General features: G+C 35.2%; 9 protein-coding genes, 1 long non-coding RNA gene, 1 other non-coding gene and 1 pseudogene across 13 annotated transcripts; 6 read left to right on the top strand and 6 right to left on the bottom strand.

Moving 5' to 3' along the window:
* The first annotated feature begins 3157 nt into the window (after positions 1-3157).
* LOC130500484 (small nucleolar RNA R71) lies at positions 3158-3264 on the top strand. Its single transcript, XR_008939108.1, has one exon. It is a non-coding gene; the product is annotated as a small nucleolar RNA R71 (small nucleolar RNA).
* Positions 3265-15425: 12161 nt separating this feature from the next.
* On the bottom strand, positions 15426-18478 carry LOC108827115 (uncharacterized; annotated as a pseudogene).
* Positions 18479-19182: 704 nt separating this feature from the next.
* On the bottom strand, positions 19183-20678 carry LOC130499739 (uncharacterized). The gene is made up of 4 exons (XR_008938615.1): positions 20213-20678; positions 19734-20134; positions 19491-19662; positions 19183-19417 (listed from the first exon to the last, which is right to left on the bottom strand). It is a non-coding gene; the product is annotated as an uncharacterized LOC130499739 (long non-coding RNA).
* A 297-nt stretch (positions 20679-20975) lies between these two features.
* On the top strand, positions 20976-22638 carry LOC108828702 (uncharacterized). Its single transcript, XM_018602461.2, has 6 exons — positions 20976-21223; positions 21503-21556; positions 21685-21758; positions 21851-21968; positions 22070-22128; positions 22298-22638. Exons 1-6 carry the CDS (start codon positions 21074-21076, stop codon positions 22374-22376), a joined length of 534 nt encoding a protein of 177 aa, XP_018457963.1. The 5' UTR covers positions 20976-21073; the 3' UTR covers positions 22377-22638.
* A 19-nt stretch (positions 22639-22657) lies between these two features.
* LOC108828701 (26S proteasome non-ATPase regulatory subunit 14 homolog) lies at positions 22658-24383 on the bottom strand. The gene is made up of 6 exons (XM_018602459.2): positions 24148-24383; positions 23873-24050; positions 23692-23773; positions 23345-23521; positions 23096-23263; positions 22658-23006 (listed from the first exon to the last, which is right to left on the bottom strand). The coding sequence occupies exons 1-6, from the start codon at positions 24275-24277 to the stop codon at positions 22815-22817; spliced, it is 927 nt and encodes a 308-aa protein (XP_018457961.1). The 5' UTR covers positions 24278-24383; the 3' UTR covers positions 22658-22814.
* Positions 24384-26466: 2083 nt separating this feature from the next.
* On the bottom strand, positions 26467-31625 carry LOC108824316 (uncharacterized). The gene is made up of 6 exons (XM_056994392.1): positions 31622-31625; positions 27613-27685; positions 27442-27537; positions 27224-27327; positions 27008-27144; positions 26467-26770 (listed from the first exon to the last, which is right to left on the bottom strand). Exons 2-6 carry the CDS (start codon positions 27670-27672, stop codon positions 26688-26690), a joined length of 480 nt encoding a protein of 159 aa, XP_056850372.1. The 5' UTR covers positions 27673-27685; positions 31622-31625; the 3' UTR covers positions 26467-26687.
* On the top strand, positions 29158-30327 carry LOC108827185 (probable carboxylesterase 18). Its single transcript, XM_018600542.2, has one exon. The coding sequence runs from the start codon at positions 29211-29213 to the stop codon at positions 30207-30209; it is 999 nt and encodes a 332-aa protein (XP_018456044.1). The 5' UTR covers positions 29158-29210; the 3' UTR covers positions 30210-30327.
* A 401-nt stretch (positions 31626-32026) lies between the features above and the next one.
* On the bottom strand, positions 32027-37338 carry LOC130499897 (uncharacterized). Its single transcript, XM_056994391.1, has 21 exons — positions 36867-37338; positions 36698-36760; positions 36313-36596; positions 36112-36214; positions 35943-36020; positions 35609-35668; positions 35394-35498; positions 35091-35201; positions 34840-34881; positions 34648-34752; positions 34428-34564; positions 33713-33975; positions 33497-33621; positions 33371-33413; positions 33203-33294; positions 33071-33119; positions 32922-32992; positions 32722-32835; positions 32529-32629; positions 32336-32381; positions 32027-32223 (listed from the first exon to the last, which is right to left on the bottom strand). Exons 1-21 carry the CDS (start codon positions 37029-37031, stop codon positions 32173-32175), a joined length of 2208 nt encoding a protein of 735 aa, XP_056850371.1. The 5' UTR covers positions 37032-37338; the 3' UTR covers positions 32027-32172.
* A 4219-nt stretch (positions 37339-41557) lies between these two features.
* LOC108836596 (high mobility group B protein 7) lies at positions 41558-43397 on the top strand. Of its 2 annotated transcripts, none has more exons than XM_018609733.2 (8): positions 41558-41862; positions 41977-42059; positions 42136-42190; positions 42291-42410; positions 42499-42553; positions 42732-42776; positions 42858-42941; positions 43036-43397. In XM_018609733.2, the coding sequence occupies exons 1-8, from the start codon at positions 41717-41719 to the stop codon at positions 43186-43188; spliced, it is 741 nt and encodes a 246-aa protein (XP_018465235.2). In that variant the 5' UTR covers positions 41558-41716; the 3' UTR covers positions 43189-43397. The 2 variants fall into 2 exon arrangements, with proteins under 2 accessions (XP_018465235.2, XP_056851189.1); XM_056995209.1 differs by having other exon boundaries at positions 41559-41862; positions 43026-43180.
* A 4306-nt stretch (positions 43398-47703) lies between these two features.
* On the top strand, positions 47704-49702 carry LOC130500361 (putative F-box protein At5g62660). Of its 2 annotated transcripts, XM_056995343.1 has the most exons (2): positions 47704-48666; positions 48787-49702. In XM_056995343.1, exons 1-2 carry the CDS (start codon positions 48359-48361, stop codon positions 49565-49567), a joined length of 1089 nt encoding a protein of 362 aa, XP_056851323.1. In that variant the 5' UTR covers positions 47704-48358; the 3' UTR covers positions 49568-49702. The 2 variants fall into 2 exon arrangements, with proteins under 2 accessions (XP_056851323.1, XP_056851322.1); XM_056995342.1 differs by having other exon boundaries at positions 47704-49702.
* Positions 49703-50183: 481 nt separating this feature from the next.
* Positions 50184-52255, bottom strand: LOC130499560 (LRR receptor-like serine/threonine-protein kinase FLS2). Its single transcript, XM_056993735.1, has one exon. The coding sequence runs from the start codon at positions 52114-52116 to the stop codon at positions 50365-50367; it is 1752 nt and encodes a 583-aa protein (XP_056849715.1). The 5' UTR covers positions 52117-52255; the 3' UTR covers positions 50184-50364.
* An 8932-nt stretch (positions 52256-61187) lies between these two features.
* On the top strand, positions 61188-61427 carry LOC130499957 (uncharacterized). The gene has a single exon (XM_056994541.1). It carries the CDS (start codon positions 61188-61190, stop codon positions 61425-61427), a length of 240 nt encoding a protein of 79 aa, XP_056850521.1.
* The last annotated feature ends 116 nt before the right edge of the window (positions 61428-61543 follow it).

Raw genomic sequence — 61543 nt, 5'->3', positions numbered from 1 at the left:
TGGAATGCGGCTAGCAGTCACTGTCAAAGGCCAAACTGAGCTTCCTTGCAGAGCAACCGAGTGAGTGTCTCGCGATCTTAGAGAGAAGTCTGGATGAACCTCCTGTAGAAACCAGCGTGTCCCCAAGAAACTCCTGATTCCCTTCACTGAAGTTGGTGGTTGCAGGCTCATCATGACCTCGATCTTTGCCTTGTCCACCTCAATGCCTTTCTCGGATATCTTGTTCCCAGAACAATCCCATCTCTCACCATGAAGTTGGCACTTCTCCCAGTTCAGCACCAGATGCTTCTCCTCGCATCGCTTCAGTACCCTGCACAAATTTTGACAAACAGACATGAAAGGAGCTTCCATAGACGCTGAAATCGTCCATGAAAACCTCCATTATGTCTTCGATCAGATCAGTAAAATCGACATCATGCATCGCTGGAAGGTCGCCGGAGCATTGCACAAGCCGAAGGGCATCCTCCTGTATGCATATGTTCCATAAGGGCAGTGTGAACGTCGTCTTCTCCTGATCATCTGGGTGGATGGGAATCTTTGAAAACCTGAATACCATCTAAAAAGCAATAGTAAGGGTGGTTAGCAATCTCTCAAGCATTTGATCAATAAACGGAAGTGGGAAGTGATCCTTACGAGTCGCAGCATTCAATTTACGAAATCAATGCACATGCGATGACCAGTAATTGTTCTAGTGGGGATCAATTCATTCTTTTATTGGTTTTTACAGTGATCCCACCTTTCTTAGGTACTACATGCACAGGACTAACCCACTTACTATCAGAGATCGCATAGATCACACCTGCTTCTAGAAGTTTCATTATCTCTTTCTTTACAACATCTTTTAGATTCGGGTTTAACCTCCTCTGATGTTCTACAGAAAGTCATCGATTCATCTTCCAGGTGTATTCTATGCATGCACAAATCAGGTGAAATGCCAGGTATGTCAGCTAGAGAGTAACCCAAAGCCTTACGATACTTTCTCAGCTCACACAAAAGCAGAGCAGTCTCTGCATTGTTCAGGTCAGCATTTTTAATGACAGGATATGTAGAGTTTGGGTCCAAGAAATGCATCTGAGTCCCTTGGGAAGGGATTTGAGCTCTACCTTTGGAGCTTTCAGCTCGCTCCATGAGTCATCAGTCTGAGCTGCCGAACAGACGAGTTCTGAGGTGCGGTTGTTCCAGTCGCTGTGCTGGAGTCACTGTTTCCCCCAGACTTAGATTCGCACCATTCTTCCATAGTCCTGGCTGAATCCAGGAACTTGGCATAGGCATCACGCATCATCACATTCTCTAAGCTCTGTCGGCTTCAGCTCTGACTAAGGCGAGTTCAAGTGGATCCTCGGTGAGAATCTCCTCGATCATACCTTCACGCGGCTCTAGGGGATCACCATCTTCTTGGACAGTGAAGGTTTGTCCATCCAGCATCGGCTTCTTGAGCATCTGATCCATCTCAAACTTCATCACAATATCTCCAAGGTGGAGATCGATCTTCCCTTGTCGGACATCAATAATAGCTCCGACAGTGCAGAGGAATGGTCTGCCTAGGATCAGGGGATCATTGGAGTCTTCCTCGACTTCCAGACAACGAAATCGGCAGGAACAATTGTATTCCCACCAGTTGAAGATCTTCGGGATTCCAACTGGAGACTTCACAGATCGATCAGCAAACACTAGTGACATTTGGTAGGCTTGAAGTCCGAGTATCAAGGCGCTTAGCCACAGTGTATGGCATGAGGTTTATGCTCGACCCTAGATCGACCAATGAGCATGAGAAAAAGTGTTCTCCCAATCTGAACCGAGAGAACAAACTTTCCCGGATCACCCATCTTCTTGATCCTTCTGTTCTGGAGCACCGCGCTGCACTCCTTAGAGACAATCATGAACTCACTGTCATCAGATATCTTCCCAGAGATCAGTCCTTTGACAAAGCTGCGCATGGATGGTATCATCTGGATCGCACTCATCAGAGGGAGCTTGACAGTTAGGTCTTCTAGCATCTTCCTGCACTTCATCTCTTCCTTATCTTGCGTGTAGCCTTAGCTGTGGAACAGGGTAAGAACTTTTTGGCACATACTGACGAGCAGGAGAAGGCGCTGCAGTCGGTGGAACAACCCCAGCGGGTCGCTCGCTCTGTTCCGTCGGACAGTCTCAGTAGGTTGTTCTGCATCATCCTCATCATGTGGGTACAGCTTTAGATGGCTGATCCGACTCCTTCTGCTTCCCTTTCTCAGCCGATGTGAATCTCCTGGGGTCTAGATCAGGCAGTTGCTTTCCACTCCTCAACCCTACTGCATTGCACTCCTTGGGGTTTTTGTCTGTTTTCCCAGGGAGAGTTCCTTGCTGTCTCTTCACGTTCTCAGCAGTCTGAGCAATCTGAATATCCATCTGTCTCATATGGCTTGAGACATTGTCATACTTCACACTCAGGTCATTGAACATATGATTCATCCTGGTGTTGATGTCGTTTGTGACCTGGTTCAGTGCCTTCCCTTGGATCTGCTGTCCTTGGAGCAGCTGGCTCATCATATTGGCGAGACTCTTCATGTCATCATGCGGAGCAGTCTGAGTCGGTTGTGCAGCTTGCTGATTAACCGGCTGTTTCTGGCTGTGGAACTGAGCATTCTGAGCTGGGTTAAGGACAAAGGTTCTTCCCTGATTGCCATAAGGCCTTTGGTATCCACTGTTCTGACCTTGGTTCCCTTGAGCTTTATCGTCTGGTTTAGGGGCATTGAACAGGTGGGGATTGTTCCTCACGTTAGGGTTCGGGTGATAGTTCTTGAACTGCCATCCTTGCCCATTCACATAACTCACTTCATGCTGATCCTCAGCCGACTGATCCGCCTCTGATGTGCCTTCTGCGGTTGCTTTATCCTGTGGGGATTCTTCCATGATGAAGACCTGGTTCTGGTTACTCTTAATCAGCTGATCGACCTTGGCAGAGAGCTCATCAATCTTGCTGTTGTCGATGCTCTTCACCTTCTGAGTGCGATCAGTCTCGCGGTTATTGTCAGCTGAGCTTGAGGCCATGTTCTCAATCAACTCGAATGCACCTTGAGTAGACTGAGTCATGAAGTCTCCCTTACTGGCTGAGTTCAAAGCGTTCCTGTACTCCCAGCCTACTCCATCGTAGAACACTCCCAGCAGATAATCTTCCTCAAAACCGTGATGTGGGCATTCTCTGCGGTAGACATTGAATCGCTCCCAAGCATCACAGAACGGCTCGTCAACCAATTGTTTGAAGGTCACGATCTTCTGTCTCAGGGCTGCTGTCTTCGATTTCGTGTAGAAGTGGCTTAAGAAAGCCTCTCGGACTTGTTCCCAAGTGGTGAGTGATCCGGTGGGTAGTGAATCAAGCCAGCGAGCAGCTTTCCCATCAAGAGAGAAAGGGAACAGAGTACACTTGATGTAATCGGGTGGTACTCCATTTGCTTTAGTGAAACCACACATCTTCTCAAAGTGCTCGATGTGGTCCATCGGTATCTCAGCAGGAAGCCCATTGAAGATCTTCCTTTGCACTAGACTTATCAAGGCTGGCTTGATCTCGAAGTCTTGCCTTGTGCACGGTGGAGGGGTTATGGCAGATCGCGTAGCGGGCAGATTACGCAGTAAGTTTCTCTGGCCGATCTGGACCACTCCCTCCTGTTGGTTCGCAGCATTCAGAGCAGCTTGCTCGGCAGCAGCTTGCTGCGCTTGGATCGTCTGCTGCATCTGCTGCATCTGTTGTTGCATGAGTGCAAACGCAGCAGTGAGATCATCTGGATGATCACCCATGTCGGTGTTCGTTGATCTCGGCTGTTGACGGTTCTGTCGTTCCAATCTCGCTAGTTCCTCGTTAGAAAGCTGATGCAATGGCCCTTGTGCGTTGCTCCGAGTATGTCTACTGGTCATGCACCTGGATCATCAGCTGAAACAAAGAAAATAACACGAGTTAGATATCTTAGACTAGATATGAAACCGAAAATTAGAGGTAAAAAATCTGGTCCCCGTCGCAACGGCGCCAAAACTTGATACACTAAAAATGAATCCTTGCTACTGCCAAGTTAACAGCTGCAATTGTAGTACTTGAGATTCAAATCCAGAGGACCAGTCTACACTCTAGTTCTATAAGTTTCAGAATCAAGCTAAGAAGAAGATATGATTTGGTTGAAATAGGCGATAGTAAACAAGCAAAATAAACACGAGATTAATTCAATTAAACAAGAGCTAGCCTAGGGTATTTCATTGGGTGTTGAATTGGAGCCAAACAATTATTCAAGCGCGATGAAGTGCTTTCTAGAAACTCGGATCACTCAGCTGGAACACTCCACTGTCGTGGTAGTGATCGCTTTGCAGATCGATCTCACCACCTAACTGTCGTTGGGATGAGATCGATTGCAAGCTTTAGAGAACAGGTCCGATCAGTTTCACTTCCCACCCTAATATATTCTTACTTTCGCTGATTAGGGATATCTAAGCTCATTCAATACATCATGTCAAGTTATTCATCCTAAGCGGTTAACTAAGTGATGAACTAGTGATCTAACATCAAGTGATCAGTTTCAGAATGACAAGCAATAAGAACAGTATGATAATGAAGAATTATGGATCGCTTATCTATTTATGCTAGCATCATGTCTCAACACCCTTAAAACCCTAGCGCGAGCAAAGGTCACTACTCGATCATGATGCACATAAACAAAGACATAAATCCGTGAAAAAATTGCATAAGAACAGAGTAGAAAACAAAGGGTTGGATCTTCTCTCTTCTTGATAGAGAGGATTCTTCTCCCTTACAAGTTGCAGATCGCAATACTCAGTGTTCTCTTGTAAAAACTAGCGTAGAGAAAAAAAAAATAGAAAATAGATAGATGGGGTACGTTTTATGATGAGGCGCCAATCAGAAGAAAAGAGATTAGGGCAAACAGGGCTTAAAATCCCGAAATAGGAGTTTCCCTATTTCGTCTGGAACAATCGCCGGATCACTCCGTCTGCTTGTTCCGCTTGAGAGAGAACAGTCTCGGGATTGTTCTCTCTTGAGTGTTCTCCGCAGGAATGCTCCAAAAGGACTTCTTTTCATCAGGCACCTTCTCTTCTTTCTTCTGCTAACTCCAGACCTGTAAAAGGTCAAAAAGGACTAGACTGACACGAATTAGTGACTTCTTCAAACGGAAAAAACATATATACAATGATGTGACACCATAATATCAAGAACACACGTTTAGATATCATGAAAACTGCAAGGTCTTAAACCGGTCGAACTGAACGACATATCCTCCACAAAATCGAACCCGGGTAAAGTCTTGTAACAAAATTTTGTAAGGATGGTTAGTTGTTCGAGTCACATTCTAGGATAGAGAAAGTTGAAAATATATAGAAAATCTTCGAGTCGAAGTTCACATCTCTAAGATGTTGGATTCAAATGTAAGACGTTAATTAATTCCTACATCTCTAATACTCCCTCTGTTTTTTAAAGATGTATGTTTTAGGAATTTTTTTTGTTTCAAAAGATGTATTTTTCATTTTTTAATGTAATTTTTGTCAACTAATTATGAATAATTGTGAATCTCAAAAACATTAATTGCATTTCTTGAAATTTTATTGGTTTAGAAATATAGGAAATATAAAATAACAAAAAACTATGCACTAATAAGTAAATTTTAATATGTTTTATTAAAAAGTGTGAAAATCTCAAAACATGTATTATTTAAAAACAGAGGGAGTAGTTGCTAAGGTGAATTGTCTCCACAGACGAACAATATGGACCCTTATTTTCCAGATCGTTTTACCAGGTTTCAGATCAATCACCTTGTCAAAATATGAGACCATCGTCGGCATTATCAAATGTCTAAGGGTTTTATTTTTTTATGGAGTTTAAGATACGTGAACCTCAACTTATATAATATACTTTATGCCATATAGTTGATGTTTTCTCGTCCCTTAACGCAACTTATATAATATACTCGGGACTGATGTTTGCTCGTCCCTTAGCTCTCTCATAGCTCTCCTTGTTTGCTCGTCCCTTAACGCAACTTATATAATATACTCGGGACTGATGTTTGCTCGTCCCTTAGCTATCCCATAACTCTCCTTGTTTGCTCGTCCCTTAGCTCTTCATGTTTACAAACGGCAAACTCATCCGATTTCGCCTTCACAACTGAAGTTCAAGCCAGTTGTATGTTCTCCCTAACTTTTGTCATCCTCATCTACGCTAAGGGCTGCCTCATCGATCTCGAAGTCAAGAAGATGCGACAGAAGACAGCAAGAAAGACTCGGATCCTTGAATCGTCGAGATTCAAGGATCCTCAAAGTGTTTCGCATGAAACCATTGGCAATAAAACACAAACTGAACCATTGGCAATGAAACACAAACCTATAGATTCAAGGATCCTTAAAGTGTTTCGCATGAAAACATTGGCAGAAGACGGCAAGAATGACTCGGATCCATTGGCAATGTGCTGCACTCGGATCCTCAAAGTGTTTCGCATGAATGAAAAAAAAAATGGGTTACGTTTCTTCTTATGGAACCAAATAAGGAAACAAAGTAAAGAATTAAATGTTCCATTTTTCTTAAACTCTCTCACAGAGTGACACGTGGATCCGAGCCTTCTCATGCATTCTCACCAAAATCGTTTAAGGAAAGCTTTAAAAATGCTTCTCCTTTAATATATAGGGGATATATATGCACCAATAATTAATAATATTTGTTTCCATAATTTCCTCTCAATATAGTAACATCCGAAGATTAAAAAAAAAAAATCCTTATATTACAACAATTCGGGAACCATAAATATCGCAAATTATATACTAACATAATATATTTTGTTTTTTTAACAAAAATATATTTTGTTTCCCATCTCACACTTTTATGTATGTCGAATATACAGTAGCTTTGGTTAAGATGTTCTAAACCAAAATAATATATATGGGTCATGTCAAATTAGTTACAATAGCTAAACTAAATATATTCAAATCTTCGACAAAACAAATATCAAAAGGTATGCACAATATTGGATCCTATATTCCTTCTAACTATCCGTATCTCACGCTCCCAAGTATCCCAATCGTAACCTACCTCTTCTTTTCCTATATAAATGAAACCATATACACCCACAGCTTCTGTCACAAAATTCAAAGCTTGATATGCTAAAATTGGTGGCTATATAGACACTGGCTTACCTTTACAAAATTAAAATGTTCAAAACAGATTGGTGCATTTGACTGACGATCATCCACTTTTAGAATTCAATGCTCAGTTTGGTGACTCATTTCTAACTGACGAAAAGGTAAATTAATACTCACACCTTATAACCATTATATTTAAACATGAATGATTATTTTATACAGCTGAAGATATATTATTAATATTCTACATTTTATGCAAGGTGTTGAAATTCACGCATCAAGTAGGAAAAACAATCTGATTCATTTGGAGAGATACTGCTATGTTGATCGTGGAAGATAATTGAGGACTTCTGTTTGAGACCAGCATCTGACTACACGGACCAACTAATCATACAAAGTCTTCTTTAAATTCTAGGTCGTTCTTTTTTTAACTTTTCATTTCACTTTTCTTTTTGAACAAGTGAACGCTTATTTGTGACCCATAAAATTGTTAGAGATAAATCAATACTATTAAAACAATGCCCTTTTTAGGTGTCCTTCTTTTTTTAAAGTATTTACAGATTCATGCTACTAGAATATTTAAAATCTATAGTTTTTATTTAATTTTGTATTTTTCAAATTTTTTTATTTAACAATATATCTATCTATTAACCATAGAAAGGACAGATAATAACTATTTTATAAAACATGTTATATAATTAACACATAACAAAACAAATACTAAACCCTATACCATAGTTGACCAAATCCTAAACTAAACTTCAAAATTCAAATGGTTGGCACAAAAGAAAATTTGTTTTGGCCGTATATTCTCATTATTTATTAAATATTTCCAGTATGCAAAATAAATTTTACAAAGTAATATATTAATTTTTATATATTAGCAAGGAAACGTAATTAATAATATCATATTTATAAACATCAAAATACTCAGAATATTCTATTGTTATTAAGTGGATATTTTTCTTCAATGTTAAAATATCCTAAAATTTTATAAACCAAAGTACAAAAATGGGATTGTTATATTTTATCTAAAATATTTTAAACTATTGCAGTTTCCCAATAGAACCAATCACCCAAATATTTTTTTTCTGAATATGTGATTTTTACCAGAATTATTCAACCTATCTGAAAAACAAGAGCCAAACCAAAATTGAATTAAACTCAAAATTTTATCAGGCTCCTAACATTTTTATCCAAAATAAAATGAAGCTGAAAACCAGTGTTTTAAAACCTGACATGGACACTGAATCAGACAACTTCCCGGATCACTGCTAGCAACAGCGGTCAATAAATTAATTAATTTAATATATAAAATATTAGCTATTCAAAATATAAGAGATATTTTATGTTTTAAAAATATTTAGAAAAATATTTAAATTTACTTTTCTTTATTTTTTTTAATTTCACATGCAAAATATCCAAAAATTATTTAGACTACTTACAATTTTGTAATAAGTTAAGAGTTGTGACATATGATAAAAATATATCAAGATTTAGAATATTTAAATATCTAAATGTCTAATGTGAAAAATAAATTAAATTTTTAAGTAAAACATCAAAATGTAATAGATTGTCGATAATAATAGTAAAATATTAAACCACATTAACTAATTTTAGTTCTTTAGATCATCGTTCACATCATTTTTTCAGATGGTATAGTAAAACTATCATAAAATATAAAATCACAAATAAAATAGTTTAATTGATTTTATATATGATAAAAATAATATGATAATGTAACTGAAAAAAATAGGAAAAAAATAAATAAAAGTTACGTAGTGGTTGAACCAATGGTGCAACCGGTGTTGGGTTCCGGGGTTTAAAGGTTTTTTATCTGGTTTTTAAATAACATATTGTTTTAAAAAAACACAAACTGATTATATATCAAGTCAATGGGTTTGTCAATTCGACTATGGAAACGGGTCGGATTTTAACACACTGCCAAAAACTAAAACTTTGACGACCTGAAACCAAACCGAAAGAAAAAAGAATAATTTGGAATTGAACCAAAAACTGAATGCTTGCATTAACAAATTAGTGAACAAACAAACGAGTGAATAAATTTGAAAAAAAAAATATTTTACTCATTGATCGGCCCATATTAATCATTTTATTCAACCTTAATTATCTACGTTATACTGTTTCATATGTTAATACTTTCATAGTTAAATTTTTTTTTTCATAGTTAAAAACATATATGATACATCATATGTGAATATTATAAATTTTTGATATTCATAGTAATTATTAGAATTATTATATCTGAATATTTATTATTATAGTATTGATATAAATTTTACCATATATAATTTAAATAAATACTAACATATTTTTGTTATGTTATTGACATAAAAAATTGTCTCAATTAGTTTATTCGAAATAGTAATACAGATCGAAATAGTCTTACACATCTTTATATTTATTTTAATATATTATATAACCAAAGGACGGATCAATATCTAGTCTATACTATTAAAAGAGAAGTAGTCTTAAAAAAATCTACTATAAAAAGTTGTCGCACTTATTCATCAGCTATTTATTATTTTTGGTCATATCCTTATTTTTTCCTAACTATACAATATTTTAAATGAAATCATTTATTACTTCTCATTATTTAGGAAACTGAATATTAAATCCACATTTATGAATAAAACAGACTCTATGGGTCGTATTATTTTAGAAACCAATATTACATTATATTATAGTACTACATAATAAACAGAAATGTCTTTATTCTAACCTTTATCATAACCATATATTTAAGTTCGAAGACAAGTGCTTAAGTACGATTTATAACAATTGAAATTATTCTTTTTATATAAACTTACATAAATATATAGAGTCATACTTTTTACATATAGATTCAGTCATAATCTAAAAAAATTCATTATTGGTAAATGCTAACATATTTTACCAGCTACAAACTAATATCATGTAAACCAATTATGTTTAATGAAAATTGATGATACAAATTTAAATAAAATTATTATTGAGTTTACTGTTAGTTTTACTATATGCAATTAGAAAATTGGATTTAACCATATTATATTCTACGCAGAATCTCCACAAGTATTTTAGATTACTTTTATACAATGTATATATAATCTTACTAGAATTGTAACAATATCATATATTTATATTGAACCAAATATTTCATAAAACAAATAAATATAAATTTAAAACACTTAAGTGAATAATAAAATCATAAACTTAAAAATATATTAGAATTTAAAATATTACTAGATTATGATCTGTCCTTGAAAGGACGGATATTTTTTTGTTGTTTTTTTAATATAAATATTGATGATTCTTCATTTTAATTATATAAACTGTGACATAATCAAATTTCAATTATGCGAGTTTGTTATAGTGTGTACAATATGACAAAATTTAAATGCGTCACACAACCATTTTATGTTTGTAAATAAGTTAAACAATGGTTGTATCCAAAATTCGAACTTGGGCTATTATATAATTTTTAAAAAATTATAAATTATATAAATTATTGCTAAATATATAAAATGGCCAATAATTGTTTTGTTTAAGTTTTATCCTTGCGTAGTTACAAAATTCCAATTTTAATATCAACCTCTTAAAATTATTGCAGACTTTAATTTATGTTATTAATATTAAAAAATATGGAATATGAAATTGATTATATAAAAACATAAATCATTTAATTAGTTAACAGATTTGAGTCATATCTAATTTATTTAGAAACATGGGCTATAATAAGAAATAAGCCCATAAAACCAAAAGACAACAATATCATTAATAATTTTTTTAGTTAGTCATATCATTAAGGGTATTTTTGAAAATTTTGAATATTCCATCAAGAGTATAATTTGGGAATAATCCATTTATAATAATACTGATTAAAGTTTATTGATTTTATTTACTAGGCCAACTGATGTGGGGTCACACTTGATTGTGGTTTTTCAGAGTTTGCATGCTTTAAATTAACAAGTTTTCATTAAATCCAAACCACTTTATATACAAATCATCGTGTTTAACGGTTCGGTCAAGGATCTGGACTTGATAAAAAATATATTGATCCCATCTAATTTAGAATAGTTTATTTAAAAGTAATAGAGGTGCTGAATTTGATCGCACCATATATTTTTTTTAAAAAAACATTAATAAACTATTTAATATTAATCACATTAAATAACTAAATAAAAATAATTTTATAACAAAAATAATTTATTTTTTTGATAAAATTCAACTTTATGACATAATAATGTACAATAAAACTAAAATACTAATTCGTTTTAAATATTTTTTTATAAACAAAAAATAACCCGCATTTTTAACCGCGGGTCAAAATCTAGTTTCTGATTAATTAAAGAGTATAGTACTATAAGGTATAATCTGGTTGTACACAAAGGTAGTTTACATGGCTTATAATTACTTTAACAAATGCCAAGGTTTAGTTATAGATGGTTATATTGGATTTTTATAGGATGGTAAAGTTATTGGAATAATGAGAAGCTATTGTATGTTATGGTCAGTTTAAGACTTGGTGGCATTATGTACTGTTATGTACATGCTAAAATGTAAAAGAATCATCAGAAAAGCTACAAAAATGGTTGGTTCATGGTTAGAAGAATGGCAGAATGGCAGCAAACTATTTCAACGCCAACATAGGAATATATCGATTACGATTTGATGGGAAAATACGTGTATTTTCACTTGTGCCCTCCGAAACAAAAGCTTTGATTTTCTTAAAAAAATAAAAGCATTTGAATAAATACAATAGATTAAAAATAACTCAATGGCACATAATGGTAAATATGATTAAAATCCAAGATAACCTCAAAAAGCCTCTTGTATTTTAATAGTATTGATGCATAAATTGTTGGTTTTATAAAAATATTTTATGTGTGTTTTCTATAATTTGTAATATAGAGTAGAATATATTACTTTTAATTTTTTATTTTTTTCTATGAATTATTATTACTTTTATGATATTTTGTTTTTTTTTGAAAATTGCACTCTCTCGAAATGTAATATTTAACTAAAATAGATAAGATTATTAAAATTGTTTTATATAACATATACTACATTTTTTATCTTGTCTTCTTATTTTTACCATAAAAAAGCAGCATCCATTATAATTAACTAATTTAAATTGATTTTAAATACAATGTCAGATTCTGTAAATTAAAAAGAAAATACAAGAAGAAACACTTAATTTATTATAAATGCAAAGGTTATATATGTAAATAAAATAGAATATTTAATCTGATATCTATGTTTTCAAATAATTTCATTTACTATTATCAATGTTTCTAAACAATCTAAAATTATTTCGGTTTTAATAATATAAATTAACTGATATTTTGATGGTGAGCCGTCAAAAAAAATCATTTGAATTTTTTCTTTAAGTCACGAGAGGGAGAGAGAGATATAGAGAAGTTGATAGTATGTCTACTAATAATAGGCCCTATGTTGTAAACGTTCGAGAATTGATATTCTTACGTTCCCCATCCCATCACATGCGATGCGAGTTCATCATATCTTTGGCTTGTTCCTCATCTCTCAAAGTCTTTTCATTTTCTCAAACATGATCATGAAAATCATCTATCTCCCTTGAAGCACGTATATATGTATATAGATCGTATTTAAAACAAAGAGTAACGTTCTGTATAATTAATTATCTTTGTGTTCAGCCCTATATATACATTGCAATACAAGTAATAGATTAATACTACACAAATGATCTGCTAGACTGGTAAAACCATTTAATTTCACCGTTGGTTTACTTTAAAGTGTCAAGCTGCCTGAAGCAATTTACCGTCAGTCCGTCACTCTTCTCATCCCTTGTGGTCAACTTAGTTGTCCTGATCACCTTGACCTTAAACGCCGCCTGATAAAGAACCAAAAAAAGTCCGGTTTAAACTAAATCTAAGAATTGGTAATAAGTGGTGTCTCACTCACCTTCTTGTCTGAACCAAACTCGATGATATCAGACGGTCTAAACCGCGCAGGGAAGTTTGGTGTCACTCTATATCTTCTTCCTAAGTTACTGGTTAACAATATTTCAAAATAATGTTTGGATCAGAAACTTCACAGACTCCAAAAGAGATAAAACCAAAAGCTCTATAAAACCAATAAGGTTACTGTCTTATGTGGGGCGTTTGCAGCTGATTAATTCGGTGATAGTAAGCTTATCTAACTTCTGGATGGCTGCTTTCCGGCTACCTAGTGGATGCATTAAAGAGATTGAATGTTTATGCTCAGCTTTTTTGTGGTCTGGTCCTATGCTGAATGGGAAGAAAGCAAAAATTGCTTGGACAGATATCAGTAAGTTGAAGATCGAGGGAGGGTTGGGAATAAGACCTTTGAAGGAGATAAATCTAGTATGTTGTTTAAAGCTGATTTGGAAAAAAAATTATATATATGCTGATTCGTTATGGGTAAACTGGGTTTAAGTATACTTGATAAGGAAGGGATCCTTATTGAGGGTGAGAGAGAACAATCAATCTGGTCCGTGGATGTGGAGGAAGATGCTCAAATATAGAGAGCTGGCAAAGAGTCAAGAGCAGAAGTTAAAAATGGGGAGAGAACGTCTTTTTGGTTTGAAGTGTGGTCAGTGACAATATTGATTTTGCAGGAGATATTAAGAGAGGGTGGCAATATTGATTTGGGAATTCCAAGCAATGCAACTGTGGCAGGGAGTCGTCGCCATAAAAGAAGATACCATAGAGTTCCTATGCTTAATAGAGTGGAAGCAGAGATTGAGAAGTATAAAGCGAATCTATCTCAGGAAGAAGATGTCTCTCTTTGGAAGAATGAAAAAGAGAGAACTCTCCTGCTTGCTACTGGTATAAGGCAGTTTGGTTTAAACATGCAACTCCAAAGTACTCTTTTGTTACTTGGGTTGCAATGCATGGAAGACTTTCGACATTGAAATCTGAATGTCGATACTTCATGTGTGCTATGCCATGAACCGATGGAGACTATGCATCATGTGTGCAGTGTTGCCTGTGAGAGAAATCGGACAAGGCATGGTGAAGACCCAAGCCCGGCTACAATCTTGATCAAGAGGCTTGACAAAAACATGAGGAATAAGTACACAATCTTGCAGAGAAGGAGAGATAAGAAGCTAACAGGAGGGATGGCTTACTGGTTTAGCATTAAGCAAAGCTAGACAACCATGAAGCTACTGCGTTTTTTATCCTCATCTTGTTAGTAACACTGGAAGTGAGAGAGCTGGAATCCAGTAGGAGTGAGAGCTAGGTAAAGGAAAGGTGGAGATTGTAAAGGAGGAGGTTTTTGATTTGAAGTTTTAAGTTGCTTTGATTTTTATCCAAATTTTATATAGAAGTCATAGGGAAAGGACACTAGCTTTGTAAAAAGGTCTTTTCTTTTTGAATTAAATTTAACATTCAATTTAAAAAAAAATGTTCAAAAAATTATAAAAATATCGAACATTAAAGATTATTTGTATTAGTCAAAACATATGAGATAACCGTAAGTATTTGTAAATATCCGCAAATATCTATTTATTTTCCGGATATCCGTTTTTCCGAATATCCGCAAACATATGATAAGGTTGCTCCAGATAAACCTTTGGACTGTGCAGTACTGTCCCGCTTGAAGAACTTCTCTGCAATGAAAAAACTTAAGAAGATGGCTTTAAGAGTAATTGCAGAGAGACTATCTGAGGAAGAGATAGGTGGACTCAAAGAGCTTTTCAGAATGATAGACACAGATAACAGTGGCACCATCACGTTTGAAGAGTTGAAAGACACTGTGAAACGCGTTGGTGCAGACCTTATGGAATCAGAGATCCAAGAACTCCTGCGGTCAGTAACCAAACAACTCTCTTCTTAGTATTAACTATCATCTTTCTCATTGTGTTTGTGAGTGTGTATCAGGCTGATGTTGATGAAAATGGATCAATAGACTATGGAGAGTTTTTAGCTGCAACAATGCATTTGAACAAGCTGGAGAGAGAGAGGAGAATCTAGTGGCTGCATTCTTTTTCTTTGACAAAGATGGAAGTGGTTACATCACTGTGGATGAGCTCCAACGGGCTTTGAAATAGTTTAATATAAATGATTCACATCTTGATGAAATGATCAAAGACATTGATCAAGACAATGTGAGTAGTATTACACAAACATATGTTTTTGAAAGTTCTTGGAAGAGTACTTAATGGAGTTTGTTTTTTTGGTAGGATGGACAAATAGACTATGGAGAGTTTGTGGCAATGATGAGGAAAGATAATGGCAGTGGAGGGATTGGCAGGAGAACAATGAGGAACATACTCAATTTTGCAAATTGGAAATCATGTTCCTGATGAAGTCAATCAATGGCTAAAAACTTGAGTGAAAGTTGACATTAATAACTTTAAACAAACCATTAGAAGTTTGAGTAAAATAATTAATGCGTCTTGAGTTGACATTATAAACAAAACATTTCCAACTGAAAAATAAAATTTAATCCAGAAGAAACTAAGAAGCTATAACTTAAGTTTTACAAAAATCAGTTAGTTGGTTTTCTTGTTGTCTTCTTCTTCTTGTTTCTCAGTGATCTTGTTGTCTTCTTCTTCTTCTTCTCTGCAGTTTCATCTTCACCTCCAAAACCGAACTCGTTAACCCGTGTCTTGTCCACAGGGTAAACCCACCTTTGGTATAAGTATATCAAGAATATCAAATCTGAAACACACACAGAAACACATCTATTACATAAGCCTCTTTCTGAAATCTGAATACAAAGTAGAGAGAGAGAGAGAGAGAGTAGTTTGCTAGAGTTTACTTACCATCACGGAACACAGAAAGCCGATGCAGAATCGGCATTTTGATGACAAACGCAAAGAGATCGTCGATTATGGTGTTGAGGAACTTGTAAGTCATCTGTCTCCATGGTAAGTGTTCTACTGACTTAAGCTTATAGTTGATGAATAGCTGAGGAAACATCATGATGAAACCTGCAAACACACACACACACGCCCATATCTCAAGAATATATTGATAATCCCACCGTAAGGAGGAGGATGAGTACATAAGATAAGAACTTGATGGCAATGTCATCATACTCTTTGGTTTTGTTACTTGCGTAGGATTCACGGTCGTGGAACCTTAACCTTGGAATCATTCCACTTCTATCAACCTGTCAAGGTTGTTGAATAGGTTTATTATATGTAAAAGCAACAAACATCAGAGAGGCTCTCACTGTAAAAATGGTTACGAAGTACCTCTATTCGCATGGCTTTCCCTATCTTCCAGAACTCAATGCAGACACCAACTCCAGAACTAGCCCAGTATCATCCACGAAGTGTCGTTGTCAAGCAGGTAGAGGAAGACGACAAACTGACAGATGAAGTCCAGTACGACAGACTTTGCAGACAGTCCTTCCATAGATTCGTTTTTTCACCAGAACTGGATATCTACAGGGTAAAAGCAAAAAAAAAGAGATAAGTAACAAGCTGCTACACGTTGGGTCTTGCTTTACCATTTTTGAATGCTAAAAAGTCAAACCCAGAGTGAAGTATCGAAACACACATCGTGATACCCAACAGATATGGATTGTTTTCCAAATACACCCTCTGCATAACAATAAACGTATTAACACTGGAGCATGTTCATAGTTTCATGTGAAACATACCTTTAGTTCGTCAGATTCACCATCTAAATCAAGCATGCTTCCGTAGCTACGATGTATCTGGAAAGACTGATCAACTTGCTGGAACAGTTGCCACTTCGTCATGCTTATGGGGCTTATTTCCAGATTAAGTGCTACTTCTGAGACTTTCTCATTGATTGGAATCATCTTGTCCCTTAGAAGCCAAAACTCATTCAAGTAAATCGTAGGGTAGTAGTTTCCTGTGCCTAGGTTCTACCAGTAAGTCTACACATCTGAAGTTAAAGTACATCATATAACAAACTGGGCGAGTAGAGTTGTGTAAAACCCAAATAATAATAAGCATATCATCCTTAAGGATACGTGGAGCAATGTTTGGTGGTAGACCGCTTTGTGAATAGCTGTCACAAAATTGAAAGCAAATATTAGTCCTACCAGTATGGAGTCAGATTAAATTCAATATTGACAAACAGCAAAAAATAAATCAAGCATGCAATAGTTGATAGGATTAATTACTCTGTTAAATCTTTTGAACAATATTATACACATCAAGATAGCAAGTGAGTCCATCATTGTTTCTACAGTCCTAATTTTCTTATACTACATAAGTTTCAAGAGCCGACTTACTGAGTAAAGTCATCGACCAGGTTAATGGTGACATTCGGTTTCCATAGGGATACCCATTCCCCAGGGACTTCTTCCTTCCCTTCCGAGTTCTTATCAACAACTTTCTGCAAAACGTTGGCTTTGCGTTAGTTCATAACTACATATCTAATGAACTCATCAGAGTACAAGACAACAACATAAAACTACATGTAATATTTCCCCAGAGAAAACTTCCATACAGACAGGTTTGGATTCATCAGAGTCTTTGGGACTACCCAAAAGACTTTTCTTCTTATCAACTTCTCTCTTTGGAAAGTAAGTGGCAACAGCTGAAACAGAGACCAGTCCAACCTCAGCTATAATACAAAAGAAACTAACTATTAATTAAATAGTTCTTTAATAAAATGAGATTAAGTCTTACGGTGAGTCCTGCCAAAACTATTAAGAGGTTGATACTCCGGATCACTAGGGTCAATAGGGAAACCAGACCGAGCAAAGAAGACATGAGCATACAGACTTCCATTATTCTGTAATGTCTGAAAAACAACACAACATAAAGCAAATTTTAGTAAACTCTATAAAGTCAAAAAGAATGTGAATTTTGGTTTTACCTCAGAAGAATAATACTTGAGTTGATCTTGTCCTAAAACTCTCCGGTGTCCACACAGCATAAGGTATATTAGTCTCATGCCAGTAAAGCAAACCTTCGTTACTAAAGTCATTGCTCTGAAAGATAAAACCACATATCCTGCAAAAACAAAACAAAAATATAAACATTTATTGGTTTCATGAATCAAAATACTCAAAAACACTAATTCTCTCTTTAAATTATACCAACGATTCTTTCTCCCTTGTGGAAGAGATTGGTCATGAGGTGATTGGGATCCATCGGTTTCTGCTTAGGTGAAAAGAACTTGGAAGCAAAGTACCAGAACACTGCGATCCTGATGATCCCGGAGATCGTGGAGCCGAATCCTCGCTGCTGCTGCTGCTGCTGCTGAGGAGGTTGAGCAGCACCGCCGGGTGCTTCTGCCACCGCCGCCGTTTGTGTTACCGGCGGGGCCATGTTATTGAATCGGGAGAGTTGGATTCGATGTAGTGAGATTTTAACTTCTTTTCTTTTTTTTTGGGGGATGACGATGATTGATGACCAAGCTCTTCCAATGTTAATGCCAAGTAACAGTGTGACACAAGTACATAGACAACCATGTCTTGTCATGACTTGAGTTATAATTGCATGTAGAGACCCTCATTGTTTTAGATACTTTTGAATTTTCCCCTATATTTCGAAATTTGAATATATCACCCCCTCAAATTTTGATTTGATATTTACCAATTACCAATTACCATTGTTTAAAAAAGTATTCCCTACATTTCTTAGAAAGTGACATTTTGACACGAAAATTATAAATTATACTGATATATATATATTTAATATATAATTTATTTAAATAAAAGTTTAATAAACACAAACTGATTAGTTAAAAAGATAAAGAAGATATTGTATATGAAAAGTTGCATTAGAAATGTAGAATGACTTAGAATGTCACTTTTTAAAACATAATAATAATAATAAAAAATGATACTTTTTAAGAAACAAGAGTAAATTTTCCCATTTTTACTGTTTTTATGAGATAATAAAATAAATTATAAACTTAACAAAAAATAATTGTGTTTACTGAATTTTGATTAGGTGAAAACTAAAAAGATGGTTAAATAAAAATAATAATACATTTTTGATCAAATTTTTAAGTTTTTGTTAATACATATGAAAATTTAAAAATACACATATTTTTGAGACACATTTTTGATACATAAAAGAGTAATTATCAAACATTTGAGCTTCGTGTTGGTCCCAAAATACTCTTTAGATTTGCCGACATGCCAAAACCCAAAAGCAGAACATGAAAAAATAGTAGTTTTGTGTGTAGTGGGCTGATCTCAGTCGTGTGCACCGTGAAGGCAATGCTTGTTCATGAACTCCTCCAAAGACTTATCAAAATCTCTCTCCAAGTCAAGCATCTCCTCGGTATGCTTCTTCTGCATCTCTATCATCTTCTTCTCATGCTCTTTTTCTTTCTCTTGTAACTCCATGAAACTTGAAACCTCTGCAGCTCTACAGTATAATCAAATCAGAACAGTTGAGTGACTATTTAATGTAAAATAAGTAGGTAACTATGTATACACACCTCTTTCGTATATCATCTTTGCTGGAGAGATTAGTGCTATTCTTCTGCTGCTGGTGCAAAACTTTGGCACGCTCCTCCTGCTGCAACATATTGAAATCCTCCTCCTTTGGAACTCTATTGTCATATGTATCTGCTTTATGGACTCTGAGAAAAACCTTTCTTGTGCATCCATCTTAAAAAAAAGTTGTATCAGTAACTCAAAACATATACCAAATGTGTGTGTTTTCGAGAGGGAAAGCATACCTCTTCTCTGTTCTGCTCATGCTGCATCTTACGATACGGTTATCCTCTGCGGTTCTACGCAGCTTCTTGCTCATACTACACTCACAAGGACCAACAAGGCTTGAAAACATAAATCATTTTGTAAGGGAGAGAACCTTGACAGTGTTCATTGAATTCATCCATATCTTTTTTGGTTGCTATAAATCCATATAGCTGGCGAACACCTCCAGAAAAAAAATTGCCATTTCTATCTAATCCTTTCTCAGCCAAGTCCTTGTGTAGGCACTCAGCTTCAAAATAGCCTGAGGCGCTACTCTCAAAGATCAGGACACTCATCCCACGGTGGCCCTCTGGACCATAGGAATGGCATGCGGATACTCGTTGAAGTATTCCAGTAGCTCCGAGTTGCCCATACCCATATACTGATACATATATGACATATTGAGTTTTTTCCACCAACCTAAGATTAGCAGAAAGCAAGAGAAGATAAGTTCACCTACCTTATCATTGTCGAGCATAGTATTCATAATGATGACCAAACTATCGTCAGGACCTGCTCCTTCCAGAGTCGTAGTCGTCGTAATCTTCATCAGAATCATCCAAACTATCGTAATCATCCTCTTCCTCAGAGACATTACCCACAACGTACGTCATCAACGTCAGGACCTGCTCCTTCCAGAGGAGAGGGATTTACTGGATGGAGTGACATTGTTATTACCATACTCTCTCTGTTCATTGCTTGTCCCCGAACATTAGCTTGTGATCCCCAAGTATTGCCCCTCCCTTCACCCAAAATGAGAAGAAGAAGAAGAGGCACATGATTTTCCAGGTTTGTTCTTATTTCTTTTGGAAGTGACCTCCCGTCCCGTTCTCCTCCATCATCTTGTGAAGTAACGTTCTTTCCTTTAGCCTTTGAACCACCACTCATTACGAAACCTACACATGTGCATGAAAGAAAACCACAGTCAGTCAGTCACTCACCACCAATATTTTAGTAATCCCATACATAAAACGTCAAAAAGCAACAACGAGTAGAAAAAAAAAAAACTTTAGTATCGAGACAACCGCGGTGGACTAAACGTCGGAGAATCGCAAGACTAAAAAGCTTTAAGTACCGAGGAGACTGCGGAAGAAAGAAAGACGACGACTGAGAAAATCAAAATACAATCTTAATGGGCCATAATTAAGCCCATTTTATATTTTGACATTAAAAAGGCCCAGCCTTTCTTTTAACTCAAACTCAAAGCTTTCTTCTTCATTTGAAACTGAAAACAATGGAGGAGAGATCGAAGTTGGCGTAACTGGTGCGGAAGAAGCGCGAGATCTGATACCTCAACTAGCAAAAGCAGAGATTAGGAGGCATGGATAAGATGAATCATGCGTTTGAGAAGATGAAGATGAAGATGATGGTGGGGATGGAGGTTGAAGAGGAGCAACGAGCTTCCGAGGAGGAAAGCTCGCTCTCTTTCATGGATGATCTTAATCAAGATTGCGCTTTAACCACCAAGCAGGTCCCTAAACATCACATTCCAGCTTTTTCTTTTGAATGCGTATTTTGAAACGACTGATCTGTGTATAATGTGAGGTCTATGTGTATTTTGACTCAGTGATGTTAGTAGAGGAGGAAGTGAGTATTAGAAGTAATAATGTACATCTAGACAAGTACATTCTTGTATGCTATTGACATAGTTTTTTATTCACTTTATATTTCTATTAACTGGTAAAGTTTGTCTCATTTACTAAGTTTATGTTGAATTGGCTAATATGTTTTTTTTCCCATGGAAAAACAGAGATTCTATGGCTTTGCAATTTGCTTGTCAGCAGGATTGACCTGTACACTTTTGGTGAGTACAACTCTCTTATCCCTGTTAAATAGAATAGGAGAGTCATATTGTGACATTTGAACGTGGTTGAGCTCCTTTTAATAGGTGATGTAACTCTTTTTTATGGTTTTACCTTTATTGCAATGCAGTCAATGCTTGTTTTCTTCAACCCGGTCAAGTTTGGCATCACATTCACTCTAGGAAATTTGATGGCACTTGGGAGGTTCGTATTTTAGATATTTTTTTAGTTTAGCTTGTAACGTTGCATTTCAGTTTAAGTGTGATTTTAAGATTCATGTCCTTTTTGTATGGCAGCACAGCATTCCTTATAGGCCCACAGAGGCAGGTGACGATGATGCTTGATCCAGCTCGTATCTACGCCACTGCTTTGTATCTAGCGAGCATTATCATTGCCTTGTTCTGCGCTCTCTATGTAAGTTGGGGTTTATTAGAAAATATACTTGAGCATCGTAAAAGTTTTGGTAGTGAAAATGCGTTATCATTACAACCATCTGTCATTCTGTTCCTGTATAGGTTCGTAACAAGCTGCTGACGCTGCTGGCTATCATTCTTGAGTTCTCTGGTCTTATTTGGTATGCCAACTGTTTTAACTTCTCCTTATTTATACGTGGTCTCGCTTGCATATTATTATCCCAAACTGTGAATGCGTTGGTGAACTGAATGCTACTTGTATGGTTACTGAGTTTGTGGCAAAAGCTTTCATTCAGCTTGGCTAACCCTTTCTGTTCTTTAAAACTGCAGGTATAGCTTGAGTTATATCCCTTTTGCAAGAACCATGGTCTCAAAGGCCTTTATGACTTGTTTCGACACCGAGTTTTAAGCAAGAAAGATTTTAGTGACAAAGCCACTGTCCTCTGTTTGAATGATTGGTCTAGGCTCAAAGCTGGACTTGTTTGCTGCACGAAGAATGCAAAAAGCGCTTATAGTTCACATGGCTTATGGCTTCTCTCTGTGGCACACTTTGGTTTTTGTTCGCATCTTAACATGAAGTTACTTTTCAAGCACAGTTTTTTTTTGTATGTATTACTGTGGGTAAAGTATACTATCCAGAAAAGGAATTAATTCAGACATTTTGATTCCTATTTGCTGGAGCATTAAATGTAACAGAATTAATCCATGGCATTAATGAAAAGAACGATTTCAGATAGTACAATACAACTTATCAAATGCTAGGAGATAGGATATAAAGAGAGGATTCAACTGAAAATAAGGAGATGCAGAAGAGAAACAAAGCTGACTGGAGATGTGAATAAGCTCTCTAGAAGACAACAGTGTCAAGCATGGTGCCTAGTGTCTGAACAATGTTGGAAGACATCAAGTTGGAAACATGTTCTTCCAGATGCTTCTTTGCGTCTTGTCTTCCCACATTCACAATTGCCAGTTTCTCCGGTGACAACTCGTCTTCCTCTTGTACCGCCTTGTTATATTTAGCAGCCAAGCTCAACATTTCCTGTTAAACACCCAGACAGAGAGACAATACAATGAACATGAGTGTGACGGCATGCTTTAACAAACAAAAAGAATGGAGTCTTTTCTTACCTGCACGGTCTGTTCGTTTGTCTTGGAGTGAGTGTCAAAGCGTCTTAGCGTCAGACCATCTGTCCATTTCTTCTTGTGGAGGTTTAGTAACATCTTCTCCTCGAGCTCGTTCTTCCTGTAGTTGATGGCTATCGAATAATAGTGTCTGTTCAATCCATGAATCAAGGCCTGCATAGTAGTATACAAAAGTAAGTATCAAAGACATCCTTTGATAACAGGAAAACCATGTTTCACAATGTGAAACATCACCTGGATTGATGGCTTGTTCAGGTGGCCAAGGTTGGACGTTGTTTGACGAGGCTCTTGCCCAAGCATAATGGTCTGAGGGTTTATCGAACGGAAGGCATCAATCACCACTTTACCCTTCACACTCTGAATAGGATCAACCACGACAGCTACAGCTCGCTGGTTCAAAGCTTCAAAACTCTACAAAAAGCAACAAATGAACATACTGAGCCACTAATACAGTATGGAAGACAAAATGATTCACACAATGAGATTGCAAAAACCAAGTATCAGCCGACAAAACACACATAGATGTTCAACAACAAAACATACATAGTCCCAGTTTACAACTGAGTAAACACATTACAAACCTGTTGAGTATTAATATCAACACCAGAAAGCCAGCAACCAAACCCAGGATGTGAATGATACCAACCCACCACCATTTCAGGTCTGAAAGTACAAATTACACAGTTTTGTTATACATTCTGTAAAATTAGATTGGTAACTAAAAAAAAAAGAAAAAAAGAATTTGAGAGTTTTAATACACACCTGCCAGTCTGTTTAAGCATGTCAAGCATATTAGTCTGAAAAACATGATCAACAGCTTCAACACTAACACCAGTCCCACTCTGAGGCATGGCGAAAACATCAACAACTCTAACAGTGTACTCATCCACGAACTCTCCCAGCATCAACCCCATCACCTCCATAGGAACTCCAGCTCTCCCTATCAATCAATTAATCCACGTGGCGGCAATAAATTAGATTAGATCGATAATAATCATATAAAACCCTAATTGGAGGTTTGGGTGATTTATTATTACCGTGTTTGAGCATCTTGAGGAGGGCGAGAGAGGAGATGTAGACTTGCTCCGAGGTGTCGAGAGTGGGTGAATCGGGAGATGCGTGGCCTAGACCGCCGCCGGCACCGAAGATTCGCTGTAATCTCTCCATAATCTCAGATGAAATCAGTCAGTCGTGTTCTTCTTAAGGGTTGCTTAGCTACGAGAATGAGGGATCTTATAGAAAAGCTCGAGAAAGAGTTTTCTTTGTTAACAAGATAGAGACGGAGATCTTCATGGATCATTAAGCCGAAGTTATTTACATATAAGCCCTCTGATATTTTACTCTTTTCTTATTTTGAGCCAGGAAAATAAATAGTTCATTCCCCACCGGTTCATTCAGAAAAAAAAAAAACCGAAATAATTACAGCTCAGTTATATTTCGGTTGATTCAGTTTTTTTTTTCAAATTTGTTACTGAATTAAAAATAGACTTTTTCTGTTAAATTGTGTAGTTTTTTTTATTATATTCGGATGATTTCAGTTAATTTGTCCAATGTAGCAGTATAAATTGATTTAGTTGAAAATGCGATTGCCAAACCGAGTTGAGAACCAAGTAAATGCTGAAATGTGAAACACAAATTTTGGTTCAGCATCTTCGGTTCGGTTAAAAACCACAGACTTAATAAGACAACTAGATTTTTGACCCGTGCATCCGCACGGGTGTATACTCTTAATGATTAGATGTTAAATATTTATGTTATTGATTCATATTTTATTGCGTTTTAAACATTCATGATACTGATTATATTTTATAAAAGAAGATGTGTTTATTGGTACTACTTTTAATTTTAGTTTAACGTAAACATTAATGAGTAAATATTTGAGTATAAAGTTTAGATTGTGAGTAATTCATTTTATTATAAAACTTTTATTTAAACTAAATTTAGACGTAGTAGTTATAAATTTTTAAACTGTAATACTAAATCATAGATTTGTATAAATCAACTGAATATCAATCTTATTGAAATGAGTTATTGGAAAAAAAAAACCAAATGTTCTTTGCAAAAAAAACTTTAAGAAAAAATCAGAATCAGCAAGTATTCTTCTACCAGAGTAAACATCCAAACCAGACTGAAATCTGCAAAGAGAAATGTGGATTTGTTTTTAAAAATAAAAAACATAACACATCCAAACATAAATCGTATAAGAAATTTAGACTCAATAAATCACATACCTTACGATCTTAAATGTTAAAGGTTGTCAAAAACATCTTTGAAAACTACATTCATAGTTACGGGTCAAAACCTAGATCACATTAATATTTTGTAAGTCCTGAGTTTTGTGAGACGATGATAAGTAATAATCACAGACATTATTAGGTGGATTTTCTTTTCGGAAAGAAAAGAGAATATGGTTTTAACGTTAGATAAAGGACCTATATATAGCTAGATAGGAAAACGGTAGGGTGAACAATATGTAATTATTAAAGATTTTGTAAGTTGTTATTTAGAAGCATTAAAAGGAACATACTTGTCGATTTGTTTCCCTATTTTGATTAGATTGTTTTAAATTTAAATTAATTACGCGAATGTAGGTTTTTAATTGTTAGATATTATATGTGATTTGCAAGATTGAAAGCAAAATAAGAATCTTGTGATAATTGATTCATATTGAAATCTTTATGGTGATTGCTTAGAAATAGGAACAAATTTAGGAAGATAATATCGATCAGGAAATAAATATATTCTCATATTCGAATTTGAATTAAAGAATTATGGTGATAATATTGATTGTTGAAGACAGTTTTGATTTTTAATTGTTAGATTTATAATACACTGGTTTTGATTAGGTAGACAAAAATTAAACCGATGGAAATCTTTGGTTAAAAAACTCATATTGGTAGGTATATGAGAATGTATCGATTGACTTATTTGATTCATTAGACAAAAATGAAGTATCAATCATCGTATCCCAATTTTAATATATTTAAGTAATGTTATAAAACGATACGAAGAAAGTACATATTGTATTTTATTGGTTTACAAATGTTTTGGTTTAGTAATGATATTGTAATTTTAGTGTTTATTTAATCAACCAAACGTTTAAGGATTTGAAAAACAAACCAAATGTCTTTATTTTAATAATGATACACACAATTAACATTTTACCAAAAAAATGATACACAATGATTGGTTTTGTTATGCTATTGTCCGGTTTAGTAAATTCAAGGATTGGTAAAGCAATAATTAAAACTGCAGTGTTTTAAGAATAGTGGCATTTAGTTGTAATTTTTGTGCAACTATAAGGGGATATAGATAGGTGTACTTCAGTCTTAATAGTTTAGATGCTGAAGTATGTGTACTGGTGAATCTTCCTCCCAATGGTTTTATTTGGCAACTAGAAAAGTTCACAAGAGTAATGAAACAAGAATGAAACTTCATTTCGTCAGAGGATCCTTCTTCGACAAAAACCCCATCTCACAGATTTTGACCCTGAACTAACTGTAATGGGTGGGAACATAGGATAATCTTTTGGGAGCAACAACAACTTTTTTGGAAAGAAGCTGTAAAGGTGAGTGACTCAAAGATCAGGCATGCCCTTTCCTGTTTTCGCATCATATGTCTGCTCCCAAACAAACTCCATTGGTGTGTCCTTAGGTCCAGCTGCATAAAAATATCAAGAAACGTGAGATTTTGTCAAGTATTAAGCATTTGTAAGAAAAAGAAGCTTTTTCAATTCTATAGAGAGCTGAAATGCACATATTGAGCTGTTACATATGTGGTTAAAATTAAGAATCTATCTCCAGATTTTGAACATGTAAGACATGTTATGTGTTGATTCCACCGAAATGATATAATGTAAAAACATGCCAAGTAGAGAGATGTTGAGGTTCTACGTACCGGTAGTGGGTCTTGGTGTAGTCCTAATCTTCAGAATCTCTGGACGAGGAATTATGGAACCAGATGTGCCTGTGCCTCTGGCAACTCTTACTTTTGTACCATCCTCTAAATACTTCACACCAACCTTACAAGGCCTCCTGAGGTAGAAAGTATACTAGACAAGATAAGAAACCTTTCCCTTTCAGAAAAAAAAAAGGTGAAATCATACATACATACCCAGTGACTGGATCAACAACTTGGACATTTGAGGCGTGAAGAGGAGCCTCTACCGTGAAAATCCCACCTTCATGATCAGGGCCTCCCTTTATATGCTTCTTGATCTGCCAATACAGAAAGAAAAATAATACATTCATTCTCTCAATGCATAAGATTGAGCAAAGAAGACGATGATTAAAGACAATCTCTCTCTCTCTCTCTCTCTCTCTCTCTCTTACCAGATTCTTTCCTTCAACAATGACGCGATTCTGGGATCTGATGACACGCTTGATGGTTCCAGTCTCACCCTTATCTTTCCCACGGATTATCATTACCTGAACAAAGAAAGAAAGATCAAACAACACACCACATTTTGGACGAAACCAAACAATAGGAGTGTGTACTCTCACATTATCCCCACGAAGTATCTTCCAGTGTCTGATGAGTTTCTCAGCAGCTTTCCAACCCATGGCGAAGTATCCTAAATACATTATTACATCACACGAAAGACATAAGTCTCACTCTTTACATTTCTATTACAAAACTATGTACTTTTTTTTTTTTTGAACAACACAAATCTATGTACTTTGATTCCGATCTACTTCGTAAAGGGAGACAAAAAAAAAAGCTTAGAAACAAAATCGCCGGAGGAAATTCGAAGGAGCTTGCCTGTGAGGAAGTAATCAAGCGCGTGAAGAGAGAAAGAAACGGCGTTGAACCTTTATGTGATGAAGACGGTACAGGCGGCGTTTGCACTCGACGGTGCTGAAATGGTCGGGGAGTGTGTTGTGTTTGATCAAATAATAATATTAATTACGGCCCAAAATCTTTGTTGGGCTTCTGACCTTTTATTACATTCAACAACTGTAAAGGTCAGAATCCCAACAAATATTATGGGCCGTAATTAATATTATTATTTGGACCGAATGTTTGAAGCTTCTAGTGTTTGGCGCCAGAAGGACTGTACTTGTTGTTTTTCATTTGCTTTTCCCAACGGATTTGCCAAAAGACTACTATTGACTTTCTACACGGAACTGAATGAATTGAATTACTTACTTGATGAAGCTTCTGACATGAAATTACTTGTCACACCACATACATTGACCATGTCACTTTCAATGCCAATAAGAATGCTCTGTGAGACTCCTCCATCACGGTGGTCAGTGGGCATGTGGATGTGTTGATAACTTCAACAACACAACATTGTAGTAACGAAAAAAAAAACAGAGTTTACTTAAGCCATCTCCAAAATTATTTCAAAAGATTGGAGATTTTTAGTTATATTTTTCCTTCTTTCTGTCTACGTGTTTCCTTTCAAAACTCAATGGATGATATCTTTCAAACGCAGGGCCATTCCTATCAAACAAAAATTTTCTCATCTTACCATTTACAAAGTGTTTATTTTTTTTTATAGAAACATAATTGTCTTTAAATAGCTGAAAATTAATTTACCTCTATATTTTCTTCGCAATGATTGGATTTTAATTTTTCTTTCATTTTTCAGATTCTATTTTGTTTTATTATTGTAGTTTGCAAATCCTAATTTGTGTTGTATATACAGATTTTTTTTCAAAATTCAAATTAATATAAATGCAACTATAATTTAGTTAATCATAGAATAGTTAAACAATATATGAATGAATAGCCGTTTGCCGCAAAAAAAATCAACATATGAATAATAATTATTAAGGCTTGATAGATTCAGTTGCAGAATATTTGTGAATGAAATTGTTGGAAGAAAAACTACCAGAATTGTTTTCATAGATAATATTTTGTATTATTTTATAGTATTTTAATCCTTTTTAAAATTAATATTTTTTTTATGGATTACATTTTTTGAAATGCTTTAGGCCACAGAAATCTAATCTTCTTCGTTGGTTGTTCTTCTAACCATAAAAACATAATTTTACAGCTGTAAATATTTATTTTGAGCATATATATACACAAGTAGTCATCAAGTACAGGTCCAACGTCCCCAAGTTCATTAAACTCCTTGACGTAAAAAAAAATGGCAACAGAGTCGCAACCTAAGAAGCTAACGATTCCGTTAAAAACAAGAATCGCTATTACCGTTATCTCCACCTTCACCGATAACGCCCAACGTCCTGACGGCTCCATCAACCGCCGTTTCCTCCGTTTCTTCGATTTTCGCGCCCCTCCCAATCCCAAACCAGTCAACTCCGTCTCGTCCTCCGACTTCGTCGTGGATCCTTCCCGCGACCTCTGGTTCCGGTTATACACCCCACACGTCTCCGGCGACCGCATCCCCGTCGTGATCTTCTTCCACGGCGGAGGCTTCGCTTTCCTCAGCCCCAACAATCACCAATACGACAGCGTTTGCCGGAGATTCGCCGGAAAACTGCCGGCTTACGTCGTCTCCGTCAACTACCGCCTCGCGCCGGAGCACCGTTACCCCGCCCAGTACGACGACGGATTCGACGCCGTGAAATTCCTCGAGGAGAACCACGCCGCGGTTCTCCCGGCGAACGCCGATCGCTCGAGGTGCTTCTTCGTCGGAGACAGCGCCGGCGGGAACATCGCGCACAACGTGGCGATCCGCGTCTGCCGCGCGAGCTGCTTCGCCGCCGTGAAACTCGTCGGACTCGTGTCGATCCAGCCGTTCTTCGGCGGGGAAGAGAGGACGGAGGCGGAGAGGAGCCTCGTCGGAATGCCGTTAGTTTCGCCGGATCGGACGGACTGGTGCTGGAGGGCGGTGCTTCCGGAGGGAGCAAACCGGGATCACGAAGCGGCGAAACCGAGCGTGGTTGATATATCGGGTCTGGATTATCCGGATACAATGGTGGTTGTGGCCGGGTTCGACCCGTTGAGAGACTGGCAGAGAAGTTACTACGAGTGGTTAAAGTTATCCGGGAAAAGAGCGACGCTAGTGGAGTATCCAAACATGTTCCATGCGTTTTATATCTTCCCTGAGTTGCCGGAAGCTGGCCAGTTAGTTCAGCGGATTAAGGATTTCGTTGAGGAGCGTGTGGCTTCGCTCTCGTCTTAAAAGAATGAATTATCATTATATATAGTTAATTCGATTATTAATAATGTATATGGTATGCTTTTGATAAAAAAAATGTATTGAGGTATGCTTTATCAATCAAATTATCGTTCTTTATTAAGGTATGATTTCTATAGATTAAGATGTACTATTAAGTCTACCGTCGTTATAATCCAGTGTTCACAATTTTAAGGTATCTGTTTGTTTTACACTTCAATTCATACTCGTTCTATATTTAAACTGATAAATGGTAAATGTCTTTATCAGATCCGGTTCCAAGTACAGCCGAAATATTTGTCTTAATCTCTAAAATTTTCAATAAAGTTTAATAATTAAATCTTATGCTTTCTAAATTATCAAAACAATTTATTAAACATAAACCTAACAACATTTATTGTCCATTAAATTTTAGATTTGGTCATGTGCCTAACACAACATTTCTTTATTGTGTGAATGGATTACGTGTATGATGAGATCCAAGAATGCCAGCAAGTGAATCCATTCCTATGAAAGACAAGTTGTTGGGTAGTTTGGTGTTAATGTGAAAGCACACATAAATGCATTTTGATAGCAAAGATTCAATGCTGATGCGGTTCTTATTTATTATATCCAGCTAACTTGTCCTGAAACACTTGCTGAGATTTGTAGTATTGTTTCGTTACGTTTCGTTAGAGACATGTCATACAAGTGAAATTTCTCACCATTCTTGTTTTGATTTGTCAATGTAAACATAAAAAAAGAGGTTGTGTTGATACTGATATTGAGTATGATAACTTTTACTAACATATTAAAATAAGTAATGACATTATTACCAGCTGAAAAATGTAGCTCACTCATGTTTTGTCACCTTCTTTGTTAATAGTACCACTTGTTTAGACAAAAATATTTTTTTTTTTGTCAATTAGATCCTCCGTCTATTTTTTCCTCGATCATCTCCAACAGTACACAAAAAAATTGTTCTATATTTCACTCTAAAATAGAGTAATTTTATTATAAAGTTGAATTTGCTCCAATAGTTCACTTTATAATAGAGAGGAATGAAAAAAAATATTACTCTATAATTCACTCTATTATAAAGTCACTTTATTATAGAGTGAACCATTAGAGCAAATTCAACTCTATAATAGAGTTACTCTATTTTAGTGTAAAATATATAGTAAATTTTTGTGTACCATTGGAGTTGCTGATACGAGACCACTTTTTGTGCTAAACCAATTCATTTTTGCATTGAGTTAGGTGAACTATTACTCTTTCTCTCTTCTAGATTCACACAATTACTTCCAAAAGTAGAAATGATCAAATACAGATATACACGCAACCAATCATAGTCTCACGTGTCGTATATCAAGGTTAGAAGTTGCCCCTCTAGCTGATTGTTTAGTGTGAATGTGATTGCAGAGGCATTCATATCTAGAGTGAGGAAGTGTAACTTTGTGGGGTTCTTATATGTACAACAAACAAAATTGTTTTTTTTTTTTTTCATTTCTTATGAGTAAATTGTTTGACAAGGCCTTAGAACAACCACAACAACAAATCCTTAACAACAAATCTTTAACAACTTTTAGAATATTTTTTTTTCGTTCGAATTAAAAAAAAAAGATTGGCCAATCGCAGACTCCCACGCGGCGGTGGAGTCCGTTCACGGTGAAGAGGTTATAAGAAAAGTGATCTTTAAATTAGGATTTTAAGAAGCAATTGTGGCACAGATTTTTAAATATTTGAGTCCCACATATTATTATATTAATTTTTTGTTAAGGATTTGTTGTTAAGGGTTTATTGTTGTGGGTGCTCTTATAAGTTATAATCTACAAAACAAGGTGGAGCAATCTAAATGATTTGCAGCTGACATAAGCCACATCCAAAAAATAGTAAACTATATACAAAAGTATCTTTCTTTTTGACAAGGTTCCAAACTTTTTTTAGAAAATAGAATCACCAGTGTTAAAAAAATATATACAAAAGTATCTCATTTATTAAACAAAAATCCTTTCTTCTTTCCTTTCTTTCTCTGCAGAGCCTGCAACCAATCAGCAAAATAAAAACAAAAAGTAAGTAACGTTTGCTTATATCTACTCAGTTGTGGCTGATTATTTTTTATTGTCTTCTAGAGATAAAAGAAATGTATTTACCCTCATGGTAAATAATCTCAGGGTGAGTACTATTGCATCTCTCGAGCTGCCAAAGCCACCAAAAATATCAGTATCTTATAATGGGATATGAAACAGAGATAGAATGAACAATAGGAACACACAAGACTTTAAACTAGAATCTTTTTTTTTTGGTCTATGTCCGATTTTTGTAAGAAAGCTGAGTTCTACTTACCAGCAAAGATCTGCTGATCCATGATCTCCTCGTAAGGTATACTCACTACCATCAGAACCAGTTATAACAAATGCTTCAGGCTGCCCAAATGGGATTGTTACCTAGTGAGGCATCATAAAAAGGATGTTAATATTAACATAACGACATTGAGAAAAAAAAGACAGAAACAAATAAAGGCAGCAGTAAGTCTTACAGCAGTTGAAGATGAGAATTTTTCTGCAACCATGATATCGTTACTACACTTGATACTGTAACCTTCTCTCTTAATAGATAACATAGCTTCTTCCCATATATTCAAGAAACCAGTCTGTTCAAAGCCACATGCATATGAAGTATTAATCCAAAGAATACATATAGCCCAAGCAGAGGAGTTGGAATAGAAAATGTTAATACCGAAACAGAAACTTTGTATGAAGCATGGCCAATATGAAGAGTCTTCTCTATATGACTCTGCATCTCTGGATCTGTGAAAACAAACAAGGGTTACTGCTACCTATCTCTATGTCCAAGAATGACTCAGAACCACTGATGTATAAACTTACGGCAAGCTATCTTCCTATTTTCATTGGCAAAGACCTTGACAAGCTCCCCCTGAAATCAGAAAGTAAAGCTAAGTCTGTAGGCTACAGTAGTCTGTAAGCACACACCCAAAAAAGCAGCAGAAAGACACTAACCTTGCGGTTCCTGTCATCTAAAGGCTGAACTTCAATAGCAAGATATAAATCAACATCATCAGCAGTGACAAGATACTTTGGCTGCTTTGCTCCTGCATAAAAAAAAGTTCTGTCAGCAACTAAATTTTTATATTCATGTAAATATGGTCAGTAGGAGGGGAAATGCACCTTCAATGTAATTCACAGATCCATCTTCTAGATGACATACCCACTGCAAAATTTTATGAAGAGAAAGATTTAGATACAACTTAACATAAAATAAGAAAGCACATTTGTTTTGTCTTTCCTATGTACCTCAAAATTACAACTTGTTGTTCCATTAACAGAGTAACCACAAGCCTGAAGCTCATGTCCAGGATAAGGTTCTCCTGAAATTTGTAGGTCTTCTATAGCTGGTAACGGGTCATAACCGTCTTCACCTGTCGACAATGGTTACAAAATATTGAGACAGGTGAAGAAAGACCGTAAAAGGAATTATTAATATTGCCATTATGATTAATTAATCCTTACCCTCCTCGGATGAGGAAGAAGGTTCTTCAAGAACGGGTGACAGAAGAGGAGAACTTGAGGAGCTAGGAACATCAAACGCAGGCACATATGGTTGACTTTTGGTATTATCCGACTCTCCTTCTGCATCGTCCATCGCTATCTTGCTGAGAGGCTCACGAAACTGAACATGCTTAGTTGGAGTTTCATCTGCTTGCTTCCAACCACGAGATCCATCTTCACTAGTACCTGGTTGTTGCTGAGGCATCTCAAAAGCTGGAGAGTGACTGGTACACACATAAACACACATTCAATCATCTAAACTGTTCAGTAAAGCATATACAACCAGGAGAACACTAAGAAGCTACAAAATTGATTATGTAGTCATAACAACACCTTATTTGGTCTATGACTAATCTGATTCTTTTGAGAAGTGAGATTATCAAATCGCCTAGAGGGGACATGAATTTATAAAAAACTAAGCATAGTAAAAACTTTGAAAATTCAACGTGCAGAGAGAGGGATATTAAGAATAATTTGGCCTATAACAAAGAAGTTTCAGGGTCAGCACAAAGATTCAAGAGTCAAGATTAACTGCCAAATTTAATATAATGACTTTCAGGGTGTTTTATAAGTCAATAGACAATAGTCATCGCTAAGATGAGTCAAATGACTTTTAATTTTTTTAATAGAAAATAACAAACAAAGTTTAGCAATCTATGCAGTGGAAAAAACTCACCCGTTCACTAGAGGTGAAAACCTTCTAGAATTATCAAAATTGAAACTACTCCTAGTTGAGCTACCTGGCTCATCATCTTGCTGCCAGCGCTTAGAATCCCAGTCCATAGCTGTTTGATCGTATAGAGAATCCTTCGTCTGGTGAAAAAAACACGAAGTAAATTTAAGACTCAGTTTCATTCAAAAGCTTACGATATAAACACTGAGGGATATGAAAGTACTGAGTGTGTTAACGCTACACCAGCTGCAGACAAAGGGAAATCATTTGAGTGGTTCACATCTGACTGCCAAGGTGCTAACTGATATTCGGACTCCTTTAACTTTGTCTAGTGCATAGAAAAGAATAAGAAAGAATGATCTATCAAAGGTCAGTGCAACTGCAAATGAAGCAGACACGGAAACAGTAAACATACCTCAGTAAGAAGGAGCTTCTCTTGTAGATGCTTAAATATAACCTGAACACAAATGACCATATGTATAAATATCATTCTCTAATGCCAACGAAACACCTCAAAAACTAATAGGTTACAGCATACTGTTTAGAAGTCAAAGATACAAGCTAAAGATGTAGTAGACAAACACATAAATGTTACAGATTCCGACACAGATATGATAGAAAGACAAAAAGATAACAAGAGACAGCACTTTAGATACTAGAACTGACCTTCACATTGCTAACAATAGACTGTGCATCAGAAACCTGTGGTTGCAGAGAATACTCTGAGAGAAGAGGTAACAAGTATGATACAAATGTAGATTTCTCTTGCTGTGTAGCCTTTAGGGAAAAAAAACAGAAAGTCAGATTCGCTTCAACTTAAAAAGTTCTATATACCAAGTTACACTATGAAGTGGTCCAAAAATTTGAAGACAATGAGGTGCCAGAGGCAAATCCTAGTTTGCAAATTCAATCATTCACAGTGTTCACCCTAAAGATAATAGAAATGAAGACGATACAAGATGATAGTACCTGTAAGGCATATGTTAGGCGGATGTTTTCCTCAATTATTTCTTGTCTGTAAGAGAGAGCTTTTGATGCAGCCTCAACAAAATCTTCTTGCTGTTGATCTAATGCCTGTGTTACAACAGCAAAATAAATAAATAAATTTGACCGCCCAAACAACTTCCAAAATGAAAAGTTTCAGTACATGAAGAATTAAACAGGTAAGGAGGAAAAGACCAAACCTGACGCATGTAGGCAATTCGCTTTTCCAGAACATATTTTTCATTGCGAGTTTGAGCTTCCTAAAAAGAAGCCTATAATGTAAGTCACATGCTTTCACATAAAAAAAAAAAAGAATGAACCAAAGGAAAGCAAAAAAAGCTAAAGATCTGATTATGTCATTTACTGTTATGCTCACTTAAAGAGGGCAAAAAACTAGAGAGTAACCATATGCATCAAATATAATCCAAACTCGACCTTAACAGAACAGTCAGTAAGGTATCTCCTCAACTACACAGTAAGTAACATAGAGGCCCAACTAGAATAAGATTTCCCATGTCTAGCTGCAGGACTCACCTTAACAGAACAGTCGGTAAGGTATCTCCTCAACTTCAGAATTTGTTGTTCGTTTTCCTTGACCTTGTGAATCAGGTCCTGAATAGGTTACATAGTCAGGAAAATAATATTTTTCATTTACACAAAAGAAAAAAAAAACAAGACGTAGCAAGAGTGATGATGGAGACACCTGCTTCCAAGCATTGCCCGAATCATTTACTTCTCCAACCGGCATAAACCCATGAGCAGATGAATTGAAATGTGTAACATGCGCTGCTCCTTCCAACTGCGTTCTATCAGAAACCGGATTTTGAGAATTACACGTTTGAGTTCACGGGCCATAAGATCTACGAGTAAATTCACAAGAGAGGTAGTTTTGAGTTCTGAGTACCTCATAAGAGAGGGACTAGCAACATCTATAGCTCCTTTGACAACGCCATTAACCATATTTTGCTCAGAGGGGCTTTTCAAACGATTATTCACAGTAGCTTCTTCGCCGTTAGAATTCACAAGGGGGTGGTGAACGACCATCATGCCTGATGAATCAGCATCTGAAGCTTTGATCACAGTCTCCTCCCGTTCAACTGGCTGGTGAACCAAGCGAGAGACGGTAGTAGTAGTATTTGAGTGATCTCCAAGATTAGATGCTTGTTGTAGCAAGGATCCATCTGATTTCTAGGCAAAAGATGGAGAGAACAATAAGCAAAACTGTCATGTAAAATCACAAATCTAACTAAAAGGAAAAAAGTACTTGTTCTTTAAACCAAAGTACTTACATATGTAGCAAGCTCCAAAGTACTTTTCTCAAGTTCAGCCTTTAAACGGCTATTCTCATCTACCTGCTTAGAGAAAGAACACTGTCTTAGATGCCCCAAAAAACTGAGTCAATTCCAAACAGAAACACATAGATAGAGAGAGAGAGAGAGAGAGAAGGAGAGAGCAGACCTGCTGCTTGATGGTGGTTTCAGCAGCTTCAACAGCTTTGATGACCCGCAACAAGTTATCATTTTTAAAGTCTTCCTCCTTCAAACGAGAAGAATCTTCAATACCCACTTGACAAAATCTCTCGGCAAGTAGTCTCTCCTCATCATGCCCGTTCTCCATCCCCATCCCTCTTGCTCCAAGCTAAACTAAACTAGGAGTCTACTTTCCCTCTCCTCCTGCTCTTTCTTAATGCTCATGGTATTATCTATACGCGTTTAAGTAACCAATCTCACAACGTATAAAACAGGAAAAAAAAACGTAAAGACAAAAGAGGAGAAAATCCGAGTACGGAAATTTCAAAGGAAAAAGAAGGAAAATGAGAGTGTTGATAATCACGCGGTAACGAAAAGACAAAAGAGAAAAAGTTCATGTTGGATTGGGACAAGAAAGGAGGAAACTTTCCTCCTCTCTCTCCCCCCTCCCTCACTCTTGTCATCGTCTTCTCCAATCAATCTCCCTCTCTGTGTCTCTGTCAGTTTTTAATTCGGACTGTGCTGACCTTTGACTTTTTAGTACATTTGTCAAAAAATAATCATTTCTTTTTAGTTGCACATAATAATATATAATGGGTTTGTAAGTAAATAACTATTTTGTGTCGGTCAAATAAGGGAAACTGATGAAGACCTAGGTTGCATGGAAGCTTCAACGGACGTACGCTTCCCGCTTTGGAATCGGAATCGGAATCGGAAGCTTGCGGAAGCTTGCGGAAACTCGCTTCCAAGGCGTTTCTAAAATATTCTCTTTAAATATCTTTTGGAAGCTTACGGTTCTATTTTGGAATCACGTTTCCAATTTTTAAGACACAATGGTATAAATCAATAAAAATATAAAATCATAGTTTTTAATTTATATAAAATCCAAAATTTAATAATAATGAAATAGAGAGAATCGAAATATACAAACTCTAAAATTAATATTATAAATTATCCTTTTGTATTAAGGTTTTTATTAAAGATATATAATATATTAAAATATATTTTTCAATTATTTATGAAGTAATAAAAATAATTAATATAATAATTTATTTAAACTTATTTTATGTGTGTGTTTCAAAGCTTTAATACGAAATCATTTGAAAATTATTATAAATGAATAAGTGATTTATTTTAAATTTAAATCATATAATATTTAGTTTTAGATTTTATAAAATTTTATTATATTTTAATATATATATATATATATATATATATATATAGACAGATAGATACACGCTTCCAACACGTATCCGCTTCCTAATTTTTTGAAAAATCTCGCTTCCACGTTTCGATACGTTTCCGATTCCACGTTTCCGTTTCCGTTTCCATGTATTCAGTTTGATTTTATGATGCAAAACTTCTTGGATCCAGGTGTCTTTTATAGTGAGAAATATGAGGATCATGCAATCTAGATTCATTGTTACTTAGCAAGTCATCAGTCCCGTTTGATCTTTGGATATGTGAACAAAAAAATTGTTGGATTATAAAAAGCTCAGGTTTGCTGATAGAACATCTAGGCTAGGGCCAGGGAAATAACATGGTGTTTTAACTTCTATTGTTTGTGTTAAGGTCGATCGATCGTCCATGTAATGTGACTTTCTTTCTAGTGAAATGACTTAAATGACATTGCAACAGTGAGCTAAAACGTATAAGGGAAATAACATGGTGTTTTTTTTTTGTTTTTACTTCGTTCATGTTTTTTTTTACTTCATGCATGTTCATTATATTTCATTCGCGTAAACACTTATACGTTTAGATTATATATGTAAATCTTATATTTATAACAGATTATTTAAAACATAACATATATGAAGACCATTATAGAATATATACGACGAACATTAGGACCACCCCGGTTTATGGGCAATCGATATGTTGCCTGCCTTGTAGGCAGATGTTTTCAAACAATCCCACCGGGTAGTATCCACCATAGAGTTTGATGTCGCTGAACAGAAGGGTCAGACAATCGGTGCCCTCGTCGTTAAGGTATCCGCTATACGGACATGCAAGCTTCTTGAAGGCAAGACAACATTTTTGGGGTGGGTAGAGGGGACCTTTGCATCGGCTTCTTATGATCTTGTAGTTCAGATTCTGAAAGTCAATTGGACATCAAAATTTTTCGGTCTGAAGCAGCACGTTTCTTGATGAATACACGGTGTAAACACCATCTGAGATGAAAAGCGAGAGCAGGAGAAACAAGGGAAGAGAACTATAGAGGAGTTTGATGATCAGCTTCATGATTCTCTTGTGGTGGTTGAAGAAGTACGAAGAGACATCTGATGTATAAAGACACTGGAGTGAGTGTGTGAACAGACCCAAACCAAGTTCGTATGGGCCATAGATGGGTCTGCTGTATTGCCTGCACAGAAGTTCCAGGCGTGCTGAGAACTTCCCATAAAAGGAAAACACAGATTATAAGTTGACTGAAATTATGTTTTGGATTTGTTTCTTTCTTGGACGAGATAATAATATCAACGTCATCTAACAAACTCCATCTTGTCCACTCTACTTTTTGATCACATCCCATCTAAAGTACTTGTGAAGATGGTAAGTTAATATATACCAACAACCGAAGACTTTTTTTTAATTTGACAAAACAGCAGAAGATTTGTTTAATTAAATAAAGAAAATATATCTTTCTTGACTGTCCTATGTTTATTTCTATAAACCGCATCTAATAAACTAAAGCTTATACACTCTAATTTTGATCCCATTCCACCTAAGTTGTGAATATGTGTAAATAAAATACCAACAACAGAAGATTGTTTCTACATACTTTCTTGTATTGTGTATATGGATAATAATCATAAAATATAACTAAAATAAAGGTCAACATCAATTCTTATTTATTTACTTTTTTGTAATGAAAAATACACATAATGCAATTATCATTACTTCATTCGCGTAAACACTTCTACGTTGAGATTATGTATGTCGATCTTATATCTATAAGGATTTTTTGAAAACATAACATATATTTATGTTTATTATTTCATTGGCGTAAACATTTGTACGTTGAGAACTTGAGATTATGGTATGTCAATCTTATATATTTATAACAAAGTTTTCAAAACATAACATATATGAAGACCATTAAAAAACATAAAATATATGAAGAAAATTAACATTATTCATGCTTGACCCGGGCAATCGAGATGTTGTTTGCCTTGTAGACAGTAGCTTGAAAACAGTCCAACCGGGTATCGACCATAGAGTCTGATGTTGCTGAGCATAAGGGTTAGACAATCGGTGCTCTCGTCGTTTACGAGGTTTCTGTATGGACACGCGAAGTCCCTGAAGGCAGCACAACATTCCACGTGTGGGAAATGGGGACCTTTGCATCGGCTGTTTATAATGATCGTGTAGTTCATAAACTTAAAGTTTATTGGACATGGAGTTTTTCCGGCCTGAAGCAGGTTTCTTGATGAATACACGGTGTAAACGCCATCTGAGATGAAAACTGAGAGTAGAAGAAACAAGGAAAGAGAGCTAGAGAGGAATTTGATGAGATTCATGATTCTCTTGTGGTTGAAGAAGTGGGAAGAGACCCTCTGATATATAAAGACACTGTGAGTTGAACACTGAACAGAACCAGACCAAGTTCGTATGGGCCAAAGATGGGCCTATCTATCAAACTCCAGCTTATCCACTCTACTTTTGAAAGTAAATAAATACCAACAGCAAAAGATTTGTTTCCACACGTTGGATAATCATAAAATATTCTATAGTATCAAAAAAGTCAGAGGTCAACATCAATTCTCATTTTGGTGCATCTTTTATAAATATAGACAGAGATACTGCTTTTTTATACTCTCTATTCACACTCTTTTTAATTTTGTAGCTATCTCTTCCGACCCAAACAAACAAAGGAAAAGAAAAGTGATGCATAATGGTGATGGAGTTTGAGAAGAAGAAGACGAAGCTAATAAGAAGCATGTTATGGAGAATCATAGAAGCGATCAAGAAGATGAAAGACAAGAAAAAGAAACAGATCAGTCTCAACTACGATCCTATTAGTTATTCTCTTAACTTTGACTCTCGTTAAACCTCAAAGCATGTATGCTATGTATATGACTCTGTTTAGGTTTGTTGTTTATGCTATGTATAATTGTATAAATGTATTAGGTTGTATTAACAGCCTGATTGTCTACCTCAATGCTAAACTTTTAGTGTGTGATATATCAATTATATATATTTTTTTTACTTTTCTGTATCGTTATTGAATCCATTATTATTATACATCCTCAAACATAAAACATATTAAGTAAATAAAAATAAAAATGATTATTTTCATGTGAGAAACCCCCAAAAATATTTAGAAAAACTACTAAAACACTTGTCAGTTTAACTACTAGCTGATGATTTTTTTTAAATATACATTACTCCTTTTGATTTTTAAAAACATAAGTTTCGGAAATTGAAATGAGTTAAACAATAACAATGCTCTTATATACTCTACATATATAATGGGCTGGACCATGATTTGTGTCTTAGTTGATTCTTCAAGACCCAAGACCAATTTAAGATACTATTGTACTCGAAACATCTAGCAATTAAATGGGCCTTTCATTTCCATCGCTTATACAAAAAAACCAACGGTGGATTAGATCGCCAGCTCATAGATCCGTGTCAAAAAAGCACAAAACAATAATTGCTTTTTCGCGGGAAAAACGAGTTTCGTGTTCCCACTCTTTCTTCTCACTGCTTCTTCCTCTGAAACTGTCCCCCCTCCCCTCATCGAAACGAACGAATATTCTCCGGTGAGAAAAAAGAAAAAGTATTGCAACAGAGTTTATTTTTTTTCTTCTCTCGTAACCGATCGTAGAAACGAAAGAGATGGCCGGTGGTGGTGGATCGTCGAAATCAAACGCACCGAAGCAGAGGAAGAGAGTCGAAGCCGAGACGAAAGATGAATCCACCACAAGCAACAGCAACATCAATACCTTGCTACGCGCTAAAGATGGCAGCGCCTTCGCTCGATGGTACTGATACTTCTGATTCCGATCTCCTTAGGGTTTGATTTGGGGGATTGATTTTCTAGGGTTTCTCATAGGGTTTTGTGGATTTTTATTCGATTTTTTTTTTTGTTTTGGCAGTGAAGGATGTAGCAAGAACGTAGCTGTTGCGCTTATAAGCATGCACAATTGCAGCCTCGACGCTAAGATTCGAGTCAATCTCGGTGAGTGTTTGATCGTCTCTCGTAGGTGACTTGAGTTTGTTGTGATTAAGCTTATCTGTTTTTTTTTCTTTATCAGACGCGCAAGTTGTTGAGATGAAAGCTGAGGCGAAGAAGAAGAAACTTGTAGAGAGGTAAGTTATAACACTCGTTAGACTTACTTACTTCTTCTTCTTGTATATGATGATATTGAGTTCGTTCCTTCCTTCTTGGTATTGTTTTTGGATTCTTCAGGAAGAAGTCAACATCTGATGAACCTAAGGCGAAGAGAGTCAGGAAGGGCAAGGATGAGAAGAAGAGCTCTGCCTCTAACAACAAGCCCAAGCGTCCTCTTACTGCTTTCTTCATTTTCATGTAATCTTCATCCTTGCTTGGTCCTCTCTCTCGCTGGTGCTTATGAATTGTTAGGGGGTGATGCTGACATTGTCTTTCAATTTTGCAGGAGTGATTTCCGCAAAACTTTCAAAGAAGAGAATCCTTCTTCTAGCGTCAAGGATGTAAGTTGTGTAACAAAGTTTGTTACTTTACATGAATTTGTATGCTAGTGTTTATGAAGATTTTAATACACTATACATTCTATATGATCGTAGGTCGTAACCAAGTTTGTTACTTTACATGATTAGTATGCTAGTGTTTATGATGATTTAGTAGAATATGCTTTCTTTATGATTGTAGGTTGCAAAGCAAGGTGGTGAAAAGTGGAAGTCTTTGACTGAGGAAGTGAGTTGCTCTGTCCTTTGTTTCTTCCCATGGTGATTTGCTTATTGTGATCTTACTCTGTTTGTATCTTTGATCGGTTAGGAAAAGAAAGTTTATTTGGATAAGGCTGCTGAACTAAAGGCAGAGTACAACAAGTCACTGGAGAGCAATGATGCCGATGAGGAAGTATGTTTTTCGTCGTTAATTGTTTTGTCTGTACATTTCTCTCACTATAAACATGGAATCTTGAATCTTAAGTTGATATGATAGACTTTTTCAGGAAGAGGATGAGGAGGAGGAGAAGCAATCAGATGATGATGATGCTGAAGAGAAACAAGCTGACGAGGCTTTAGGGTCTAAGGAGAATGAAGATGTGAACAAAGAATCTGAAGGTAAAGAAGAAGAGGAAGAAGAGATTTTGGATGACTACTAGATATCTTAATCTCTCTTTTGGGTCTGATCTCAGCTATCTATCCATCGGTGATGGTTCATTGTATATTTTTAACCTCTGTTTTTCGTTAAACTAGTTATCTGAAGGTATAGTTGTGAGCGAGGAAAGTTTTGCGTAGCTCACTGAATGGTAGTTCCTTTTGTTTAGACAAGTATTGAAGTTTATGTTTAATTAATTCTGGGTTCTGTTGACTGAATCAAAGTGATAAATAGTTTTATTAGGTGGAAGCAGAAATATACAAGCAAAGATTAAACAATTGAAGTAAGAAATCGAGTAAAAGACAAATATAAGATATCATCTATTTTTTTCAAGAATTACGTAAAGTGATAGGATTAAAGATCAAGACTGGCCACCTTAAAATGTGTGTTTGTTTTCACTTCATTGTCTTCCTGCAAAGTGGTACTTTGTGATTGGCCAAGTACTTGTAATTTTGTAATTACTAATTAAATGATATTACAACTACTGTATTAACATCAAAACTATTAGGAACTTTTGGATGGCAAATTGCATCTCATACCTTTATATTTTCTAATGTATATACATCTATCAAATAATAAAAAATGTGAAACTCAAAGAAGAGGTTAAAAAAGCATTCCAACAGCAACTTTAGTTAAACCAGGTAAATCAACGAGGGTAAGAGTTAGAAGCGTCTCATTGTGTTCTAGAATGTTGGTCTCTGTGTGGTTCGGTACGGTCTGGTTTTAACTTTAGCAAAAGGTTTACTCTTGTGGATTTGCTTTTACAATTTTGGTTTTATTAGCTGGGCTGGTCTACAAAAAAAAATTAAGAGCTGGAGACTGGACATTATTGAAGCCCATATAATGCCCATATGACCTAAAGTCAAAGCTAGGGTTGTCTCATATAAATAGCGTTAACTTTTTCCGACCAAAGTATAAGGGTTGGCTTCCAACTATGCTTTCCTCTATCTTCTAAACTGCCTCCTCCAATGATGATCTCAATTGGAATATATGGAGGCAATTTTTTTTTTAACGTTTTAATTCTATTCCTCCTTTTAATCTTGTTTCTTGTACTAACCCCAGATCTGATGTTCTGATTTCGCCTCCGATGATGATCTTAATTCGAATCTATGGAGGTAACGTTTTTATTCTCTTCCTTTTTTATACATGATTCATTGTTCAGGAAGTTTATCATTCTTGTTATACTTAGATCTGATGAAAGTCAAGACTTTCGATGAAGATTAGCCAATTTTTAACGTTTTAATTCTCTTCCTTCTTATTTATTGAATCAAATATTGGTATCATCGTTCAGGAAGTCTAGATTCTTGTTATACTTGAATCTGAGACTTTCGATGAAGATCAGCCAATTTTTTTGACGATTTAATTCTCTTCATTCCTGTTTTTAAATCGAGATCGAGGTTTTCTTTACTTAGAAGTCTATCCTTCTAGTTATACTTTAATCTAGTTATACTTTAATCTGATGAATGAAGATTAACCAATTTTTTACGTTTTAACTCTTCCTTCTTGTTTTTAACTCGAGTTTTGGGTATTTCGTTTCGATATTAAATTTTCACAATGCCATTGGGCTTTTGTTATGGCTCAGTGTCTTTGGTCTAAATGGGCTTATTATCTAAGCCTTCCCGCCCAATTGATTCTCGCAACGTTAATATCCCCTTAGAGGTATGGCCGCCGCCATTATATAAGAGAGATCTTAGGTTTTTTATCAACTCTATCGTTTTGCGAACACTGATGAAATAATTGAAATGTCGTCTCACAGTGGTAGATCTGATACTCACGCTCACGGGAACAATGAATCCGACTCTGAAGGTAATCATCTGAATCTAATTTTGCGTTTCTTAATCGAATCTATTCTGAGCTCTATCTCATGTTAACCTTCGATTTTACCAGGAGAATCTCAAGGACAAGTAGCCCAATCTCTTGCTATACCCGAAGGTAATCATCTGAATCGGATTGGCTTTTCTTGATACAGATCTTCCGATCGCATTTCTCTAGGTTGAATTCTATCTTGTTTATGATTCCGATCAGGACCTGAAGAGCAGCTCGTGGATCAAGAACAAGTTGCTCAATCTCATTCTCATGTTAACCCTGAAGGTAATCATCTGAAGTGGATCTGCTTTTCTTAAAGACTTGACTCTCTATAGGCCTCCCTCGCGTTACCTTATTCTATCTTCTTTTTGGTTCCGATCAGGACCTGAAGAGCAGCTCGTGGCTCAATTCCCAAGTCCAACAGATGAGATTTTACCAGGAGGTATTTAAACAACCGACTCTGTATGTTTCTGATTGATTGTTTAATGTGATTTTTGCCACTTGAAGCTGGTCGAAGGATAGAGTTCGTACCAGCTGAAGAGAATGATAACCTCAACGAAACTTTACCACCTGGCCTCTGGATTAATCCTCTCTGTCTACTCGCTCCACCTCCACCTCCGGGAGAACTCTTGCCACCTCCTCCACCTCCGGGAGAACTCTTGCCACCTCCTCCTCCTCCGGGAGAACTCTTGCCACCTCCTCCTCCTCCGGGAGAACTCTTGCCTCCTCCTCCTCCTCCGGGAGAACTCTTGCCTCCTCCTCCTCCTCCGGGAGAACTCTTGCCACCTCCTCAAGCGCAACCAAAACTTTCTCGTACAGGTCGTCGACTCTTGCCATCCTTTTATGAATCTGTTTATCTTTTCTGGATATACACTGTGCTTGTCCAGTTTTTTAATTGGTTGTGAGTTTTATTTATGAGTTTGAATGCCTTCGTTTCTAGGTGTCATTTTTAAATTTCCTTTAACATCTGTGGAACTTTATAACGGAGAGTGGGGGATGAAGTTTTATGTCACGGGTGGCTTTGCAAGGTCTAATTCTATGGATCCTCAACCTGAATTTGATGATCTTATATACATTCAAGCGCCCGAGCTTGTCTCGTTCCCTTTAGGTGGACGAGTGATGGTGTCGTGTGGTGGTCTTGTGTTTACTGAAGGCCGTCCTCCTATGCCTGCTCCAGATGGATGTGAAATTGTGGTTTTTCCTGGATGTCTTGGCGTATTCCGCCTTCCGGGCGATGATGTGTTCGATGAGCCCTACTCTGAGTACTCATGTTCGTTTGGAGTCTTGAAGATATATAATCCCAGGATGTAATAAGTGATGGGCGATGACTTGTTGTCTTTTTCAGCATGATGTTTCTTGTTATACAACCTCTAGCCTTTCAACATTATATTCTGCGTTTGATTCAGATAATAGGAAAAGGCCTTCCTTTTTTTTTTATGAGATTATCAAAATTGTTACTTCCTCTCTTGATTTTCTGTTAGATATTTTGCAGTTTCAGCCTGCCTACAATATAATTTTGTTTTTACAGTTTTTGGCCCATGATTGCGTTGATTCCGAGAGAAGGAAGTTTTGTGTTGTTATAACAGGGTGCGTATAATTTACTTCATGATTCTTCCAGCAATTTGGAAACTTAAACATTTTTTTCTCAGACCTTGAAGGAATGATTCTTCACTGCGGGAATGAGCCAGGTAGAAGCTACAGACCTGGCAAGTCGAGACTTCTCGAACCATTTGGTTCCAGTTTCCTTTTTTTGCAACAAGCCAGTTCATAGGGAAACTTGGTTTTGTATTCACAACACGTTCTAGTTCACCATACAATTTGTTTTCTTTCTTTACACTAAATTCTGGTTGCTTTATCTGGTCCGTAATTGTTGTTTAATACGATGTGAAAAAATAAAAATTGTTGTTTTAATACTGACTGAAATGCATGCTAATAAACTTAGACAAAAAGCCAAGTTCATCTGGTCCGTACTTGTGCATGCCTGCTGGAAATTACTTCGCACCCAGAATTTTATATAGCCCTCCTCTATGACGTTCAACTTTTGGCAAAGAGGTAATATCATCCTATCCTTTTATTACTGGGTGCTTCTAGTGTCATATACTGTTGTGACTTTACTCTATCAGGGAGTCTTATAAATTCATTAGGTAGTAGTGTGCGCACATCCGTTCAAACCGAAGACAGCATATCTTCCGACCAGCCTATGAGAGCCTTTGTATCTTTGGTGAGTTCGTCATCAGATTATTCCTCCAGTTCATTTTTGTCATCCATACTATGTTTGGAGCCTAAATTGGTGCTCTAACCCCAGAGAGACTATTGATTTCACTGCAGTTTAGATGGCTTTGTATGCTCTGCAGTTTAGATGGCTTATTGTATGCTTTGAAGGATGAGGTATATTACATTCTGACAAATTACTATCATCAAATGTTACTAATCAAATGATTACATGTATATTCCTTCCAAGTAATAGAATTTCATCCTCAAATCAATGCATTCCCATCCCATACACATTCAAATAAATCAAGCAAGGAAACAAAGATATAATCAAATAAAAAAAAGCTAAATGGATACAAGTGACTGTGTCGATTCTCCCAATCCAAAATACTATCAAATGATTACATGTAGATTCATTCCTTCAAAGTAGTAGACTTTCATCCTAAGATGAACAGCTCAAGTCCAAAAAGTTTCTAAATTTGAGTTTCACCAACCCTACAATAGTAGTGTCTTTAACAATCTCATCCAATTCAATCAAAGTTGTGATCTTTTTCATTACCCAACAACTGAATCGAGTTGTGTAATCAGAGACCGCTAATTCCTCGTGGAATCGCATCTCGTCAATCAGTTGTGGGTGCATGAATCAGAAAAGCGACTGGTTTTGGGAAATTTGGTGGAATCTTGGATATCAATGCAGATTGAGGTTTAAATTAGCAAACTACAATAGTTATTGGGCTTTAACGTAATTATGAGAACATAGAGGGTAAAAACGAATATAATACGACATTGGAGCCTCTTTGTAGCAAATTAAGACCACTGAGCCACTGAGGATAACTTTTCATTACGAAAATATTCGAAGTTTGTGAAGACCAGGGCTAATTAATTCGTGAAACTGTTAAATTCTCAACCGGTTGGATACTGGGCCGTTGATTGTGCATTGTGGATATGATAATTGCTATTTTTTTGCTTCAGGAGGAGGCTATAGCAAAGGGAACCGTCGCCGTATGCAGTAAAAAAAAGAAAAGAAAAAAAAGTAGAAAAACGGAAATATTCCAATTTGACAAAGATCATTAAACCTAGTGGGTAATCTTTCTCTGTTTTCTATTTACTACTTATATATATCTCCAAAAAGAGTCCCCGTGAATTAGACATAAGCTATGGTTAAGTATCTGTTGAGAAGACGAGCCTATTTCGTGGCGCCAGAGATTCCTTTTGATCTCATGATCGAGATCCTAACTAGGTTGCCTGCTAAATCGCTTATGAGGTTCAGGTGTGTCTCAAAGCTATGGTCTTGTCTGATCCGGTCTCGATATTTTAGCAACCTTTATCACACGGTTTCATCATCGCGACCGCAACCACTTGGTCTATACATGAGTTTGAATTCGGTGCATTGGGCGAGACACTTGAAGTGTGATTCAATGGAGCTTTGCCACAACCCTGGAAAGTCTGATCTGCTATCATTAAGGTTATCGTCGTCGTCTAGTAATAGTGCTGAATCATCCTTAGAAATAGATTTGAATTTCCCAGGGATGGAAGGACACATGATGTTTGTTCTTCGCGGTCTGATTTTATACACTATTTGCAGAAAAGCATGTATCTATAATCCCGCAACCAGACAAAGGTTAATCTTACCGGCGGTCAAGTCCAACATCTTTGCTCAACAAGTACCTAATAAGCGCGTCTGCAACTTTTTCGGACATGATCCTATTAATGATCAATACAAAATATTATGCATTGTTGTGCTAAACTCAAAACATAGGCTAACCTCCGAGTATTGGGTCTTCGTAGTGGAACCAGGAGGTTTTTGGAAAAGAATTGAGCATGATGATGATCAACCTCGCTTTCCTACAAGACAAGGACCCTGCATCAACGGAGTTATATATTATCTGGCTTCCAGTTTTACCTGTCAAGATAAGGTTTACTGTTTTGACGTTAGGTTTGAAGAGTTTCGTGTGATCCAAGTACCCAGTGAGGTGTCTAAATATGCTTATTCCGTGGGTTTCATAGAGCATGGTGGAAAACCAGCAATTTTTGATTTCACACGTATTAGAGAAACTGGTGTGTCGGAGTTGTGGGTCTTGGAGATGAATGGTGGAACATGGTCGAGGAAGTCTCTGGTTTTGAAGCTTTGTCAGAAACATTTAGTGGATGACGTTAAGATTATGGATTTGAGAGTGCATGATACCGGTCAGAACAATGAGGTTATCTTGGCGTTGCCTAATACTTGTTACCTTCTCTATTATGATCTGATAAAGAATGATTTGAGAAAGGTTGATATCAAAAGAGAAAGTCCACCGGACCAGAGGCTGAACATATATGTCAAGCTCATGGATAAGGGTGAAAACATCATGCCCTTAGAAATTTGATTATCATTACTATTTGTGTTTTGACTGCAATTGTTGTACTATTTATTTTGTAAGTTTTATTTTACTTATGTTGCAAACAAACAGTCGTTGTTCTTCTTTTATTGTTTAATATCATGATAGGACTAGTTTTGTTGATATGGTTGAATTTTTGAAGCTTGAATGCTAATGATCCATGAGTCATATACAATGCATCCAAGTAAAGAATCGGAGAGTCTTTCATCAGAATAATATATAATGCATCGTATGATTTTGAAGTTACATTCCTCACCTCGGTTCTCTCATGATTTTAAAATCAAATTTACCTTTTCTAATTGTGTGTCCTTTGTTTTATTACCTTGTCGATTGTTTTAATTTTGCTAAAAGCCTAAAGTGTTAACTAGAGCATATAGTAGTAACAATCTCGATAGAAGATGAAAGTATATTGCTAAAAACGAATGAATGTTGCCTGATGATGAATCAGGCAAGTTCTTATTATTAAACACACTCATCACTTCTTGAGCCTTTCTTGTCTTATACTCTCTGTTTTCGAAATCCACACAGATCCTCCAAAGAAATCGTCACACTTTATGTTTAATTAGTTCTGGGTTCTGCTGACTGAATCAAATTGATAATAATTTATTTAGGTGGAAACAGAAGTATACAAAGTAGATATTAAAACAATAGAATAGTAAGAAAACGAGAAAAAAAAACAAATAGAAGATATCATCTATTTTTTTCAAGAATTACGTAAAAGTGATAGGACTAAGCTCAATCAAGTCAGCGTTTGGACTGGCCACCTTAAAATGTGTGTTTTGTTTTCACTTCATTGTCTTCCTGCAAGGTGGTAACGGCTTGCCACACAAGCAAAGGTTATGAAGATAAGCAGCTGCAGGAAAAATGTTGAGCGGTCTTCCTTGTGGAATCAATCCGCACAACCCGTTGGCCCTGAAACTCACGTGTTTCATCGCCTTGATGTTCAGCAAGCTATCCGGGATTCTTCCCGTTAATGCATTGATCGAGAGGTCTAGCCAGTTAAGCTGCTCTAACTGTCCTAAACCCTGAGGTATGACTCCCGAAACGTGATTCCTCGAGATGTCTAGTCTCGCGAGTTCAACAAGGTTTGATATTGAACTTGGGATCTGTCCACCGATGTTGTTGCTACCTATGTTGAGTACTTTCAGGTTCAAGCTCTCTGTGAAATCAGGGATCCTCCCTGAGATTTGGTTGTCTGTGAGATGGATCTCTTCCAAGAAACGGCTTGTCTTGTCGTTTAACAGGCTTGAAAGAGAACCAGTCACTAGATTTGAACTTAGATCAACAGAAGAGACTCCTTCAGGCAACTTGAGCTTTGAGAGATCAAACCTGAGCTGGTTCTTTGAGAGCTTCACTCTCTGAAGACTTGTCATGTTAGCGAGAAAAGCTGAAACATCATCACCTGTGAGTAAGTTGTCAGACAAGTCTAGCGAGGTAACATCGTGTGGCCTCGTCAGCTTTGGAAAGCCCCCTCTCAGTTTACAACCAGCTAAGTTAATCTCCGTGAGACGCTTCTCTCTGATCCAGCTTGGAACTGCTCCGAGATTAAGGTTGTTGTAGGAAAGATCAACGGAGAGCAAAGAAGGAAACCCTACAACAGGCAGAGGATCAGAGAAATGGTTTCTCGAGAGATTGAGAGACCAGAGATTCTGAAGTCTTGTGATGGATGATGGTATGTGACCGTTGAACTTGTTGCTGCTCAAGTCAAGGCTAGAGAGAGACTTCAAGTTGCTGACTCGGTCAGAGAGTGGTCCGGAAAGATCATTTCGCTTCAACGACATGTCCTGAAGCTTCCCCAAGGTGTAGACAGAAGCTGGTAGTCCCCCGGAGAGTCTGTTGCTGGAGAGATCAAGAGTTGTTAGCTCCTGAAACTGGCCTATGAAGTCAGGGATTGGTCCGGATAATGCATTGTAGCTGAGGTCAAGAGTCTGAAGCTTGACAAGGTTCTTGAACGTCAGTGGGATTGGACCAGAGAGAGAGTTTCGAGCCAGCATTAACACGGAGAGGCTTCTCAAGCTCCCTAAGCTCGCCGGGACAGCACCGGAGAAACGGTTTCCAGCTAATGAAAGAATCTCCAAGAACGGAAGATGGCCTAAGCAAGAAGGAACGTTCCCTTGGAGTGAATTATCGTCGAGGACGAGCTGAGTGAGACTAGTCAGCTTAGAGAAGCTGTTGGGGATCGAGCCAGCGATGAACTTGGTTCCGGAAATGAACAAAACCTGGAGAGATCCGAGATTCCCCAGGGAAGGTGACAAGGTGCCTTTCATGTAGAGTGTATGCTCGTTCAAGGAGTTTCTCAACACCAAGTTTGTGACTCTCCCGGTGGATGGATTGCATTGGACGCCTTCCCATTCTCCGTTGCAACAGTCTTTACCAACCCATGAAGATAGAACTCCGGTTGTGTCTTTGGTGATGCTTGATTTGAAAGCTAGAAGTGCTGCCCTGTCTTGGCTTGTGCAGATTGTTTGTGATGATGATGTGTGAACAAGAAGTGAAGAAACAAACAAGAGATTCAAAACCCATCTCAGGTTTTGCATTTTTTGGGGTAGATGGTTTTGTGATTGGTTTAACACAAGAATGGTTAAAAATAAGATCTTTTTGAGGAACCTGACAGGAGTTTATCACTTAGACAGGAAGCTGCAAAAAGTTTTTTTTTTCTTTTTTTACTTTAATCAAAGAAAAAACTCTGGGAATTGATGGGATCTGGAAAAATATATCAACCTTTACTTATAGAAGTCGTGAAAAAAAAGAGAATAATTTTATTTTTGTAAATTTACACAAAAGGCCATGAAGAGATTCACATGGAGAATTGTGACCGTTGGATGAATCACGAGTATCCCTATTGTATTTCCGAACGTTGGAGCGCAAAACAGTTTGAATATTGTTTACACTGTTAGCATTTCTTCTTCTCTGGGATGTTCTAGCTCTCAAGAGGGTGCCTTTAATAAAATCATGTGAGTTCGTGATTTATGATACTATTTGTCTCATAATAAAGCTAAACTATACAGTAAAAAATTCAAAAAAGACTGTTAAGTCAGGATTAAATATGTTTGTGCACTGGTCGTTAGGCTCTACTGTGTAGTAAGTGTTTGACAAACAAATGATTCAAACACCAACTATTTGATCTATTGAATTATGTTCATAACTATGTCTTAATGATACTAATAAAACTCAATGCATAAAGATTCTTTTTGTCTGAAAAGGGAGATCCTAATAGACGATAACTAGGTGACTATAGTTCAAATTTCTTGTTGTAAATGATGGTTGGAATAATTAAAATTAACATTCTCAGTTTCTTGAACCAATTTCCCTAAAGTAAACAATTATCCACTAATATAGCATTTTTGATAGAAACTACAAAGTTTATTTGTACCAAAAAGAACTACAGTTTATTTTTGTAAATGATAATAACACAACTCCCATTCTCAACAATTATGTGGTCACAGGAGGGAGCTTTTCATACACCAATAGAAATGCTAGAAAGTATAAATAATGATAAGTGTAATAATCCAATAACAACTTGGTGCATTATTGATAATCTTTTATTTGTTATCATTATCCAATACATCACCTGATTACCTTTTTGTTGAGCATCAAAGTTATTTTAGTCTAGTTTTCATATTTTATCTCTTGATTTCCATAGCATATTTTATAATCTGATTGTACTTTTTAAAATAATTATTTTCAAATATGAAAAGTTCTTCTATTTAATTTTATTAAACATATGATATGGTCCGTGATTACTCGTTACTACTTTAATCATTTAGTATATGTTTCATATTGCTTTTAATAGATATTATATACTCACCATCATCATCAATTTCGTCATGGTTAGAATAAATCTGGTTCTGAAGATCGCGAATCTATAGAATATAAACAAAAATTTGAACGTTATTTGCCGTTATTCGCTGTAAGGCTTTTGGAGTTCATATTGTTTCTAGTTTTCTTTCTATCAAGTGTATTCCAAAAGCGTCAATTACGGCTTTGATGTAAGAACGGTCCATCCATGTAGGACATAACCATGCATTATTTAGCAAAAAAAGGACATAACCATGCATTATATATTATACAAAACACATGTTAAAAAATAATTTGTATAGGAGCATATTTATGTTGGCCATTGATCCAACGACATGTATGTATGCGCCTCAAATGTGGCGGACGGATTAATATCTCCAGATTTACATACTCTATGGACCAGTTATGGCAAAATTTTGATTACAACCAAATGTAACATTAATCTTAACTTCAAAAAATATTAAAAAATATTATTTATAGGTCATATGGTTCTAGGTTTACAAAACTTTTCTTTACTAAAATTAACTTAAGAAGTTAAACAAAAAGTTCACTTAAGAATGTTTATAATCTTGGTGATGAGCAGTGGTTCCCTTGGCGGATCTGATAACCTGGTTGAATCTTTCTACTGACATAAAGAAACAAAAACGATCATACAAAAAAATCAGAGTTTTCGAATGAAACCCAATAGATCATCCTTAACTAAAGTTTCAGGCCCACAAGATTGTATAGGCCGACGAAAGGGCTTATTCGGAAGTTTAACCGTTTGGTTTAGTTCGTGCCATGATACACTAGAACCGACCGGTTTTAGTTCGGTTTTAGTTCGGTTTGATTTGAGACATTAATTAGAAGTTAATACGCATTTATTTATTAACTTCTAATTAATAAACTGCAAAGCGTGGATAGTGAAGAACAAGATCTATCTCACAATAAACGGCGAAGCTTGCACAGGAAGGAAGGAGAAGAGAGGAAGATCTACATGGAAATCACAAAGCACAAAGGAAGACTCGAGAGTGCTCATTTACATGCTGGAAAAGCCTAGGATCCTCCAAATTAAAAGTAAATTTAAATAGAAGGGAAGTGTCAACAGTAAAACTTTTGTTCGGTTATATCTATCTTATTAAAACAGAAACATTACAACTTCTTCTATGTTGATTTTAAAGATGGATCTCTTATATTTAAATTAAATATCATCTCTTATTTATAATACATACCATATACGATTTCCATATATTATTACATGTGGATTTAATACGTACCATTATTAAATGTCGATTTATATACTAAGAATATAATACGTACCATTGCTCTGAAACTAAATCTTACAATTATATTTCAATTATACTTTATTCATCTGTTTGTCCATATTACAATTATATATAATATCTATCTTAATAAAACAGAAACATTTTAACTTCCTCTAGGTGGATTTTAAAGTTGGACATCACATTATTATTCTTAGCCTAACCTTTCATTTAAATGTTTCCTTAGAGAGTTTAATATCAAGCACCTATCATTTAACTCCATCGTAATTAATATTATCCTATCATTTAACTCTACCGTAATTATCATTTAACATCACCTCTTTTTATCTATTCTTTTATTTAACATTAACTTCATCAACTTTCATGTGAATGTAAATCATTTGACTATAATTTAACTCCACCATAAATTATTTACAAAATATCTAAATCATTTGACTATCATTTAACTCCACCGTATATATTATATAATAGTACAAATATAACAACCCTCTCTTTTATTATAATCAAATGAATACAACAAATGTCTCCAATATAAATATTACACGAGTATGAGTTCTTAAAAATATATATATAATAAATAGAAATAAAAATAAATGTTACACATGTTATTAAAAATATATACGAGTCCAAAACATGTCATTGGACATGCCGAGATTTAACTATCTTGATCCAATTATCTCCCAAACCAATGTATTGAATTAACCAAATAATTTAACAACATGTTTCAACCCCATCGGTACTTTTTTGAAACCCAATACTAAAGATATCATAATATTTTTTTTCTTTATGCTCAAATAATGAATATACACTAAATAGAAAGATCAATTTATTCTTTAAAAGTAATCAATTATGGGAAAACCCCTTCACCAAGTTAAAAATATATTCTTATTTCAATAATAGAAACATCAATTCAAACTTTTAAAAAATCGATTATGAGTTTACTATACCTAAAATCTCGGTGGCAATCAAATATTCACAATCAAATTTATAGATTTGAAATATCGTAAATATAGAAAACCCCTTTCTCCAAGATTAATCTATACTATACCAAAAATCTCGGTGTCATGGGATTTTGTATTTATGTATATCTAACTTAATAGCTAACTTGACGTATTTATGGGATTTCAATAACAGAAACATAATTTTTTTTTTAAAATCGATTATGAGTCTACTAGCCTAAAAATAAATTAAAGAAAAGGAAAATAAGATGTAGCTATTTTTTCTCTCTCTTTCCTAGATAATTGTTGTTACTAATAGACTTATTAATTCTATATGGACATGAACATTTTTAATGAAATTTTTCTTTCTTGGGCATAATAGTTATTTTGTCAATAAATATAAAACAAAAAAGATTGTATATTTTTATTGCACTTAAATTTCTAAAAAAAACACATTGTCATTTTTAATTTATTGGATTTTTTGCATGCACATTCAAAATACTATTACTCTAATTAAAAATTGAATCTATAATTGTTTTTGGATTAATACAGATTCATTTAAATTATTTTACTAAATATAAAACATTTACGTATCCGCACGATTAATCTTTCTTGCTATTTTTTTATTTTTTCCCATTAAATTTTCTGTTTATCTATCTTATAATAATTAATAACTATTTTATTAAAATTATAATGGAGACTTCAGTTTTGTTCGTCTAAATCGTATTGGTTAATATTAGATTAGTTTCTCCATCTTATGTCTATATCTATAATATACTATTATGTTAGTCCAAATCGTATTGGTTACTATTAGATTAGTGGTTCACAATACATCTGTAATACACTGTTATTTTAATCCAAATCGTATTGGTTACTATTAGATTAGTGGTTCACAGTACATCTGTAATACACTGTTATTTTAATCCAAATCGTATTAGTTGATATTATATTAATGTTTGCACCATATAATTATATCTCTAATACACCAATAAAAACTATTAATACAAAAAACAGTTTTCATTGTTTTTAAACAATACGTTTTGGACAAAATCGAAATTATATAAAACTACATTATGTGAAATAAAAAAATTCTAAATTGTATTGACTACTATAGAATATATGTTATGTGCTAAAACAAAAATAAAATCCGCGCAGTCGCGCAGGTCATGATCTAGTATCTATTAAGTTATATGAGTTTTTCACCTAAAACTAATTGATCGTAAATGCATTGGTGCATGACTTTTATACACTATGTAGGCTCCCTTACAACTTTTTTTGTGAAACTTTGTTCTTAGAAGTTCACTCGAAATGATGATTCGTTGACCATTAACTCATAATATTTAGGAAGGATAAATGAAACAACTTTGGAATGGATCGATTATGGATCGGTTGGATATATAGATTCGTTTTGATACTTTACTATAAGTGAATTAGCTCATCTCCTTTATATATCACGTATGACTTTCCAAATTTTGAGTGGAATTTGTTCATAATACACTTCCATGATATGATGATTCTTGGACTTCAATGGACAATTATCGATATACTAATTTTCTAATCTGCTTATATCGGGTTTTGATACCATATAAAATTAGATAACGGACCTCAAACTTACAATATATTAGTAATAAATAGATTGTTTTTTTCTTCTTTTTGGATAAACAAATGGATAGACTCATATATATCTACTATATATTAATTAAAATCTTTTCCACCTTCAGATGTAGACTTCATATAATATGTTCTAAGCTATTCTAGTAAGTGTTGCTAAGTAGGTATTAGTATAGTTATACTTCATATCTATTAAGTTATATGAGTTTTTCACCTAAAACTAATTGATCGTAAATGCATTGGTGCATGACTTTTATACACTATGTAGGTTCCCTTACAACTTTTTTTGTGAAACTTTGTTCTTAGTAGTTCACTCGAAATGATGATTCGTTGACCATTAATCTCATAATATTTAGGAAGGATAAATGAAACAACTTTGGAATGGATTGATTATGGATCGGTTGGATATATAGATTCGTTTTGATACTTTACTATAAGTGAATTAGCTCATCTCCTTTATATATCATGTATGACTTTCCAAATTTTGAGTGGAATTTGTTCATAATACACTTCCATGATATGATGATTCTTGGACTTCAATGGACAATTATCGATATACTAATTTTCTAATCTGCTTATATCGGGTTTTGATACCATATAAAATTAGATAACGGACCTCAAACTTACAATATATTAGTAATAAATAGATTGTTTTTTTCTTCTTTTTTGGATAAACAAATGGATAGACTCATATATATCTACTATATATTAATTAAAATCTTTTCCACCTTCAGATGTAGACTTCATATAATATGTTCTAAGCTATTCTAGTAAGTGTTGCTAAGTAGGTATTAGTATAGTTATACTTCAATGAGTTAATGCTAATCTGAGTATTTAAAAGATAAAATCTGCAAACAAACTTTTGCTGAAAATCTACTTAGATCATGTAATATTGTATTTAGGGAAATTTGGACGCATGACTATAGTACAATTAGAATTGAGGCGGTAACCATAGTGAACGGAATGCTACGATATTCTTTATATAATATGTATAATGACAAAAATTACCCTTTATTCCTGTTCATTTTCACTCTCACTTGATCTTTGTTTTTTTTCTTTTATTCAATGATTATTTACAAGTTTATGAAACCGTACATTACACGACGTATAATTATCATATCCACCAAGTGTTTGATTTTTTCTTCATATCTATGTTTGGGTTTACAATTTTGCTACTATCCAATATATATGGGATTAAGAAGCAGAGGATGCGTTGAGCTAGTGGAGAAGATGAACAGTATACACTTCGTCGAACAATACTATTTGATAAACATAGAATAGTACACCACGATGTGTACTGTTACATCATCTCTATGTCTTGTCTTCCAGCAATGTCGCCAATCATTGTTTCCTTACCTCTTTCCATCGTCTCTTCTTTTTCTCCAATTCTTCTAGGTATTTTTTTCTCCTACTTCATCAACTCCGACTACACCTCCATCATCCCTTTGCTAATGGTGTATCTTCTTACACTGCTCGACTCTACTATTTAATGATTATAGTATAGTATGTCTCATCTTCTCCTCTACCTCTTATTGTGGTTTTTTACTAATCCCTCAAATTTATTGACAATGCCACTAGTTTCTTCACAAATCGGAAATCCTCCTCCTTTGGGTTTAGGGTTTAGGGTTTATGGTTTGGGTTTAGGGTTTAGGATATATGGTTTGGATACATTGTTGGGTTTAGGATTTGGGTTTAGGGTATATGGTTTGGTTTTAGGGTATATGGTTTGGATTATGGTTTGGGTTTAGGTTTAGGGTTTGGGTTTAGGATATATGGTTTGGGTTTAGGGTTTGGGTTTAGAGCTAGTGTAGAAAATGAACTGTATACGCTACGTCGAACTATACTATTTGATAAATATAGAATAATACACAACGATGTGTACTGTTACATAATCTCTATGTCTTGTCTTCCAGCAATGTCGCCAATCATTGTCTCATCACCTATTCCCATTGTCTCTTCTTTTTCTCCAATTCTTGTGGTATTTTCCCCCTACTTCATCACCTCCATCATCCCTTTGCTAATGGTGTATCCTCTTACATTGGACGACTATACTATTTAATGATTGTAGTATAGTATGTTTCATCTTCTCCTCTACTTCTTATGGTGGTTTTTTACTAATCCCTCAAATTTATTGACAATGCCACTAGCTTCTTCACAAATCGGAAATCCTCCTCTTTTGGGTTTATGGTTTATGGTTTGAGTATAGGGTTTAGGGTATATGGTTTGGGTTTAGGTTTCAGGGTTTAGAGTTATTCGATTTTCCAAATTTGAAAGGTGTAGAAGTTAAATATTTGCCCATGGGTTCACTAATCCATGGGAGGGGGTTAGGGTATAATTTTGAAGAGGAGAGAGGATTTGATTTGGGATTTTGGGTTTTTGATCAAAGGAGCCTATAGGAGATTTTCCGAAACCATTTCCAAACATAGAAATAAGTAACATTGTTATATATTATGTTAATGTGTTACATTCTATTGTAAAATCGAATAATAGAAATATAAGTGTAAACTAACCAAATATATAATCTTTTTATAGTATTGGTATCAATTTGTTTTCTATACTATTTTTAAAATAGTATAGTATAGTATAGTTAGTTAATTGTGCACAATGCGTCAAACAGACGATCACGCGCGTAAAAGGAGATTCTTGTCCACTTTTGTGGTAAACAGACACACTTCCCCATAAAAGTCATACATGGTTACTTTTTTGATTTTTCTGCTTGCTATGAATATAGAGAAAATTGACCCTTGTATTTATTGTATTTATGATTTGGTTTCCTTGCTAAGAAGTAAGAAGGGTAGTAAATATTTTAATATACAAAAAAATATGATTCCTTTTAATAGATACTAGATCTTGACTCGTGCGACCGCACGGGTATTTATTTTATGTTTTTAGTCTTTTTGTTTGTATTAAATGATATATTTGTAATACTTGATCATAAATTTAGATCAAAAACTAATTTTGGCAGTTATAAAAAAAAATTAAAATTAAAATTTAGTAAAATATTCTAATATAAATTCAATTATCATAATTAAAACAGTATATGTGTGGATCATAATGCTTTCAAATTCTAAATATTTGGAATTTCTATTAATATAATTTGTTAAGAAAATAATCTCACTCGGTATTTAATTTTAAATTTTAATTTGTGTGTGTACTAAATGTTATATTTGTAAATGTAATAGTACTAAATTAAGTAATTTAATAATTTTGCGTTTAACGTAAAATGTATCACCGACACTGGAGATCACCTAAACAAATCTAACATTTATATGATAACTCATTTAAATTGTTTAAAAAAATTCTTAAAATATAAAGTAAATAAAAAAATAAATTTGAATAATGTATGCAAAAACTTAAACTTAACATAAAATTGGTTTAGTTCGAATATTTAAAGATAGTGATGGCACAATAATTTTCCTACCATACCATATGCGATTTTTATTATTATTAAATGTGGTAAATTTAGAATTAGGAAATGTATTTATTAAACTGAAAAGACAGCAATTAATAAAATATAAATAATTTCGAAATTGATTTAACAGAGAAAGAACGTTAAATTTTATATTTGGACAACACATTAACTCAATTGAAAAAGACAAACATTAAAATAGGTAACTTAATTTATATTAGGACATCACATTAAATCAACTGAAAAAGACAAGCATTAAAATAGGTAGCTTATTTAATTCCCAGTGGCATAGTAGTGTAAATAAATTTTAAAACTTGGGGGCAATTTATATGGGTACTTCTCTTTAATAATATAGATATAAAGAATTAGAATAAATATATTAGTAAATTTTATTTCTGTAATATAAAATAATTCCAACAAGATATTGAACCTATACATTTATGAGTAATAAACAGAACTAAATTCTATTTGGAAATGTCTTTGTCATCATTGTATCAAATTTATAAATAGAGATGTAAATTCATGTTGTGACATATTAATTCAGTTTCATATACAAAAGAAAGAAGAGAAAACAAAACATATAGAAAAAGATGGGTAAAAATTTGAACGTGGTATGCATAATGATAATGCTCATAGCGGTGTTTGTGATCGGAGGTGAAGCAAAATCGGAGGCAGAATGCAGTGTCATTTGCCGTCCTCACTGCAAATCTTCATCATCAACGGGAGAATGTTCTGACTGTCACAGAAAGTGTAACCAATCTCCACCGTCTGTGAAGACAAAGATTCTGAAGATTCAAAAGGACAACAAACAATATGAGTTACATAACTAATCTATAACATACGAGATGATTATATTGATGAAGATTTAATCCAGATGTATTACTTTAACATTTTCTCGTTATAAATAAGATTATATATTTTAATACTCATGCTCAAGTGACTTTTA

This window comes from Raphanus sativus, chromosome 9 (assembly GCF_000801105.2).
Source record: "Raphanus sativus cultivar WK10039 chromosome 9, ASM80110v3, whole genome shotgun sequence".
Taxonomy (NCBI): domain Eukaryota; kingdom Viridiplantae; phylum Streptophyta; class Magnoliopsida; order Brassicales; family Brassicaceae; genus Raphanus; species Raphanus sativus.
This window is presented reverse-complemented; position numbering and strand designations above follow the sequence as displayed.

Bases quoted from the DNA above. Each gene is read 5' to 3' on its own strand.
- LOC108828702 (XM_018602461.2), top strand. From the start codon at position 21,074: ATGGATAAGATGAATCATGCGTTTGAGAAGATGAAGATGAAGATGATG. The intron at 21,557-21,684 runs GTGAGTACAACT...ATTGCAATGCAG, and splicing joins GATTGACCTGTACACTTTTG to TCAATGCTTGTTTTCTTCAA. The intron at 21,969-22,069 runs GTAAGTTGGGGT...GTTCCTGTATAG, and splicing joins CCTTGTTCTGCGCTCTCTAT to GTTCGTAACAAGCTGCTGAC.
- LOC108828701 (XM_018602459.2), bottom strand. From the start codon at position 24,277: ATGGAGAGATTACAGCGAATCTTCGGTGCCGGCGGCGGTCTAGGCCAC. The intron at 23,522-23,691 runs GTTTGTAATGTG...TGCTTTTTGTAG, and splicing joins TTGATATTAATACTCAACAG to AGTTTTGAAGCTTTGAACCA. The intron at 23,007-23,095 runs GTAAGAAAAGAC...GGTGTTTAACAG, and splicing joins CAAACGAACAGACCGTGCAG to GAAATGTTGAGCTTGGCTGC.
- LOC108824316 (XM_056994392.1), bottom strand. From the start codon at position 27,672: ATGGGTTGGAAAGCTGCTGAGAAACTCATCAGACACTGGAAGATACTT. The intron at 27,538-27,612 runs GTGAGAGTACAC...TTCTTTGTTCAG, and splicing joins AGATACTTCGTGGGGATAAT to GTAATGATAATCCGTGGGAA. The intron at 27,328-27,441 runs GTAAGAGAGAGA...CTGTATTGGCAG, and splicing joins TTGTTGAAGGAAAGAATCTG to ATCAAGAAGCATATAAAGGG.
- LOC108827185 (XM_018600542.2), top strand. From the start codon at position 29,211: ATGGCAACAGAGTCGCAACCTAAGAAGCTAACGATTCCGTTAAAAACA.
- LOC130499897 (XM_056994391.1), bottom strand. From the start codon at position 37,031: ATGGGGATGGAGAACGGGCATGATGAGGAGAGACTACTTGCCGAGAGA. The intron at 33,976-34,427 runs GTGAGTTTTTTC...TGTGTGTACCAG, and splicing joins TTTTCACCTCTAGTGAACGG to TCACTCTCCAGCTTTTGAGA. The intron at 33,120-33,202 runs GTTAGTGTCTTT...TTCTGATTTCAG, and splicing joins TAGATGACAGGAACCGCAAG to GGGGAGCTTGTCAAGGTCTT.
- LOC108836596 (XM_018609733.2), top strand. From the start codon at position 41,717: ATGGCCGGTGGTGGTGGATCGTCGAAATCAAACGCACCGAAGCAGAGG. The intron at 41,863-41,976 runs GTACTGATACTT...TTGTTTTGGCAG, and splicing joins GGCAGCGCCTTCGCTCGATG to TGAAGGATGTAGCAAGAACG. The intron at 42,191-42,290 runs GTAAGTTATAAC...TGGATTCTTCAG, and splicing joins AAGAAGAAACTTGTAGAGAG to GAAGAAGTCAACATCTGATG.
- LOC130500361 (XM_056995342.1), top strand. From the start codon at position 48,359: ATGGTTAAGTATCTGTTGAGAAGACGAGCCTATTTCGTGGCGCCAGAG.
- LOC130499560 (XM_056993735.1), bottom strand. From the start codon at position 52,116: ATGCAAAACCTGAGATGGGTTTTGAATCTCTTGTTTGTTTCTTCACTT.
- LOC130499957 (XM_056994541.1), top strand. From the start codon at position 61,188: ATGGGTAAAAATTTGAACGTGGTATGCATAATGATAATGCTCATAGCG.